Consider the following 72089-nt stretch of genomic DNA (forward strand, 5'->3'; position numbering starts at 1 on the left):
TTTTTTGACATGTAGCAGAAACCAAATCCAATGTTTAGGTGCCATGCCCTTTATCTTCCTGTCCACTGTATGCCTCTTTGTGATTCAAAAATGCAAGGGAACATTTTCTGGCTATTATCATTTTGGGTTCATGTCTCATTTGCTCTGCACTATCACTCAGAGATTGATTTTGCCCCTAACTGTTTTCCAGGGTCTGTCCCACCTTCTGAGTAGCTGTATTAGGTTGTTTCCTCCCCTTGTGTAATGATTTGCATTTTTACAACTTAAATCGCAGTTTTATCATTTCCTTACCACACTTCTAATGCCTCTAGGTCTTTTATTAAAATTACTTCCCTGCCCTCCCCTGTGTATGCAACATCATCCAACTTAGTACCATCCACAAATAAAAACATGTTGTTTATTGTATTTTCTTGAGTATTCACAAAAATGTTGAAACTATAAAGGAACTTAAAAATTGGAACTTTGAAGTGCTCTCATTCCTTTTTAAGAACCTGAACATTCGTGTATATTGTTTTTATTTGTTTAAACTTATAAAGTCAAATTTGTAAAGTCAATTTTAACATATTTAACAAGTCATATTTAGGTCAGTAGGAATACATTACATCAAATTTTATTTTATATTTCGCTAAGTGCCTTAAAATATAAAAGATTCATTTTCTGTTCTTTAATTCCCCTCTTTTACTCAGCGTAATCTTTTGTTGATTTTATTGAACCTAAACTGACCTAATTCTAAAGAATTACATTTTATTTTGTTCCAACAGGAAACATACGTTTAAAGAAAGAAACATCCCTCAATGTTTATGTGCTCTTATGGATCAGGATATTGACTTTTAATAACTTTAACATGATGCTTCACTGAGGAATTTTTAATGAAACCATGTTCAAGAACAATTTATGTGCAATTCAGGGTTCAGTTGTCATTAGTGATATTATATCTTTGATAAATTACAGTTGACTATAAATATGCCAAAACTAAAAATGCATTGGTTGAAACATTAAAAAAACACCTCAATTTTCAGTTATTTTTTCTTCAGGGATCTGCAGGAAGTAATGTAGAGGTAGTGGGAGCACATCTTGGAGTCTAATCTGAGTGGAAATCTGTCTCCTGAGAGCAATCTCAGTCAGTCTCTGTAAATGGAGATCCAAGTAGAAAATCCACAAAAGGCAATACGTATCAGAAAATTTGGAAATGCCTTTAAAATCATGTATTTTGACACCTTCATTTCACAGCCTCAAAGAAAGCCCCAAAGAGATTAATGGACAGGACCAAGGTCACACAACTGAGGAAAGTATCTGTGTCCCATTACTGGTCATGGACACTATCTGAGTCCTCCAGGATTCTCCATCTCATTTAGGGCCTGAAGCACATGCCTCTACTATTTCTTTAGAAAGGCATTACTATAAAGTAATGCTAAAAGTTCTTTACAAATGTCAAATTAAAATAAATACAATATTATATGTCTGAAAAACATAGTATTTATTTCTACATTTTAATAAAATGTTGAACATTTTACTTAAATTTAGCAGGTAACAATCTGATTACATTGCTTGAATTTCTTCAAGCATTAAACCTATCTTAATGTTTTTTTCTTTCCAAAACTTTATGACTCAGAACTAGATCAACTAGTAATCTCAAGAAAGAAACATTGGTATTGTTTGTTCCATTTCTTGATGAGTGTCTGATTCAGAAGGTAATTAGAGAGTATAACTGTGAGGAAAAGTGATTTTGATTCCCCAAATCATACATAAACAGTTACCAAGAAAGGTAGGGAGCTAGGACACCAGGTTCTGTCCCCTAAGAAGTAAACGGGTTCAAATAGAAATGGATATGTGACAAAAAATGGAGAGAGTTCGACACTCTCAGAATATGACCACCATCCTTGCTACTCTGGAGGCTAGAGAGGAATAGAAAAATATATATTTTTCCAAAAGAATATTCCAAGAAGAAAATTGTGTTCAGATTTATAAAATTGCCCACTTACATTTCTTCCTAAGGATAAATATAAGATGGATATCAAAGCAAGGCCCTGGAGAATTTAGTTTTCCCACTCTGTGGTATTTCCACTCCTTACTGTTATATCAATATTGTTAGATTATTATTTGCAAGACTATATAGACACCCAAAGCTTTGGAGGTCATTTTAAGTGCAGATATTAAGCATATATAAAAACAAATTAAAATATTTGGCATTAAGGAACAGTGTATCTCTTGAAACTGAAATACCTATAAGCTATAACTGAATGATCTTAACTAATTAAAGCTCTTAATTAGCAAAACAGCCTCAATTCTTTTAATCTAGCATAGCTAAAATTTTTACCAGCTAATCAAGCACTGTTGCTTAAACAGGAGCATCATTGTTGAACCTAATTATTCCCCTTTGCATTCAGTGCACTGCACTTTGTTTCAATTTGCATGTCAATCAATTGGTAATTTGAATATGTATTTTTAAAGATATAAAAGAAATTCTAGATGTGAAATTGTTTATAGGAATATTGCTAAGCCACATATTACAACTACAATATATAAATTTCAATATGTCATTTTCAAATTAAGTTGAAGATATTATGCTCATGGAATTAAAACAGCCCCCCCCATTTTGTCAAAACAAATATTTAATTCAATGAAACATTTAAATAACCGATTGTATACAGCATTATGGAAAATTAAAATGTGGTTCCTGTCATCAATGGGGTTACATAATAGGTGGGAAAAGAAATTAATATTCATCCTATATTTCACTGGCTAGAGAATTAAATAAAGTGGCATATTTAAACTAACTAGATATCAGCTAATGGCTTTAATAAGAACAAAAAATGAAGAACATGTGAATAATAATACTGCTTTGCCCCAAATCATTAGTTTCACATACGCTGCATAAAGTATGATAGTATGTGCTTACGACTGTACTAAATTAAGAAATATCAAGCAAGGATGAATTCTTGAAGAGGTAATTCATGGTCTTACCACTTGTATTGGTTTCCCAGGTCTGCCGTAACTGAGTACCACAAATTCGGTGGCTTCAGCAACATTAATTTATTCTCTCCTAGTTCTGGAGACAAGAAGACAAAAGCAAGATGTTGGCAGGATGCTTCCTCCAAAGGCTCTAGGGAACAGTCCTTCCTCGCCCCTCTCTGGCTTCTGGTGGTTGCCAGCAAGCCTTGCTGTTATGTGACTTGCAGCTGCAACACTGGAATCCCTGCCTGTTATCACATGTTCTTCTGCCCTGTGTGTCTCCTCTGTGTCTCTGTGTCCAAATCTCCCTCTTCTTTCTTTTATAAAGACACCAGTCATTGGATTTAGGACCCGACCTAATCCGGATTGACTACTTCTTAACTTGATTATATGCAAATACCCTATTTCTAAGTAAGGTAATCACATTCACGGGTACCAGGGATTAGGACTTGAATATATCTGTTTTGGGGTGTCCTAGTTTTTTAGGGTTGCCATAACAAGGTTCCTCAAGCAGAATGGCTTAACACAAGAGAAATTTATGTTTTCAGAGCTCTGGAGGCTAAGAGTCCGAAATCAAGGTGTCAAAAGGGCCACCTCCATCTGAGACCTGTAAGGGAGAATCCTTCCTTGCCTCTTAGAGCGCCTACTGTATTTGCCCTCACCTTAACTAATCTCTAATGACCCTGTTTCCAAATAAGTTCATGTTCTGGGGTACTGGGGTTTAAGACTTCAATATATCTTTTTACGGGACACAAGTCGACACACTATACTATTCATACAATTCATACTTTTGTTTTTTAAGTCATCTTTGTTCTCATTGCTTCAGGCCTAAATTTTCCATCAGTAAAACAGAAGTCATTTTATTTCCATCTTGGCTAGAATTAAATACCTGTTTGTTAGTGTCATTAGTATTATTGTAATCTTAGCATACTTAGAAAGCATGTGCATACTTTATGCACATAAACTAATATAATAAATGAGGTCACTTACAGCAACAGAGGACTAATTAGAGTTTTAACTAAAGCTATTCAAATCATGTCTGCAAATTTCAAAAAACGAGACAACTAGGGGAAAGAGGAATACATTATCAATGTGTGTGTCTGTGTGTGTGTGTTTATAAGCTAGACAATAACTGCCAAGCCCTGTTTCAAAGAGCTCCTTTTCAGTAAGAGTTCAGACACTTATAATTTTACCACTTGACCCCAGGAGCTGACAACCAAGTTCAGTAGGAAATCATCTCGCACATACTCTTATGGCATCTTTATTCCCTGCGTGGGGCTCATTTTTGGCCTTCTGTATTCAAAAATAACACTAACAATGATAATAAAAAGAAATGCATGGGCAGAAATACATAGTTAACCTTCACCCAAACAATGAGGAAGAAGAGGCCTCTTCAGGTTTCCCTCAAACTCATCCTTTACTGGAATGGGGATATTTAGTCTAAAACTTTTAAAACTCCCACCCTTGAATTCAGATTAATAATTGCCCCACCCCACCCCCATACCCAGCAGAAGTATACCTCTTTCTATTGCTGCTTTAGGAAGTTAGAGAGATGCTTCTGCTTAACTCTCAGTTCACTTATAAATGAACTACCTTCATTTTTACTATGTTTGATTTCAAGAACATATTACAAAACTCTCCCAGATACCTTATTAGATTGCTGATGTATCCAGCACCTGGATACATCACCCATTTATGATATATGAAATCACCCATTTCATATATGTGTGTATATCTGAATTTAATACAAGTACGTTTTGTCTCAAAGGTCCTCTTTCAAGTACACTCAGTGAATTACATTATAATTAAATTTTGACCAATGACTTAGGTAGAACTACACTGAAATTTATATTAATAGTATTCCAGACCATCACCCACTAAACAGATTTTGCCATTTTAACTGGATTTAATTTAGGAATCTAGGCTCTATGGTTCTCCTGCCATTATTTATTTGGATTACACATCCCTCATTTCAATGTAATGCAACATTTATTAAGCATCTGTTCTAACTATGACATTGCACAAAAGATTAATATAATTTTCAAATAGTAAAGGATTATTTACCATCTCTACAAAATGACAGTTATAAATATCCAGCTTATTTTCCCAGGGTAATTTTCAAAATACAGCTATTCTTTTTGTTCAGTGTTGGTAAGATAGTCATGGGAATAGTAGTTGTGGTGTAGAAAAGGTTTCAATTTTTGTGAGGGAAAGGTAGAGGCATATAGCGAAATACTGATGATAGGGAAATTTACAACCCTATATCAGGGTAAATCAATAAAGGCAAGTCCTTCCAACAATCACTACTAAAGCAAATGTAACTTCCAGGTAAAAATATGTAAATACATTTCATTTTTAAATTCCTCTTAAATAAATACACAAAATCTGCTCACTTGATCTGGATGATTCCATTCAAGCATGTGTATCTGTTATGTGGGAAGACTCTTGGCATTTCTTCTCCAATCTATCTCTACATCTACTTAGAATCAATCTATCTATATATTATGGAGAGCTACATACATTTAATATCAAAACTGAGGTTTTCCAAATGCTATTGTTTGTAGTAAATGCAGATTTAACAATGGCACAACATTTTCTCAGGTAAGGAGTTATAGACAGATAAAAATTAGGCATTTCCTCATTAAATAAATCACAATAAATCTTAGGAAACTAGAAAGCGTTAAAAGTAATTTTTTAGTGTGCCTGGGACTTTCTCATTTCTCAGGAGTATTATCTAACTATTAAATACCAGGCAGTATCTACTCTTTCATTTCAGATATAAATGGAGACACAAGTTGTCACTCATGTGCTCTATTAACTGTATAGCATGGCTTTAAAGGCATAGAGTTTGGCATTAGACAGACCCGAATTCAGATTAGAAATCAGCCGCAGCAGCGGGACTGTAGTTAAATTGCTTCACTTCTTTCTGTATCACTTTATTTATGCTGGCAACATCTAGAAGGGCTTGCAGGATTAATCTGCTTTTAGAAAGAATTTTAGTATTACAGAATTACAAATTCAGCTAGAGGCCAGAAGATATTTCAAAAGCGGGCTTACCCATTCCCCAAGTCTCATTATAGCCATTCAGAGTTCTTGTTAGTTGGTCTTGCCTGCCTGTGTTCTTGCTGTCTCTGAATTTCTGCCCTCAGTCCCACAGTCCCTCTCTATGGCTCTCTCCTCGGCCCAGTCTGGGCTCTGTCTTGGAGAAATGTCCAGCCTTACAGTGTCCTGTTGGAGGATACTTCAGATACTTCCAATTGTATCTATTCAGCTGTTGCTGTGGACCACATCTCAGCCTAACAAGGAAGTGAGCTTATTTCACCAATGATGCCTTTGCATCTTGACTCTATCCGCAAAGAGCCTTTCCTCCAGGGGTTGGAGGGTGGAATGGAGGGCAAAAAGAAACAGGTTAGGGAAAAACAAAACCCTAAATTGCTATACTTCAATAATCTGTAAAATAGATGCAATAGTACTACTTTCCCCAGAGGGTTCTTGCGAGAACTGGTTAAAAGAGGATTTATAAACCAGGTGGCATGGTGAAATATTGAATAAATTATAGTTATCTTTAATCTGTACCATTGCCCTTAAATAAGACTCTAGAAAGTTAACCAGAGTCCATGCTTTGTTTTGGCTCCTCATTCATCTGTAATGCCAATATTATGTTTTGAGAAATTTTTATGATCAGGCTAGCACATGACATGCTGGCTATATCTATAGATATTCATATACTATATATAACATATGTAAATACACAGACACAAACATATACACATGTATATTCAGCATGGTTATGTTCCTAAATACTGGCTTAAGAAATAAATCTTTCAACTTGTGGATATCCCCTTACCCATCAAGGACAGGAAACAAAAGAAGCTATTTCAATTCCCTACCCTGTTCTCCTCCCCACCGCCATCTTCCTTCTTTCCTGTACCCTCAGTCTTCTTGTCAAGAATGTGCACACCCTAATCAAAGTAAGACACTATAGAGGCAGGAAGATACACTGGGAAGATAAGAGTAGAATAAAAATGGCTCCAGAGTAGTCCACTGATAAGAGTAAACTTGAAAGCAGACATTTTGGACAGGTATAAATGTAAGCAAATTCACACAGGGATATCTCAAAGCCTGTCACCATTGGGGAAAAAAATAAAACCCAGTAGAAGAGATAAAGACTCCTCTCCTTGTTATCTGTACATTTGTATGCATTACTAGTCCCTGCCTACAGCACATTAAACTGATTAGCTCTGTTTGTTAACATAGTAGTTGCAGGCCTGGACACACGTTGGGCCATACTAAATCACTTATTAATAGGAATTATTACTTTTAGCTGCCACAAGTGCTTACAAAGGAAAATCTTCATGATATTTTTTTCCATTACTTGAGCATTATGACAAATTCCACATTTGTAAAATGATATTTGTGTTGCCTTGAAGCTGGTGGAGCACTTAAATCTACTAATAGCCACTATGTTCTTCTTTCATAAATTAGAAGAGAAAGAAGGAGAGTAATAACAAGTTTTAAGAAAACCACATGCTATTTTAAGCCAGGCGCTTAACCAACAAAAGGCAGGTGTTGAGAAATGAACTCATGTAAGGTTTAAACATAGTCATTTCCATAAGAACCTTTATCCTTTCTGGTAATAAGCTACTTGTATTGCCAGATTTTAATAGTTTATCATTTACAGTAAAACTTAAAGCAGATCAAAAGGGAATGTTCCTGTTAGTTTAAAGTCTCCTTAGCAAACCATTTAACAATTTGCAGGAGCAGTGTTTACCCATCTGTTCTGTCGGTAAGACTCTGCTTGCAAGATCATAATCCAAGAAATAAGTAAAATAATTGAAGAATCTGTTGGCAGTCTGCAAATTCATAAAGTCAGAATGAAATTTTCATCCCTCTTCTAGTAGTGGCAAGTCGCCTTGTAATGAGATTTGGAACAAGCATATTACTAAAGGAAAAAGAAAACAGAGTAGCATCCCATTGTGGATAGGTACTCAAATAGCACTGAGCTTTTATTACCAGGCTGCTTCTCTACCATGTTAGGACTGTCAAATCATATGGAGTAGAGTAGATTACATGACACGGTGTCAAGTGCTTACAGGATTCTGGATGACTAAGCATCTTTATTTAACTGCTATGCTACTAACCCCACATGGGAAAGGGCCTGAAAAGGTTAATGTAAACATTGTATGCTTCCTTCAAACCGCACCAGAATACCACATCTGGTAGGTCATGTCATCCTGCAGTCAAAACTCAAAGGACATTTGCTTTGTGAATGTCAGGATAATTTTATGAGAACCAGACAACAGGCAACTGGCATGGAGCTTGGAGAGAAGGCAGATTGTTGTATGTGAACTGTTTGGTTTATAAAAAAGGGCATGAGTGTGAGTCATTGAAGCTTCCAGACAAATTACATCCATGCTACACCTAACATCAAATGGCAGGAAAAACTCGGCAGTAATGAGATTTCAGAGCACAGTGACTCCACATGAGCTAAAGTCATGGATTAGACAATTCAGTCACACCTGGCCAGTTTTGTGATAAGAATAAGGAATACCAGGATGCAATATAAGACTCGTATAACAACAACAAAAATAAACATCACCTTTAATTTTTGCTTAAAAGTCCATTGTACCTATATTTTCATTATTGACTCAAGTTATGTATACTCAGCTTGCCTTCAACCCAGTCTTCCTCTAAAGCAAATAATTCTGCAGTGAGTTGTCTTGAACATGCCCTCTAATGGACTTACATCAGAATTTCTTTGGAATGGATAGATGATAGATTGAAAGATGAAAGACAGATAGATAGATAGATAGATAGATATAGATAGTTGAAACATTAGATGGACAGTTTTACATATATATGTATACATATGTATACATATATAATCATGTATATATATATATAAGGTCATGAGGTACTTGTATACTAAAATTGCATAGGTAGTATCAAATCATTCTTCTGAACACCTGTTACAAGTATTCTACAATGAAAACATATCACTTTTGTAATTAGGTAAAAAATGTTAAAAATAGGGAAAAAAAATTTCTTTCACCTACTTGCTCCTTCCCTTATTTGGCCTGAAGAAACATCATAATTTACTAATTATACAAAAAAAGGAGGCTATCTAATCTTTGGCTTTTACTTGCTTTCCATTCCTGTTGCTCATATGCACCAAATCCTATAGAATCAATAGTAGCTACAGTATAGATACTATTAATAGTAATTTCTAAATTCTCTGTAATCCTCCCCACTAATACACCAGTACTCCTGCTGGTCCATTAATATTTTTCCTGCCTTAATTTTATCCTTCATAATTTCTTGGCGTATTTCTGCTCTACTCCATCTTGATAGCATTACACACTTTCCTACCTCAACCTGAAATATATCTTATTTTATAATGATAGCCCAAACATCCATAAAGACTAAAGGAAAATGCCACCTTGCCCATATAACCATACCGGTTTACAAACATCTTATTTTTAAAGTACTTTTCACATTTTACTGCAATTATCTGTTAATATCCAGTTCTCACGAGTCATAAACCCCTCAAAGCAGGAATGATATCTCATTTGTGTTTGTATCCCCAGTGCCTGGCAAATGGTAACTGTGCCTTAAATCATTTGTTGAATGGGTTATTATTCCCTTAGGCTCTTAGCTTCTCTTTTCAAATTATAGTTAATTATCTGACAAAATAATCCCTCATTAATATGTTAATACATAATTATATCCTGTTTAATAAATTAAAAAAAAATCAAGCAATATATTTGGTAGGCATTTGGATGTGTGTGTGCTAGAAACTATTAAAGGAAAACAAGGAAATGATAAATATAAAATTCTGGATATAAGTTATCTCTAGGTGAGAGATCAAGGGCAGGATATGGGAGAATATATAGTTAAATATTAATTTTTAGTAATATTCAAGTTCTTGGATTGCACACTGCAGTTAGAAGTATCTGTTCTACTACTAATAGATACTTAAATAAAATCAGAAAGGGCCATGTATGGGCCAAGATAATAGTAAGTTGGGAACTACAAAAGATGCTTAATGCAATTCTGGAATCTGGATTCCCAAAAAGAAGGACAAAAATACTCATTTTGTGTGTGTGTGTGTGTGTGTGTGTGTGTGTGTGTGTGTGTGTGAGAATTTCTGAAATGTGTTTTACCTCTCCATAGGAATTTAAATTTTATATAAGGAGAATTGTAGAGAAACAATTTATTAATTCAAAAATAAATATGTAATACTACCACTATTATGTGAGCATGAGCAAAATACTTCTTTTCTAGTGCTTCATTTAATAAAATGTTTGGCTCTAATATTAAGTTATGTTTAGTAGTGAAGTTTATAATTTCATGAACAGAAAACCTGTGTGATTTTAAAGCCAAGAACTCTTTCTGTATGCCTCAATTCATGTCAACCAGGCTGTTGCCAGTTCCAAAATATTTGTGCCACAGATAGTAGAATGAGTTAGAACATATGTGAAAGAGCAGTAACACCAGGATCTTTTTAATAATGCACTGTGAAATAATTTCAACCACATTATAATCCTTGCCATTTTGTGTTCCCTTCATTTGCATCATGCCACACTTTTGTAGATGCTGTTTACTGAGCTAGTGTGTCTACTTGGATTCAATTTTCAAATTCTCAGTTTTCAAGGAGTAGCCCAAGTACCACCTTTCCCTTTAAGTCTTTTCCATTTCTTAGTTAGAAAGAAGCTGCTTTCCTCCTAAAATCTGAAGTTCCACTTAGCTCTCATTTTGCTCTAATCTGTATTATAGTTAGCTTTTGCATCTCTCTTTCCTCATCATTGATTGCACAAGTATAGTTTTAAAAAAAAGGTTGTTGAATAAATTACTGAATATTTGAAAAATTGAACCTATACATGGTCTACAACATGCAGAGCTCAAATCAGGGGAGGATGTAAATTTTCAGGGTTTAAGAAAGGCCTATAGTCAGAGAAAGAGTGGTGATGACCTTCTTGTACACCTGATAAAGCTCCTCAGGGTGCTCTCTCTCTCCTGGACAATCATTACCAGCTATTTTTTGACCATAGAGATGTTAAAAACTCCCAAAAGATGCAAATATAACTAATCATAGAATGCAGCAAGGTACAGGGAAAAGTTCACTAACATCCTGACAACTTTGACCAAGGCACTCTATGGGTCTCAGTTTCTTTATTTACAAATGAAAGATTTAACCTGATGATTTTTGAGGTCCTCTCCAGGCTAAACATGCTATGAGCCTGTACATGAAGAAACTTAACCAGAAAAAAAGAGAGAATAAATTAGCTTCCATTTTTCTGTATTCAGTATAAATGCCTCATCTTTTTAATTTGAGTATTTTCATGAGCCAGAAATTTTAGGAGAAAACCACTAACTACTCATCACTCAGCAATCAAAAGAGTCAAAATAGGTATAAAGGCAACCATTTTAGTTTACTGGGCTGCTTAAAGCAGATACCATGAAATGGGTTGGGCTTAAACAATGGGAATTCATTTGCTTATTGTTTATGGTCCAGGAAAATATCCAAATCAAGGCATCATCAAGGTGATGCCTTCTTCCTGAAGACTGTCTGCTGGCAATCTTTGACTCCTTGCCACATGGCAAGACCCATGGTGCTGTCTTCTGGTTTGTTCCCTCTCTTCCGGGTTCCGTTGCTTTCAGCTTCTTGCTCCTATGGCTTTTTTTCCATTCTCTCTCACACAGTATTCATTCTATTTATAAAGGACTCCAGTAAGAGAATTAAGACCCATCCTGAATGAGGTGGGTCACACCTTAACTAAAGTAGCCTCATCCTAAGGTCCTACATACAAAGGGTCCACATCCATAGGAATGGATTAACCTTCAGAACATGGTTTTCTAGGGTATATACAGCTTCAAACCACCACAGCAACCTACTTTATAGTCAAGAAAGGAGACTGTTTTGAATTATTTTTCTTTTTTCTTTATGATATTGAGTACAAGAGTGTGCTATGCTATGATACCTTTTACGGAAGCTGTCCATTGAATAGTGTGTATAAAATCACCTCTCTTAACACTAGAAGATACTTGAATTTCTGAAATGTAAGATCATATTGGGGCTAATTATTGATGATCTTTTGTATTTGAAAGTTTTTCAGTATTCCCATAACGTTGAAAAAGAAAGCCTTTATAATTATGACTTTGTGTGTCCTTTGACTAGACGGAGGAAAAAAGAAATATTTCCAAATACTGGCATCTCTACCATCATAGTTTTAAAAGTTAAAATTTGCCTTAAAATTCTATATTGTCTAAACCATTGGAAATCAAGTAGAGTTGATTAGTATAGATAGAACAATTAGTCAAAAGTTTAAGTACTGAACTATATCATTTCCTCTCTACATAAATTCCCATCCTAACTTGCACTAAATCAACAAAGTACAGTAAGATACAGCCACCAAAAAACCTGTTTGTAATTTACATATCCACTTATTTAATTATTCTCCTGAGGTTAAAATGAACTGAAATGATTGCTAAGAATTTAATGCTAGACAGGAATAAGGAGAGGCTATGAGCTTAGCTTTCACATCTAGCAAACATGTGTAAAAGAAGTCTTGCTAGACACAAGGGGTTCAAATTACAAGAGCCACTACAATAAGCCATTGAACAAGAAAAAGAAAGATCTTGAAAGAAGGCGTATTTTCCTTTTTAAAGGGATTATCTACCCAAATGCAAATGAAGTAAGACAAGAGACTGGGTCTCTAACCCACCAGAAACAGTTTCTGACAGTAAAGGTGGCTTTCTCTGGAGATTTATTAGGGATCATTTTCTGACTCACAACCCAAATTTCTCTGAAATACACTGATCTCCCTCAGGGCACTCTGTTATAATCATATTGCTTCCTTCATTCTGGTATGACTGCGATTCCACTTTAAATATTAATTTTAGAGGTGGTTTTACTTGCAATTAACCATTGAATTATATATAATCATATTGAATTCTGTACACTGAAATGAATTTAATATATTCTGGACCTAAAGAGGCAATAAAATTAAGACCCACTGAGTTTGCTGAGTTTACAAAGAGGTCAGACTTTTCTTAACTCCACCAGAACATCAATTGAGAAATGGCTTAAAAAGTTTTCCAAAACAGAAGGAAAATCTTAGACTATAGAAATAAAAACATATTCAATTTTGCCTCTTTATTAAACCATCCAGGTTTTATATTTGTTACAGAATTTGGAAACCAATTCAATTCTTCCTAGAATTGGTAATTAGAATGCAAAAGAGGGTTGTTTGAACTTGACCCAATGAAAATGCAGGCTGCAGAGAGAAAGCAGAGCTTCCAGCATCTGTCTGTAAACTCCATGACAAGGGGCAACAGCACACCTCAATAGGATGCTCAAAATCAAATAAACAAAAAGAAAACATTTTCACTATGAACCATTAGATAACCTGTGAAATTTTTAAGGATCTTTGCAGCCTTTGAGAATCCTAAAATTGATCCCTCAATTTCATAGTTGCAAAACTGAGACTCTTCAGTGTTTAGATATTTAGATGAAGGAGAACACAGAAGAGAACCTATTGCTTTATCTTCCCCATTGGTATATGTGTATGTATGTGTGTATCTATGCAAATCCACAAATGCACACTCACAAACACATATATACGTATATAACTCCACAAGATATAGCATCCCTAAACTCAGAGTTTTATGAATCAAGTTTATGGATTAAAATTTTGTGTGGTATAAACACCGTTAGTAACCAAGTACCTGTTGAACGGTGGCTAACTGTAAGGCACTATTCTGTTTCATTTAATCATCACACCAGTCCTATGATGTAGTATCATCCCAGTTTTAGAGGGCAGAAATTGAAACTCAGATAAAATTTTAGTAACTTGGACTACATGGGACAACTACTATGTTACAGAACCAGAACCAAATTCAAATCTCCTAACTCAGTCTCTCTAATACATCATGCTGAAAAAGAAATCCATGGATTCTATAATATTATTTTTATGATAAAAGCAATTATGCAACATATATTGTGTAGCAAATATATAAAATTATAACTCCTAAATTAAATCTATTTGTTATTTCACGCTTTGGCAAAAAATCTTATACTATTATTTCTTCAGTACTCTACAACTGTATCTATTTAAAGCTACCACTCTGAATATAATAGATTATTTCTCTCCTTGTTTATATTTAATGTCATGCTGTATGTTTATAAGGCAATAATAGTGGTTTTGTTTGCTATAAATCATACTCATACTAATCAGAATTTGGATTTTTATAAAGTATAACTTCAGGTACTGTCATTTATTTACTGATGAGCACATTGTCTCTTCATATTGTGCTTTTCCTTAATATAAACATTAAACTTCTTTATACTCACATACATGGGTCATTTTTCTTTTTTTATTTCCCCCTTTGGGACAGACTCTTAACATTGAAATTACTGCATCAAATCATAGGAGACTTATATAGCCTTTGATATATATTGTCAAATTCTCTGCAAACCTCCCTACTCATAAGGGGTGCCAGTACCAAGTATTATAAGTAATGTTATTTTTCATCAAATTCATAGGTTAAACAAAGTTATTTGTTTGCCAGTTTACATTCTCTTGGCTACTAGGACAGTTAAATTGTTTCTATGCTTACTTCCCAATAGTAATTCTTCTGGAATTTGCTAATACATATGATTTCTTGACTGTAATTATGGTTATATAATTTTTATTGTTACTATTGATTTTCAAATTCTTTCCTCATTTAAGATACTTTATACTTATCTGTTGAAAATACTTTACTATGCTTGTAATTTACATTTTTATTTTTCTTGTCATATTTTATAGAGATTTTTTAAATTTAATGGTGTCAAATCTATAAATCCTTTCAAACTACTTCCATTATTTTTTTCCTCAGACAAATCACTTTTCCAGAGATTAGTGAAATAACCATCTATATTTTCTTATATTTTTTTCTTTGGATATGACACAAAATTAGTATCTACCTAGATCTTGTGATTTAGTAAATATATTAGTTTTCAAAAAAGCCAAATTTGCCAACATTTATTGGAAAGACTATTACTTATTTAATTTTTACATATATTTTATCTAAAAAATTAATATATATTCATTGTCCAAAACTTGTTTATAGAAAGAAATAAAAAAGCACATTTTTTGTTTCCTAATCTCACACACCGTAATGTAGTCTCCTTAAATAAATATGTGCTCCAAATCAAAATTATTTTATATGTACTATGTATTACCACATAAAAATACCATTCCTAATGAATTTGAACTTTTGCACACAAGCTCATGACCATAATTATAACCATTATTTATATATCACTCTACTTATTTAACTAGTTTCAGTGTCCCTTATCTGATATTTAATATTATGGCCTTACCATTTTTGAATACTTGATTTTGATTTACCTCTCAGTTCACTATTAATATCAGGAAAGTGTTTTACTTGGGAATGGTACTCAAATAATATTCTGGGAAGGATAAAGTAATGGCACATTTTTTATTTCTCATGTAATTATAAAAGTGGTATTCACATTGAATAAAGTTTTTATGGATCATGCCATACTAGAATGAGGTTAATTTTTATTCAGAATCCTATCGGCTTCTCTGATTTGTAGAGAATAAATGTCATGGCATCCTGATTTTTATTACTTTTTATGAAACTAGTTTCTCTTCCCCCATACATTACTAGAATTTTCATGTTTAATATTTCTTCACCTCAGAAATGTTTTCTTTCCTTGAATATTTGATTATTTCTTCTATATATAAAGAAATTATGTTCTTTTTTTACTCCTCAGGCTATAAACTATGAATTATGTATTGTAACTGTTGCCTAAAGAAACATTTATATTTAATTTGCATTCTGGAAAAATTTCTCAAACTTGTCCTCCACATTACTGAGTAAAATTTTTGCAATAACAAATCTGTTCTACATCCAAAATGCATTTTAATTTGATTATTCGGATTTAGGGTTCCTTTCTTCTTTTATTTTTCTGATTCTAGCCATCTTACTGTCCTTCATGCAGTCATTATAGCCCATCGCTTTTGCCCTTTCTCTAGTTCTCCTTATGCTCATAAGTTCTCATAACATTTTCATCTATTTTCCATAGCTAGTCAATTTCAGAAAAATACTCTTCCCTTAATTCTTAGGATGTGGAGGAACTGGATCTCTCATACACCTTTGCTGGGAATATGAAATGGCACAACTGCTTTGGAGAACAGTTTGGCTATTTCTTAGAGAGTTATACATATGCCTTCCATATAATCCAACCATTCCACTGTGAGGTATTTACCCAGGGAAAATGAAAGCTTATATTCATACAAAAACTTGTATACAAATGTCCATAGTAACTTTATTTGTAATAGCCCAACAGTGGAAATAGTTCAAATGTCCACCAGAAGAATTAAAACTAGAATATGAATCTAGTTTTAATGAAATCCTACCCAGGAATAAACAGAATGAACTATTGACACATACAACAAAATGGGGGGGGGATCTCAAAATAGTTATGGTAAATGAAAGAAACTGGGTGCGGGGAGAGACGAGAGTACCTACTGCCTGATTCCACTTATATAAAATTAAAGAAAATACGAATTAGTGTATAGTGACAAAAAACAGATCAATGGTTACCTGGGGACAGAGTGGAAGGGAGGGGTTAAAAAGGACCATGAAGAAACTTTTGAGGGTGAAGCATATGTCCATTAACTTGCTTGTTTTTAATATCATAGGTGTATGCAATGCCAAAACATGTCAAATAGTATACTTTAAATGTGTACTTTATTGCATTCAATTATACCTTTTCAAAGCTATTCAAAGAAAAAGAACTGTATAAGTATAAATTACATTGTACATAATCTTGAACAGTTCCCCATATAAGAGTGCACTAATAAATAAAATTTTGGAAGACAATATAAGAAGTACATAATAAATAAATAATTGTTAATTCAATTGAACAGCATGTGGTATATCTTGTGAACACTAAACTGGATTACTTTTACTACAATGATAAATTAGAAGTTCTAGGAGATAAGACAGAATAATATAATATAATATAATATAAATGATGAAATAGAATAATTATTCTCAAAATAATTACAGGATTATTTCAATTCCAATGAAAGTCCCATCAGGATGGGAGAGGGTTTTAATGGGGGGAAGGTTAAGTTGATGGATGGAAGTTTATAGAACTATTCTAAGTTTCAAGTGGACCAAAAATAGACAGTAGTGAATAAAATGTATGTATAATCAAAATGGATTTATAAATCAGTGTAGAAAGAAAATACTATTTAATAAATAGTGCTGGGATAATTGACTTACTATTTCAGGAAAAAATGACATTAGATACACTCTTCATACAATATTCACAGTAAAATCAAAATGGACTGAAATGTTTAACAAAATTAAAGTCACAAAAGTAGAAAAAATGTATAGGTGAACTATGTCCTGATTTCAATTTGGGGAAGGGCTTCCTAAGCGTCAAAGAAAATGGGAATAATTTAATAAAATAAAAATAAAAATAATAAAAATTAAAAAATAAAACATTAAAATAAAAATAATAAACATTAAAAGATGAAACATAGGACTGTATAACAGTGAACCCTATTGTAAATGATGGGTTTACAATACCACAAGTAGAAAAATGTTCTTTCATGAATTATAAAAAATGTACCACACTAATGCAAGGTGTTAATAATAGGGTAGCATATGTGAAAAAAAATATACCTAATGTAAACTATGAACTATAGTCAATAGTATATTAATATTCTTTCATCAACTGTAACAAAGGTACTACACTAATGCAAAGTGACAACAATAGGGGGTATATGGAACATTGCATTTTTTATATGATTTTTCTGTAAATCTACATCTCTAAATTTTTTTTTGAAAAAAAGAAAATGGAAATAAGATAAAGGGGAAAATAGTTTATTATATAATATAAACATGATGTCTTATTTACTACATATAAAAATAAATTTCCAATAACAAAAAGGGAATATTTAGAAAAAATATAATATTTAAAGGGTAAATAACCTTATGAATAAAATTATCTACGATTTGGTAGTGTTCTATGACCAGATTTTCTAATAGACTCTTTACTTTAAATAGGCTTAATGTAAAACTATTTAAATTCAAGATGCTATTTAATTCAATCCTTTCAACAGCTTTCTATTTCATGCAATTTCAACATCTCAATTTTAAAGATTATTAAAAAAAAAATGGGGCAGAAAGCTTGAGTAACTTATTAAAAGTGAAGGCACCAGGCTTTGAATCCAAGTCTGTGCAACTCTAAAACTCCTTTTGGTCTCACTAGCCTAGGCTGCTGCTCAATTGTTAGGAAACATAAATGACCACAACATTTGACTTAATTCCAGCTTACTGGTGAATTATCACTTATAATAAACCGTTAGAAAACATATACATAACAAACAATTGAGGACTAGTTAAAAAATTTCTGGAATTACTAGATGATGGAATAGAATATTTAATAACATGGCAAGAAATATATAATACAGACTTAATTTTTAAAATTCTATAAAAGTACATTTATGAATTAATTTAATTTTTTTTCTATTATAATCTATCTTTTCACCCATCTCTTTTGATATTGGATTTGTGGTTGATTTTGCTGGCTTCTTTATAGGTTTTATTCTTTTCCAAATTCTATTCAATGATTGTGTATTACTTTAGCAATTGGGAAAATAAGCCATGCACATGAAAGTGAGCTATGCTGCAAAACATGTTTTTAAACATTGAAAAAAGAATAAATTAGGTCTAGCTTCCAGAATCCAGCAGCATATTAATATTGAAATGGTATTTCTGGCACTTTAGGTCTGAAAGCCTACTATATGAAGTCGAATATGAAGCAAAATTAACAATAATTTAATTCACGTTCAACAACCTTTTCAAAGAGGTTCAGAAATTACATGTCATCAGAGTTTAACTCAAGAAAGCCAAACTAAAAAATAATAACCTATCAACTCTATCATTATCCTTTCTACTAAATGTATCCCTAATTATTTTACAGAAATCAGCCTTAAACTCAAATCTTTGTAGCTTAGACTGTGAGTACAGTGTCTTAGTTAATGATTTTGCACAATTTTCCAAAAATGGCAAACCCAAGACAGTGTATTGAGCCCTTTTTGTTATCTATTCAGAGCACAACTAGTAGAGTTTCCAGCACCCGACCCTATCCAAAGAATAAACTCCTGCCCCATGATAAAACTCATATGAAACACTGTGTCGTGTTTCTCTGAAACGTAGATGAATTCTACTGATCTTTCATGTACCCATTGATTTATACCTGACAATGAATAAAAAGAAAGAAAAGTGAAGCAAAGTAAGGAATCTTTCTACTCTTGCTCTGCTTTCTGTTAATTACTGAAACTCTCCAGGGAGATCTAGGCTTTCTTTAGGAACAGGGAAAGTACAGGGGGGAAAACAAAGGGAAAAAGAAAGAAAGGGAAAAAAAGAAAGAAACAACAAGATTGTTTAAACTAAGCACTGTTCCAGGGAAGGCAGGAGAGGAGAAGAACTGGTCAGAAGCAGCAGATGGTTCCTAGTTTCTTTTGGCATTTTGTTTCACTTTTAAACTCATTTAAGAGAGCCAAATTCAGAATATTTATCTTGCTATTCTTAAAAAACTATAGGCATTTAAAGCAATAATGTTCTTGATCTCTGGTAGAGTCCTTTAACATTGGATGTATTAAATTTATATTTCCAGGTTTCTATTATGTCTCTCTGCGTCTATCTGTACGTAGGCATGCATTGTCTACCTACCTATCTGTATATTTTCCATATCTGTAACATTTATTGGTTTGTGCACTTGTATATTTATGCATATACATTACTGTGCTCTAATTTGTCTTTTGACCCACAAATTAAGATTTGTTTCATGCCTTTTAATATTAAGCGCACCTTTGTAGACATGATTATTGGTGTTTTCCCCCTTACACTCAGAAATCTTTCTAATTACAAGACAATAGAAAACAATTGTTCTATATACTGTAATTCTTGCCTGTTTGATTTAACCTTTATCCTGTGATGCTACATTCTCTCATTTATATATATTTTATAATAACACTAAGTTCTAAGATTAATTATAATCTTATCTACACCTTTTATTCAATATTTGTCAAAACAACATAAATTGATATTTACTTTTCATACTTTACTAATGAGATGAATCTGATTTTATAGGTTATAGGTAAATGTTTAGCATCATTGGTTTTTTTATTTTCCATCATTACTAATTCTAATAAGTAAAGTTTGAACTTACTTATTAAAGCCAAAAGCATCTCTCTGGGGTTAAATGTTTTCTTGCCCTACTCCTTTTCTAGTTATATCTTGTAGGCTAAAACCCTATGAATTTTTATCTTCAGCCTTACCATTTTTCACACCTTGGTAATTTCCTGTTTCATTTTTACTCCATTCTATTAACCTTTCATAAATTTTCTAATCAATGTTTATTAGGCATTTTTCATGCACCCTGAGATACTAATTTCTACTTCTTATCAACTTTGCTTTAGTGAGATTACTTAAAAAAAAAAAAAAGTTTCAGATTTTTTAGTTCTTCATAATTTAATTCAGAAAGAAAAGCCAGTTTGGTGGGTGTGGGAGATTGAATTGTTTACCCCAGTTTGGATATGTTCTCTGTCTTGGTCCCCCATCTTGGTGTATGGGGACTCATTATAAATCAGCTCTCTTCAAGGTGTTACTTCAATTAAAGTTTGGCCCAGCTGAATCAGATTTGGCTTTAATTTGGGTAACTGGAGTCCTTTATAAGCAGAGAGGAATCAGGCAGAGGAAGAAGCTACAGGGAGCAGCCAAAAGCCTGAAGTCAACTGAACCTGAAGAGAAAGAAGATACCACAATATACATTGTCATGTGACAGAAAAACCAAGGACCAAGGACCAGTGCAAGAATGCCACAGTCTTGGGGAGAAAGCATGGTCTTGTTAACACCTTGATTTTGGACATCTCCTAGCCTCAAAACCTGAGCCAGAGGCAGGGCAAGATGGTGGCATCTATTCTGAGTTGGTAGGGATGTAGAATGGCACAGCCCAGCTGGAAGGCAGTGTGATTGTTCCACAGGGAGCCATAAGGTCCTGCAAACCCGTTATTGGGTATATACTTGGAAGAACTGAGGGCAGAGATATGAATAGACATTGCACACTGCTATTTATGGCAGCAGAATTCACGATTCGTAATGGATGGAGATGGCCTAAGGGTATATCCACTGACGAATGGAATGGTGAACTGTGATGTTTACAAACAATAGAATACTGGGTGGTGGCAAGAAGAATTGAAGATGTGAGGCATGCAATTAGGTGAATGGACCTTGAGGACAGTATGTTGAGTAAAATAAGCCAGAATCAAAAAGACAAAAAGACAAACATAATGCCTCACTGGTATGAACTAACAATAATGTGCAAACACTGAGAATTGAATCTGAGAGCATAGGTTATCAGGGAAAAGCTTATGGTAAAGGTTACCAGATTGTAAGCTCCTACAGCATTCACATCTATTCATGAGCTGTAACAATTGCGTCTAAATTCTGAGATGTTGAGCTGTTTATGTATAACCTGGCTGGGCCCTGGAACTTTGGCTGTCTGTGTAACACCTGAGACTCACAGCCAGAGTTCAGCAGCTATAAATGTCCACACTGCCCCATACAGCAAATGTTAAAGAAGCTGAAAAAGAGGTCAGAATTCAATTAGAGATATGAACAAACTGGATTTGATTAGAACTGAGGTAAACCAGACCAAAGGGAAAAGAATGATATTGCCTGTATTTTAAACCCTCAACTTCTGTGAAACCAAGGGAAAAGATGTTTATCTGGTGCAAAATCTATATTTTCTGTAGCATGCTATATAAGTTAACTTGAATGGTCAGTTTATTAAAACACCATAATTACATGGAACCTTGAATAGGGGTGAGATCTGGTTGGATTGTACAGGTTAGCATGAAATCCCAATATATCCCAGAGTAATTTGGGTAGAAAATAAAAGAATTTGCAAAGCCCAACTGAGGGCCTGGGGAAAATTGCGGAAACATTAAACTTCCCCACCTGGGGAATTCCTGATATTCTCACAAGCTTTGGGGACTACCATTATAGTAGGCCAAATCCTCAATCTTGGGGATTGCCCTTATGAAGCTTGTCACTGCAAATGAGAGGCTAAATCTACTTATAATTTTGACCAAGATTCACCCCCTCAGAGAACCTCTTTTGTTGCTCAGATGTGGCCTGTCTCTCTATAAGCCCACTCAGCAGGTAAACTCACTGCCCTCCCCCCTACATGGGACATCACTCCCAGGGGTGTAAATATCCCTGGTAACATGGGACGTGACTCCCAAGGATGAGCCTGGACCCGGCATTGTGGGATTGAGAAAGCCTTCTTGGACCAGAAAAGGGGAGAGAAATGAAACAAAATAGCATTTCTGTAGCTGAGAGATTTCAAATAGAGTTGAGAAGTCATTCTGGAGGTTATTCTTATGCATTATATAGATATCCCTTTTTAGTTTTTACTTTATTAGAATAGCTAGAAGGAAATACCTGAAATTGTTGAACTACAATCCAGTGTCCTTGATTCTTGAAGATGATTGTATAACTATATAGCTTACATGATGTGACCATGTGATTGTGAAAACCTTGCGACTCATACTCCCTTTATCTAGTGTATGGACAAATGAGTAGAAAAAAGGAGGGCAAAAAGTAAATGAATAATAAGGGGGAAAAAGGAGTATGAGATGTTTTGACTGTTCTTTTTTACTTTTATTTTTAATTCTTATTTTTTGTTTTATTTTTTGGAGTAATGAAAATGTTCAAGTAATGTGTTGTGGGATGAATGTACAATTATATGATGATACTGTGAACAATTTATTGTACACTTGGGATGATTGTATGGTGTGTGAATATATCTCAATAAAATTGCATTTAAAAAATACAAACTTAACCAATAAATTCCTGTTGTTTACATAAACCCTTGTACAGTATTTTTTTTAGCAGCTGGGACACCAACAGAGTGGCCTTTGTATTCTTAGTGATGACTCTTTCCTCTAAGGGTAGCTTTTGTCTAAAGCACTAATCTTCTCCAAAGCCTGGTGGAGAATGTTTCAAGTCATTCTTATCATTGCATCTCCTGTTTTCTTTCTGGGAAGTTTGTAAAACCTTCTGCTTGTTCTCAAATTTTCAAGGTTTGAGCTTAAAACTTTGTAAGTTTAAAAACATGACAATTAGAGGTCTTCCAGTGTTTTGTGTGTGTTAATTTTTACTGAAAGAGATTCTGTTGCTTTTATAGCTGTCCTGTGGATGCATATTGGTTAAAATGAAAGGCTGTTACTACAATAAAAAGATTTTATTAAAAATGAGCTATCAAGGGGAGGATCTAAGATGGTGGCATAGAGAGGAGTGGAAGCTAAGTAGTCCCCCTGGAACAACTACAAAAAAACAGAAACAACTAGCAAATAATCTGGAATAACTGCAGGGGGACAAACATGACTATCTACTCATCATACATCAACCTGAATTGGGAGGAATGCCTGAGATCACAGCATAAAATCTGTAAGTAAAAACTGTGGATCCAAGTCAGGAGACCCCTCCCCCCACAGCCCGAGCTGCAAAGCCTCGTGGTGCCAGAGATAAGCTCTCTCCCAGCAAGCGAATATAGCTCAGCTGAGCTCCAACTGGGGTTTTAAGTAGCGAGTGTGAACTGCTCACTACAAGGTACAAATCCCCAACAAGCAGACAGAGACTTTGGGTGACAACTGACATTGGAGAGGAGAACCAGAGGGTTGCCTCAGACTAGCTCTGAAGGGGACTTTTTGTTTCTTTTTTGGCTCAGTGTAGAAAGCCTCAGCCATTTTCAGTTCCCAGTGCTGTGACCCAGACAAGGGTATAGTACAGGCAGAGAGAGACCATTGAAATGCTAATGACCTCCCCCTGGAGGGTCTATCTTCTCTAAGAGGAATGGGTGGGGCACAGCTCTACTATTCACCTTCCATTCAGAACTAGGGAAAAACAGCCACACGTCTTTACATCAGTCAAGAATTACAGGCTGACACATGCCACATGCTGGGTAGAAAATCACAGAGACTGGAGGCATCACAGGGTGTACCAATTTTCTAAGATATACCCTCAGGGAAACCAGATACTGAATATTTCTTCCTTCTGGGACCTGAGCCCATTCTGGTCTGGGAAAACCTGATTGGGATAAGGAAACCATGCCTATACAACAGAAAACAACAACCTACATTAAGAAAAATGAAGTTATGACCCAGTCAAAGAAACAAACTTAACTTCAACTGTGATACAGGAATTGAAACAACTAATAATAAGTCAATACAAAAAGTTTAGGGAAGATATGGCAAAAGAGCTGAACCATATAATGAAAACACAGGACATACATATGGTAGAAATTGAAAGTTCAAAAAACCAACTGGCAGAATCTATGGAAATGAAAGACACAGTACAAGAGATGAAAGACACACTGGAAACACTCAAGAGCACTCAGGAACTGGAGAACAAGGCACCTGAAAGCCTACATACAGAGAAACAGATAGAGAAAAGAATAGAAAAATATGAGCAACATCTCTGGGAACTTAAAGACAAAACGAAAAGCAAGAATTTACATGTCATTGATGTCCCAGAAGGAGAAGAGAAGGGAAAAGGGGCAGAAGCAATAATAGAGGACATAATCAATGAAAATTTCCCATCTCTTATGAAAGACATATATTTACAGATCCAAGAAATGCAGCGTACCCCAAACAGAATAGATCTGAATAGGCCTATGCCAAACGCTTAATAATCACATTATCAAACATCAAAGATAAAGAGAGAATCCTGAAAGCAGCAAGAGAAAAGCGATCCATCACATACAAAGGAAGCTTAATAAGACTATGTACGAATTTCTCAACAGAAACCATGGAGGCAAGAAGGAAGTGAGGTGATATATTTAAGATACTGAAAGAGGAAAACCACCAACCAAGAATCCTATATTTGGAAAAACTGTCCTTCAAATATGAGGGAGAGTTTAAAATATTCTCTGACAAACAGACAATGACAGAGTTTGTGAACAAGATATCTGCTCTACAGGAAACACTAAAGGAAGCACTGCAGACAGAAAGGAAATGACAGGAGTGAGAGGTTTGGAAAACAATTTTGGAAGATAGTAGCATAGCAATGTAAGTACACTGAACAGAGATGACTGTGAATCTGGTTGAAGGAAGAAGGCTGGGGCCGTGTGGGACACCAGAACAAAAGATGAAAGGTAAAGACTGGAACTGTGTAACTCAGGGAAACATGGGGTGCTCAACAATTGTAATAAAAGGTACAAATATGTTTTTACATGAGGTAGAGCAAATGAATGTCAACATTGCAAGGTGTTAAAAATAGGGTGGGATTGGGGGGAAAATACAATCAATGCAAACTAGAGGCTAGGATTAACAGAAACATTGTGTTATGCTTCCTTTGATGTAGCAAGGGCAGTGTACCAAAGCTACATGCATATGGGGGTGGGGGGAATAGGGGAAGGGTATGGGACTCCTGGCACTGGTGATGTTGTCTGACTCTTTATTGTACTTTAGGTTAATGCTTTCTTTCCTTTCCTCGCTTTCTAGCTATCAAGTTTTGGTGTTTTTTTTTTTTTATTTTTGTTTTTATTTGCTTGTTTTCCTCTCTTTCTCTTTTCTTTTTGTTTTGCCTCTATGCCTTCTTTGACTTTTCCTCCATCTTTATGGAAGAAATGGAGATGTCCTTATATAGAGAGTGCCAATGGTGCTCAATACATAAATACGTGACTATACAGGGAACCAATTATTGTTTACTTAGGATGGAATGTATGGTGTGTGCACAAAACCATCTTAAAAGTAAAATGGGTTGATGAAGAAACCTTGAGGGCACTATATTGAGTGAAATAAGACAGACACATTAAGGCAAATATTGCAGGGTCTCAATGATATAAACTCTAATTATGATATGTAAATTCATAGACATGAAATATAGGTTACCTGTATATAGAAATGAGGCTAAAGAATGGGGAGCGGTTGCTTATTATGAGCAGAATGCTCAACTAGGGTGAACTTAAATGTTTGGAAATGGACAAGGGTGATGGTAGCGTGTTATGAGAATAACTAAAGTGCGGAAAGGTGTGTGAAGGTGGTGGAAAGGGTAAGCTCAGAGTCACAAATGTCACCAGAAGGAAAGTTGGAGGTTAAAAGATGGGAATGTATAAAACTGAATTTTGTGGTGGACAATGTCTGTGATTAACTATACAAATATTAGAAATCTCTCTCACAAACTAGAACAAATGTATGTCACTATAACTAGATGTTAATAATAGACAGGCATATAGGGAAGAAATATATACCTATTGCAAACTATATACTACAGTTAGTAGTATTTTAACATTCTTTCATCAACAGTAACAAATGTACTATACCAAAACTATGAATCAATAATGGAGGGGGGAGTGGTTAGGGGTATGGGAGGATCTGAGTTTCCTTTTTTCTTGTCTTGATTTTTGTTCTGGAGCAATGAAAATGTTCTAAAAATTGAAAAAAAATTAATTGTGTTGATGGATGCATGGATGCATGGCTGTATGGTGGTGCCGTGGGCAGCTTATTGTCCACTGTGGATCTTTGGATAGTTGTATGGTGTCTGAACAATCTCAATCAACAAGAAAAAAAAAATTAGCTATCAAGCCACCAAAAGTTATGGAGGAACTTGAAATGCATATTTCTAAGTGAAAGAAGCCAGTTTGAAAAGACTACATACTGTATGATTCCAATTATATAACATTCTGGAAAAATCAAAATTATAGACAAAGTAAAATGATCAGTGGCTGCCAGGGTTTCAAGGGATGGGGAGAGAGATGGATAAGTGAAGCGCAGGGGACATTTAGAGAGTAATGAAACAGTTCCGTATGACACTGTCATGGTGTATAATTGATGTTATGCATTTGTCAAACCCATAGGACTGTACAGTAAAAAGAGTGAACCTTATTGCAAACTATGGACTTTAGTTAATGTTAACATACTCTATTGGTTCATTAAACATGACAAAGGTACCACCCTAATGCAAGATGCTAATTACAGGGAAAAATATGTCTGGGAATGGAAGAAATATGAGAACTCTTTGTACCACCTGCTCAGTTTTTCTGTAGATCTAAACCTGCTCTTAAAAACAAAAAGAGCCTATTAAATAAACAAATAAATAAAAGTTTTGCAACTGATTTATTCAACTTTAAAGTACTTGGCCAAGTACTTTACATGTAAGTTCACACTTAATTTTCTCAAAAATTTCTTGATAAACCTATTAATGGCCTGTTATTCCAATGGGATATTGAAAGTTTGAATAACATGGTCCAGGATCAGACAGCTAAGAAATGATAGATTTGGGATTAAAATGCAAGTATGACTTACTCTAAGTCCTATTTTTAATTTCTTACATATTTGGACTTTCCTATGTCCACTAATAACAATTATTTCAGATGCTTGAACTTCCATATATTACTTTATAAGCTTGTAGATTGCCTTGCATTTAATCATGTATTTCTATAAGTTACCTTGATTTTAAACATTAACTTTTTGTGCTGGAATATTCATTCTCTTGTCTCCTATCTATGTTTTTATTTTACTTTTCGTTTTCAACTTTAGTCATATTTTCCCAATATCACAACATATTCTCTTTTTTTAATGACATCTTTTATTTCCTTTCATTTATATTTTCTGAGAAATGTCAGTTCATACAAGTTCCACAGAACCCATTTCTGACCCCTCTTTCTCATTTTCCAGTATTACATTTGATAATTAAACATTTTTGTTTTCTTTTAAGATTTGTTTCTTACTTCTGTAGCTTAACTTATTGGGCCTTAATTGTTTTGTTAATCTTTGTTTCATTTTATTATACTTTGGCATTTGTATTTTTTATTATTATAAGGGTTTCTAAAGTATACTAAATATTGGATTAATAGAATGTATACCATTAATGTGCCTATGCAAATGGAACAAAGGCTTATAAGTGTTTGAGCATTTTAACAAATTATATAATCATGGGAAAGATCATAAATATAAACCCTGAAATACCTAAGAGCACTCAGTAAGTAACAGGAGGGAGTTAGACAAAACCACAGCTTTTCTTTCCCTCTCAAAGTCATCTTCTTCTCCATAATGTTCCATATTGAATCCTTAAAGAATCACTTTGTTAAGGACCTTGATTTTCTGACAGAATCAATTCTATTTCAGAATAACTTGCTTTTTTTTTTCTGTGCAGACAGGATAGCAATATATTATACATTTTTTAGGTGATTAGTATTTTTCTCATATAAAGTGATCATTTTTTATTATTTTAATTGGAAAATATGTTCCTTGATGTGAGAGTGAGAAATGGATTTTAGAGAATAATGTGAAAAAAATAGAGCAAGTGTTTTCTTACGCGTTCACTAAAGACATTTCAGAGATATTTTCTAGTTTAACAAATTATAAGAATTTAAGGATGAAGTTTCTATGCATTATATTCTCAAAATTGGATTTTCTCAATAATAAGAAAAAAGAAATGAGATAAATTGAATCTATAATTCCCCAAACAGTAAGTTTTTAAATTGTCACAAAAGAATCTTAATGATTAGTCTTTGCAATGACTTCCAGGTGCTTATATTACATAATGAGGATATTAAATTCAGAAAAATATTTTAATATTTCAAAAGCTAATTTTAAAAGTCTCAAAAGATTCAGCTATTATTGAAATATATCCTTTCTTTTATTTTCATGTTAAAAGAAACAGAATCTTAAGAAATCAGACATTTTAAATTTTGGAATTTATCCATATGTCATAGTCACATCAAAATTTTCAGCTTTCCAATTTCATTTAATTTGGCAAAAGGTTTATTTCCTTATTTGTAGAAAAAAAAATTGTTATGTAGAAAAACTCAAAATGTTTCTAAATTTTCCAGAATAGACTCTTAAAATTTTCCATTAGATATTTGATTAAATCATGTTACTATAAAAATAGCATGCTGACATAAACTTGTAAAGAATAAGCATATGTATAAAAGAATAAGCATGTATATATCTATATCTGTGTCTGTATGGCATACCTAAAGAGAGGAATGTTGTCAATGACAGAATTCTGTAAGGAAATTCTAACACATTTATGCATTTTATTTTAATTGCTTAAAAAATGGGATCAGAAATTTTGTTATTATTAGAATCTATACAGTTTGAAGTACTGAACAATACTTAAATGGCTTAACACTGGATTTTATAAAAACGACAAAACAACCTGTTGAAAACTACTGATCATATATATTTTATCATATAATCTTCATTCATGAATTACAACTACTGTATAGTAAGTTCTAAAATAGATATCTAGGTTCTCTTCATTAACAAACTTTTATTTGGATCAATGCACAATGTCTGGCATTCTAGAATACTATTGTCCCACACCAAGACTTTTGTTTTTCATTTCAAATTGTTTTCATTATTATGACCTAAAGTTCTTAGTTTTTAACTTATTAATTTTGGTCAAAATTGGTCCTTTAAACATGGAATCTTTACCAAGCAGTCCCCAATATTATGCTTTGTAAAATACTAGCTGCTTAGCTCACTACTTATAAAAATGGCTGAATGCAGCTGCTGCAACTTTCTATCTTTCAAATTGACTGCTCAACATCTATGTCTGTCCCCTTTCTGTTCTTCCTTACACGATTAGTACATCACACTGTGATGAAAGAAGACATGTTTTAAGGTTTTTCTTTTGTTTGAAAATTTCCTTCCTAAATCAGGGCTTAAAATGGATACATTGCATTAGATAGTACATAAATGCATAACCCATTGGACATACCGTAACACTTCCTGTGTAACATCCAAGCTTCCCCCATGGCTACAACATCTAAACAGAATTTCTGTTGGGATAACCTATGCATAGGCAATACCAGGTGAGTTACTGATGCACAACAGGTGTGTGTGTGTGTGTTTGGGGGGGTGTTTGTGTATTTTTTTACCAGTATTCAAACGACTATATGAGTAGGCAATCAAATAACTTTTAGTATTCAACATTACAATATAAAATACCTTAATAATCTCTTTAGCATAAATACATTAAGAATATTAGGTATTTTTATTAAGGTAATAATCACATCTCTACTCAAATAAGAAACCTTTGTTCCTCTATATGGAATTTAACACATCTTTCTCAAAACCACCCAAAATGATTTGATGAGTATACTGTTTCTTTTATTGTGTCCACTACACATCAGAAATTAGTCACAGAATTTCAGCCTTCTTTCATGACAAATTGACAGGTCCATTGATTTTTTTAAAAAACTCTAAATCGTCTTCTGATTATTTTTTTACTCTGAATTTTATATTCACAAGGGCTGCTTTACCTAAACAATAATATGTTTTGATGTGAAAAACCTGAAACTATAGTTTATGTGTGTATGATAATATAGTCAAGAATATGTTGCTTTTTTATTTTTAGGCCAACTAAATTTTTTTCCCATTCAAGCCTTCAAAAATATTATACACATACATCCAAATCTGATTACAGATCATGTATCTTAACTTAAATAAAGCCTCTAACAAAAGGATATGACTAATGACTGGCTTTCTTGTGCCATTTTGTCTGTGATTATCAGCAAGACGAATATCTTACCTGCATTTGGAAGTGAGATAGAATGTCACTAGGGACCTTTAATCATCTTCTTCAAAGTAATCTCCCCCTATTAAAGTTGTTTGGTCAAGGAAAAGATCTGACAAAAATGTTTACTACTGAAATAGTCTAACTAGTAATAATTAGGTATGTGAAACATCTATGTTAATTAAGATTTTTTACGATAGGCTTTTGAGCTTTAGAAAAAGGTAGATGTGTCCTCATTTCAAATGCACAAGTACAAACTACTATTCTGTTATAATACTGACATACTCTGGGATTCTTGTCTGTTTGCTTTACAATGCTTGCCTGGGCCTTCAGATATATTGATTTAGAAAAAAAAAAAAAACATTAACAGTGTTAGTCTCGGTACCAGGAGATCAAAATTCTCAACTTAAGCATGTCATTGACTTATTTTGCCTATGAGCATTTATTTAGCCTCATTTTGACTCAATTTTCCTATCAGGAACTGGGTTTAGAATTGTATGCATGTTACAGATATATTGCAAGAAAAAAATGGAAGAAAAAAGGTGCTATAGTAATGTCAGCAATTAGGTGAAGTAATCCTGGAAATAATATTTGAATACTTAGTTTAAATTTTTATAAATGTTTATTTCTTCCACCAACATATATTTCCAAACTGAAAACTTTGGGAATTTAGCAAATCATTTACAAAATTTTGAGAAAAAGATATGTCATTTCATCCACCTATGCTGACATCATCCAAATACCCTTCTGTGAGGTACGGCAAACTATCTTCTAATTCCTCCAAAAGGTATTATTGGTTAGGGAGCATAAGAGCTATATGTTGGAACATGGTACAATAGAAAGCTAACTATCTTCATGTTCTGATTTGCACAGTTTCCTCTTGTTCAGTGTCACCCAGGTACTACTAAGCATAAAAGAATCTGCATAACTTCTGGCAGATGTGTTTTACCATCTCCCCTTTGCTCTTAAAATCATAATCTAAATCAAGGATTAGAAAACTGTGGCCAACCACCAAGACTATTTGACCCACCACCACTGTCTGTTTTTGTAAATAAATAATTATTGAAACACAACAGCCACATCCATTCATTTACTTACTGGCTATGATTGCTTTTCTGCTGCAATAGCAGAGCCAAGTGTATGATCAGCACAGCCCAAAATATTTACTATCTTGCCTTACACAGAAAAAAGTTGCTGGTCCCTGGTCTAAATCATCATTTTCTTCTTTTTTTAAGTTATGGAGCAGCATCATGTTGTAATGGGGGAAAATATGGATTTAGTGTCAGTAGCTCTGCTTCATAGTCCAAGCTTAAATTTCTTCATATATAAAATGATGAGAGCTTAGTTTTGTCCTTTCCTAGGATATGGAAGGATTTTAATATCTGGGAGGTTGGATGTTGCATCTCTTCAACATGAGGTACCTAGGTATTTAGGTCTCAATTAGCTCTTTCCCAACCCGTAATAAGTTGTACATCACTGTAAGTTGAAGCATAATACTTGTTTCATTCCAATGGAATGACATATAGGAATCCTGAAATAGATTATGTGAAAGAGAAAATGATACTTCATTGCTCCATTTCATTCACTATGCCATGTGTGGAGAACGTAAACCTTTTAAAACACGTCATACAGTATCACTCCTCTGCTCAAAACTCTGTATAGCTCCTCATTTCACTTAATCTGAAAGTCCTACAATGGCCTACAAGGTGCTACATTATTAGACCCACCCCCAGATGCATTCTCTCATCTTGTGCTCCTTTCCCCCTCTTTACTCAATGCAGCCATTCTGGCTCCCCTCCAATTCCTGAATCATTCAGCATGCTCCAAACTTAAGGCTTTCACATCTTCTGTCTCCTCTGCCTAGAAGGCTCTTGCACTAGATACCTGCATGGTTGTCTCTCTAACCTACTTCAGGTCTTTGCTCAAATATCACCTTCTTACTGATAACTTCCATTACTACACTCTAAACTTAAAACTCATTTTTTTTCTAACACACTCTCCAATTTGCCTTTGCCTGCTCTATTTTTATTTTCATAGTACTTATCATCTTCTAGTGTATTATATAATTAATCTACTTCATGTTTTTTCTTCACAGTTAACTCCTTGGGCTAAAATATAAGCTTCACAAGGGCATAGATTTTGTCTGTTATTCTCTGATGTATCCCAAGCATCCAGAAGAGTGCCTGGAACAGAGTAGGAATTCCTCAATAAATATTTGATTAATAAATGAATGAGTGGATGAATCAATAAATTAATTAATTGAGTGAAACATTAAGACAACAACCAGTTGAGGAATAGTTAATATGTGCCAAGATCTTTGCATAAACCTGGGAATACATATATAAGGTACAATTCCTGCCCTTACCAAGCACACAGCTTAAAGAGGAACAACAAAAAAAAATAATGCAAATAGTCAGTTATTTGAATAGGTTAATGAGTAAGTAAGCCAATGAAAATGAAATTTTTCACTATTGAGATAGCAGTCTTGGGAAAGAAGGACCATAGGGACGCTAACTGTACCCTGCTAGATATGCTTCTCTTACCTTGCAGACCTTCACTGGCTTCCTCTTCCTACAATTACCCATTGTTTTCCTTTGTCATATATATATTTTTTTTAATTTATCCTATTTTCTCCTGACTTCCTAAGTTTATTTTTCAAGTGTTCCTTGTAATATATTAAATTTTTCTTATTTTAATATATACTTATTCCTTTTGTCACTTTTTGTTTTCCTATTATGATGATATGTATTTCACCTACTTCAATACTTTCATATTCTTATGAGTTTTATAAGCCTTAGTTAATTTGTCATAACATCAATTTCTGACATTTTCCCTTAACTTTTAGATTTCATGAATTTATATGGTCGGTCTTTACTACGTTTTTCTAATTGCTTACTTTCAAGAGTTAACTTCATCAACAATAAAATTTAATTTTGTAGATCTGGTTTTAATTTTTAACTTAAATGTCGACCTTTCATCATGATATTTAAAAAATTTATAAAAAAGCTTCACTTGTGTTTCATTTAGGTAAATCTGGGTTTGAATCCCACTTACTCTATTTTTGAATTTCAGTTCCTCCCCTCCAGTATTTACTAATACTTACCTTATAAGTTTTTTCTTATAATCAAGGAAGGAACATATTGTAGTTAAAACACTTACCATATTATCAGTCATATTAAATAAAAAAAACAATGCACATTATATATAAATATGTAGTCTAAGGTTTAAAATAAACATATTGAAAGTACCCCCACTGAGACTCTCCAAGTTTTCAACTCCCAGCAACTTGGCAGGTGAGCTGAAAGAACCCACTCTATCCAGAGGAATAATGCAGCCATGTGCAGTGTTGGAGGCAAGATGTCATTGCAGCAGGGCAGATAGAGATTTTACAAAGGGAGAAAGTTTAGGATGGGAAAGGAGAGCAAAGAAAACTCCCTTATAGCCCAAAAAGATGGGCTATTATATAAAGTATACATTTACACTTAATAAGCAAGCAAAGAAATCTGATAAGAGTTCAGAAAACTGGCAGCTTATCTATAAAGCACCAACAGAGCTCTAGAATCTCACCAGAACTCAGATACTCTCTTATACAAAATGGGACGGCTTGATCACACACTAAAAACATATTAAGCCAGTGGTGAAATAAAGCTAAACAATGCCAATACCCAGCTAAACTACATATCAGATTGGTTCAGCTCCCAACTCTAGCAGACTGTCAGAATATAGTATAAACTCTCTGAAGGCATATATTTAATTTAATTTATTTAACACAGTCCCTACTTTATTTACTATAAAATGTCTGTTAAAAAATCAAAAATTGTAAGACACATTAACTAGTACACACACACAAAAGTGACTGATAGTCAAAAGAAGAATTAGTCAACAGAAGAAACATCATTGGCCTTGATATTGCAATTATCAGATGGTATTTTCAGATATTGCAGGAGCTAAACTACCTATTGGAAATGTTGGAAAATATGGATGACATGAAAGAAAGTTTTACTAAATATATTGGAAATACATAAAACAACCAAAGGAATTGTAGAAATGAAAAATTTACTATGAGTAATGAATTTCATTAGTAATGAAATAGATTTAACAGCAGACTTAAAGCAGAAGAAAGAACCAATTAACTTGAGTAATGATCAGTATTATATAACCAAGCTTAAAAAAAAAAGGGAAAAATGAATTTAAAAAACAAAAATAGCAGAAAAAAAGAGTCTGCGGTCTGCGAGAACATATCAATTTATCATATGTTAATTGAAGTCCCAAAAGGAAAGAGGAGAGATAATGGGTTAGAAAAAATGTTAAAAGAGAAAGTAACTGAGAATATTCAAAAATTGATGAAAGACGTCAATCCCCAAATCCAAAAATCTTAAAAAACCTTCCTAAACTTGAATAAACAAAACAAAACAAAACAAAACAAAGAGAAAACTCTGGCACATTAAATATTAATTGAATATGGGATAGGGTATGGGCTTCTCAATAGAAACATAGGGAGAAAAGACAAAAATCTTTAAAGTGATGATAGAAATAAAGAGTGAACCTAGGATTCTATACCTAGTGAAAGTTTCCTCCCAAAGTGAAAATGAAATAAAGACTTCTTGAACAGACAAAAGATGAAAGAATTTGTTTCCAGAAGACTGCACTGCTATTAGGTTCTTCAACCTGAAGAGAAATGATACTAGATGCAATCCTGGGTATCTTCTTTTAAGTAAGGAATGAAGATCAATAAAAAGGCCAAATATATGGGAAAACATAAAATACTTATCAATAGAATAATAGATATTTAAATTTCTTTAAAATAAAAATTAATAGATTTAAATAAGAAGTAATAATTTGTAACAATATACTGTGGGGTTGATACCATGTGTAGAAGTAAAATTAAGGTCTAAAATTCACAAAGAGGAGGAGGGAATACACTGTCATATGGTTCTCACACTACTGGATATTATAATATTATTTGAAGGGAAACTGAAAACTTAACACTGTATGTCACTAGAGAAACCCTAATAAAATAAAGCAATGAGTTACAAGTAAAAGGTCAGTACAGGAGATAAAATAAGCAATTCACACAAAAGAAGACATGGAAAGAAGAATAGGGAATAAAGAACATATGGGTTAAATATAAAACAAATAACATGATAGGACAATTAAACCCAAACATAATTATATCTAATATAATAGACTAAACATAAGTCAGAGATCATCATGCTGGTTAAGAAGAAAAAAACAACACACATTAAATATAAATATATAGTCTAAGGTTTAAAATAAACATATTGAGAAAAAAGATATACTGACTTCTGGTTTCATCTCCAACATGTAAAGAGCTTCAAAGTCATCATTCCCATTCTCACAGGAGATAAAAAAAAAAAAAATAACATACAAACTGAAAATAATCACTTTTCTTGGACCTATCAGAGAACTGAGGGAAAATCCCCCCAAATTCTGGAGGAGACAGGTGCATTATAGAGAGACACAGTCAAGAGCTGTTTACCTAGAACAGAAGCCGTAAACTTCAGAACATTTAAATGATAGTCTTGAAGGCAATGGAGGCTGAGACTGGACTAACATGATAGTGAGCAACTCCCAGGGAACTGCAGCCTTATGGGTATCCCCACCCTTTCCTGGGCTTTACCTCCAAGAATCTAATTAATCAGTTTATCAGAGTGAAAAGATAAGAAAGATTCCCACATGGCTTTGGCACAGGGAAGGTAAGAGCAATTGTTGTGAAATACACCAAGAACCTCCTCCATAACAAAGATGAAGGAAATAGATTGGTTATGCAGCAACCAGGAAGGGAGTAGGGAGAGCTGAGGGGGAAAAGTATACTACTGGAGAAAAAATTGTGCAGGTCACACCCCAGAACACAGTCCTACAAAAAGCAGGAAGATTATAAAATTCTCCCTCACCCCCTCACACCAACAGGGCACCAGTGTATTAACTGTGGAATACAGATGGAAGAGCTGTAAGACCCAGACTCTCTCTGAGGAGTAGTAAATAAAGCAATCCAAAGTCAAGAGGCAACAAAAGCAAGGACACTAGAGGAATTTGATATCCCTGGCACCTACAACCACAGTAGACACTGAACACAACCCAACTTCTAGACAACTAGCATAAATCTCCATACCAAAATATTTAAAATAACTATGATTACTATGCTAAGGATTATCTTTTTATAAGTTGCCTGAATCACATATGGAACAGAACAGTCTTGTTTGAAAGGAGACTTAGATTAGGTTAAAACATGTATTATAATCTTGAAGGCAACCCTAAAAAAATAAAAAGAGGTATAATTGACACACTAAGGAGATAAAGGAAATCATATGAAATGCTCAATTAAAATCAGACAAGGCAGAAAGAAGGGTAAAAAAGAAAAAAATAGCAATGCAATGAATAGAAAGTGCTTACAAACATTGTAGATATTAATAGAATTGTATCATTAACCACTTTAAATGCAAGTGGTCTAAATATACCAGTTAAGAGATAGAGATTATCAGAGTAGATTTTTTTTAAAGGCCAAAATTTATATATTTACATTAAGGAATCCACTTTAAAATTAAAGAGAAATTGGTTAAAAGTAGAAGTATGGAAAGAGATAAACCATGCTAACCATAATTAAAAGAAACTGGAAAAACTATACTAATTTAAGAAAAAACAGATTTAAGAATGAGAACAATTCCAAGAATAACAAGAGGTACTAGATAATGATAAAAGTTTCAATTCTTCAAGAAGAATAACAATCCTAAATGTGTATACACCTAATAAAAAAAGCATTAAAATGCATAAGGTGAAACTGATTGAACTGAAAGGAGTAATAGAAAAATCCACCATTATTGATGGAAACTATGTACCCATACTAGATAAAGGCATAACAAGAAAAGAAAACTACAGATCAATATCTCTCATGAACATAGTTGAAAGAACTCTTCAACAAAATATTAACATGTTGAATCTAACAATGTATACAAAAATTATATACCACAACCAGGTAGAATTTATTCCAGGTATGAAAGATTTGTTCAACATTCAAAAACCAATCAAGGTAATCCATCATATCTACTAGTTAAAGAAAAAAAAAAAATCATGTGTTCACAGCAATTGACCCAGAATAAAAGCATTAAACAAAATCCAACATTCATTCATGATAAAAACTCTTGGCATACCAGGTATAGATAAAGAACAGCTCAACCTGATGAAGAACAAAAAATAAGAACAAGACCATGATATCTCCTTCCACTTCTCCTATTCAACATTGTAGTGGAAGTCATAGCTAGTAATCAAACAGATTGGAAAGGGAAAAATAAAACTGACTTTATTCATAGATGACATGATTGATGTAGAAAACCCTAAAGAATCAGCAACCACCACAACAAAATAAATCTCTTGGAATAGTGAGTATTACAAGTCACAGGATACAAGGTCAATACACAAAAATCAGCTAATTGCTTTCCTATATACCAGTAATGAACAATTGGAATTTGAACTTTAAAAATACCATTTATAATACCACAAAAAAAATGAAATGCTTAGGTGCATATCAAACAAAATATGCATAAAATGCATTTATGGAAAACCACCTAACGATTAAAAATCAAAGATCTAAGTAAATAGAGAAAGATTCTGTATTCATGAGTTGGAAACCTCATTGTTAAAATACAATTCTTCCCAATTTGATATGTAGATTCAATGTAACCCTAGTCGAAATCCCAGCAAGTCATTTTTTAGATATTGTCAAACTGATTCTGAAGTTCGAATGGCAATGAAAAAGACAGGAACAGCCAACACAATGTGGAAGAACAAAACTGGAGGACTCACACTATCCAATTTCAAGAATTACTTCAAAGCAACCATAATCAAAAAAGTTTGGTATCCATGACAGAATAGACACATAGATCAATTGAACATAATAGAGAACCCAGAAATAGACCCACACAAATAAAGCCAACTAATATTTGACAAGGGAGTAAGACAATTCAATGGAGATAGGATAGTCTTTTCATTAAATGGTGCTGAACAATTCAACATCTATGCAAAAAAAAAATGAACACATGCACAGATCTTATACTTTTTTTACAAAAATGGACTCAAAATTTAAACTGCAAAAATATAAAACTTCTAGAAAATAACAAAGGAGAACTCTATGGACATTGGGTTTGGTAATGAGTGTTTAGCTATAACATCGAAAGCACCATCCACAAAAGAAAATTTTATATATTGAACTATACTAAAATTAAAAACATATGCTCTGAAAAACACATTGTTAAGAGAATTAAAAGACAAGCCAAAGACAGGGAGAAAATATTTGTAAAATAAATATCTGATAAAGAACTTGTATCCAAAATACACAAAGAAATCTTAAAACCTCAACAATAAAAAAACAAATGACACAATTAAAAACTTGGAAAAAGATCTAAACAAACATATTACTAAAGGAGATATACAGATGGCAAATAAGCTTATTAAAAGATGGTCAACATTATTTTTCATTGGGGAAATGAAAATTAAAACTACAATGAAATACAAATGCATTCCAATTAAAATGACTAAAATCCAAAAATCTGGTAATACCTTGTTGATAAAGATGTACAGCAAAAGGAACTCTCATTCATTGCTGAAGGGAAGGCAAAATGGTGCAGCCACTTTGGAAGACAGTTTGGTAGTTTGTTATAAAGTTAAGTATATGCTCACAATGTGAGCAACAAATGTTGCTGCTAAGTTTTGCTAACTGATTTGAAAAATTACGTTCACATGAAAACAGGTACATGAATATATACAAGTTTTACTTATAATCATCAAAAACTGGAAGGAACCAAGATATCCTACAAATGGTGAATAGATAAACAACCTGGGGTACATCAATACAATATAATACTGTTCAACAATAAAAAGAAATAAGCTACTTCAAGCCAGTTGAAGACATGGCTGAAAATCAAAAGCATATTGCTGAGTGCAAAAAGCCACTCTGGCAGAAGTGGGGCATGATGGTGGATTGGTGAGGTATATGTTTTAGTTACTCCTCCAGGGAAGTAGGTAGAAAGCCAGGAACTGCGTGGACTGGACACCGCAGAGCAATCTGACTTTGGGCATACTTCATACAACACTCATGAAAATGTGGAACTGCAGAGATCAGCAAAATCTGTAAGTTTTTGCAGCCAGGGGACCTACGCCCCTCCTTGCCAGGCTCAGTCCCGTGGGAGGAGGGACCATCAGCACTGGGAAGGAGAAGGGAGAACTGCAGTGGCAGCTCTTATCAGAAACTCATTCTACTGATCCAAACTCCAACCATAGATAGACTGAGACCAGACACCAGAGAATCTGAGAGCAGCCAGCCCAGCACAGAGGAGATAGGCATAGCAAAAAACAGCAAGAAAAACTCAAAAATAAAATCAGAGGCTGTTTGGAGTTCTGGTGAACATAGAAAGGGGAAGGGCAGAGCTCAGGCCCTGAGGCTCATTTGCAAATCCCGAAGAAAAACTGATCTCTCTGCCCCACTGGATCTTTCATTAGTAGCCCTAATTGCTTTGTCTCTTAGCATTTCAATAACCCATTAGATCTGCCAGGAGGCCCTTTTTTTTTTTTATCTTTTTTTTCTTTTTCTGAAACAATTACTATAAGAAGCCCAATACAGAAAGCCTCAAAGACTTGCAATTTGGGCAGGTCAAGACAAGAGCAGAACTAAGAGAGCTATGAGACAAAAGGCAATAATCCAGTGGCTGAGAAAATTTACTGAACACAACAACCTCCCAAGAAAAGGGGGGCATCTGCTCACAGCTATCATCCTGGTGGACAGAAAACACTCCTGCCCGTCGCAGGCCCCATAGCCCAGAGCAGCCCGACAACCAAGTGTGATGGAAGTGCTTCCAATAACAGGCATACACCATAAAATTGGGCATGGACATTAGCCTTTCCTGCACCCTCAGCTGGTTGTCCAAGAATTGTGAAGGTGGAACAGCATGAATTAACAAGCCCCATTCAGACATCATTTCAGCAGACTGGGAGCCTCCCTACACAGACCGGCAGCTCACAACCACCCTGGGGGGATGGCACTCACCTGTGACATAACACAGTCATCCCTCAACAGAGGACCAGGGGGTACAAGGCCTAGAAGAGGGACCCACTCACAAGTCTCAGGGGCCACATGCCAATACCAAGGGCTTGTGGGTCAGTGGCAGAGACAAACTGTGGCAGGACTGAACAGAAGGATTAGATTATTCCAGATTTAAAACTCCAGGAACAACAGAGATTTGATTGTTAGAGCCGTCCCCCTCCCTGACCGCCCAGACACATGCCCCTTAATAGGGTGGGCAACACCAACTACACATGCAAGCTTGGTACACCAATTGGACCCCACAAGACTTACTCCCTCACTCACCACAGAGGCAAAGCAGGGGAGAACTGGCTTGAGGGGAACAGGTGGCTCGTGGATGCCACATGCTGGTTAGTCAGAGAAAGTGTACTCCACAAAGCTGTAGATCTCACAAATTAGAGATAAGGATTTCAATTGGTCTACAAATCCTTAAAGAACCCTATCAAGTTAAACAAATACCAAGAGGCCAAAAACAACAGAAAAGTTTAAAGCATATGAAAAAAACAGACAATATGGATAACCCAAGCCCAAGCGCCCAAATCAAAAGATCAGAAGAGATACAGTACCTAGAGCAACTAATCAAAGAACTAAAGATGAACGACGAGACCATGGCATGGGATATAAAGGATATCAAGAAGAGCATGGAACAGGATATAAAGGACATCAAGAAGACCCTAGAAGAGCATAAAGAAGACATTGCAAGACTAAATAAAAAAATAGATGATCTTATGGAAATTTAAGAAGCTGTTGACCAAATTAAAAAGATTCTGGATATTCATAGTACAAAACTAGAGGAAGTTGAACAATGAATCAGTGACCTGGAAGATGACAGAACAGAAAATGAAAGCACAAAAGAAAGAATGGGGAAAAAAATTGAAAAAATCAAAATGGACCTCAGGGATATGATAGATAATATAAAATGTCCAAATATAAGACTCATTGGTGTTCCAGAAGGAAAAGAAATGGGTAAAGGTCTAGGAAGAGTATTCAAAGAAATTGTTGGGGAAAACTTCCCAAATCTTCTAAGCACCATAAATACACAAATCATAAATGCCCAGCGAATTCCAAATAGAATAAATCCAAATAAACCCACTCCAAGACATATTCTGATCACACTGTCAAATACGGAAGAAAAGGAGCAAGTTCTGAAAGCAGCAAGAGAAGAGCAATTCACCACATACAAAGGAAACAGCACAAGACTAAGTAGTGACTACTCAGCAGCCACCAGGGAGGCGAGAAGGCAGTGGCATGACATATTTAAAATGCTGAGTGAGAAAAATGTCCAACCAAGAATACTTTATCTGGAAAAGTTCTCCTTCAAATTTGAGGGAGAGCTTAAATTTTTCACAGACAAACAAATGCTGAGAGAATTTGCTAACAAGAGACCTGCCCTACTGGAGATACTAAAGGAAGCCCTAAAGACAGAGAAATGAAGAAAGGAAAGAGAGAGACATGGAGACAGGTTCAGTACTGAAGAGATTCGTTATGGGTACATTAAAGGATATTAATAGAGAGATGGAAAAATATATACAACAAACATAAACCAAAGGATAAGATGGCTGATTCAAGAAATGCCTTCACGGTTATAATGTTGAATGTAAATGGATTAAACTCACCAATTAAAAGATATACATTAGCAGAATGGATCAAAAAAAATGAACCATCAATATGCTGCATGCAAGAGACTCGTCTCAGACACAGGGACACAAAGAAATCGAAAGTGAAAGGATGGAAAAAAATATTTCATGCCAGGTACAGCCAAAAGAAAGCAGGGGTAGCAATATTGATCTCAGATAAAATAGACTTTAAATGCAGGGATGTTTTGAGAGACAAAGAAGGTCACTACATACTAATAAAAGGGGCAATTCAACAAGAAGAAATAACAATCATAAATGTTTATGCACCCAATCAAGGTGCCACAAAATACATGAAAGAAACACTGACAAAACTAAAGGAAGCAATTGATGTTTCCACAATAATCGTGGGAGACTTCAACACATCACTCTCTCCTATAGATAGATCAACCAGACAGAAGACCAATAAGGAAATTGAAAACCTAAACAATCTGATAAATGAATTAGATTTAACAGACATACACAGAACATTACATCCCAAATCACCAAGATACACATACTTCTCTAGTGCTCATGGAACTTTCTCCAGAATAGATCCTATGCTGGGACATAAAACAAGGCTCAATAAATTTAAAAAGATTGAGATTATTCAAAGCACATTCTCTGACCACAATGGAATACAATTAGAAGTCAATAACCATCAGAGACTTAGAAAATTCACAAATACCTGGAGGTTAAACAACATGCTCCTAAACAATCAGTGGGTTAAAGAAGAAATAGCAAGAGAAATTGCTAAATAAATAGAGACGAATGAAAATGAGAACAAAACATACCAAAACCTATGGGATGCAGCAAAAGCGGTACTCAGGGGGAAATTTATAGCACTAAACGCATATATTAAAAAGGAAGAAAGAGCCAAAATCAAAGACTAATGGATCAACTGAAGAAGCTAGAAAATGAACAGCAAACCAATCTTAAACCAAGTAGAAGAAAAGAAATAACAAGGATTAAAGCAGAAATAAATGACACAGAGAACAATAAAACAATAGAGAGGATAAATAATACCAAAAGTTGGTTCTTTGAGAAGATCAACAAAATTGACAAGCCCCTAGCTAGACTGACAAAATCAAAAAGAGAGAAGACCAATATAAACAAAATAATGAATGAGAAAGATGACATTACTGCAGATCCCGAGGAAATTAAAAAAATTATAAGAGGATACTATGAACAACTGTATGGCAACCAACTGGATAATGTAGAAGAAATGGACAATTTCCTGGAAACATATGAAAAACCTAGACTGACCAGAGAAGAAATAGAAGACCTCAATCAACCCATCACAAGAAAAGAGATCCAATCAGTCATCAAAAAGCTTCCCACAAATAAATGCCCAGGACCAAATGGCTTCCCAAGGGAATTCTACCAAACTTTCCAAAAAGAACTGACACCAATCTTACTTAAACTCTTTCAAAACATTCAAGAAAATGGAACACTACCTAACTCATTTTATGAAGCTAACATCAATCTGATACCAAAACCAGGCAAAGATGCTACAAAAAAGGAAAACTACCGGCCAATCTCCCTAATGAATATAGAAGCAAAAATCCTCAACAAAGTACTTGCAAATCAAATCCAAACACACATTAAAAAAATCATACACCATGACCAAGTGAGGTTCATTCCAGGCATGCAAGGATGGTTCAACATAAGAAAATCAATCAATGTATTACAACACATTAACAAATCAAAAGGGAAAAATCAAATGATCATCTCAATAGATGCTGAAAAAGCATTTGACAAAATCCAACATCCGTTTTTGATAAAAACACTTCAAAAGGTAGGAATTGAAGGACACTTCCTCAATATTATAAAGAGCATATATGAAAAACCCACAGCCAGCATAGTACTCAATGGTGAGAGACTGAAAGCCTTCCCTCTAAGATCAGGAACAAGATAAGGATGCCCGCTGTCACCACTGTTATTCAACATTGTGCTGGAAGTGCTAGCCAGGGCAATCTGGCAAGACAAAGAAATAAAAGGCATCCAAATTGGAAAGGAAGAAGTAAAACTGTCATTGTTTGCAGATGATATGATCTTATACCTGGAAAACCCCAAGAAATCGACAACACAGCTACTAGAGCTAATAAACAAATTTAGCAAAGTAGCGGGATACATGATTAATGCACATAAGTCAGTAATGTTTCTATATGCTAGAAATGCACAAACTGAAGAGACACTCAAGAAAAAGATACCATTTTCAATAGCAACTAAAAAAATCAAGTACCTAGGAATAAACTTAACCAAAGATGTAAAAGACCTATACAAAAAAAACTACATAACTCTACTAAAAGAAATAGAAGGGGACCTTAAAAGATGGAAAAATATTCCATGTTCATGGATAGGAAGGCTAAATGTCATTAAGATGTGAATTCTACCCAAACTCATCTACAGATTCAATGCAATCCCAATCAAAATCCCAACAACCTACTTTGCAGACTTGGAAAAGCTAGTTATCAAATTTATTTGGAAAGGGAAGATGCCTCGAATTGCTAAAGACACTCTAAAAAAGAAAAACCAAGTGGGAGGACTTACACTCCCTGACTTTGAAGCTTATTATAAAGCCACAGTTGTCAAAACAGCATGGTACTGGCACAAAGATAGAGATATAGATCAATGGAATTGAATTGAGAATTCAGAGATAGACCCTCAGAGATATGGCCGACTGATCTTTGATAAGGCCCCCAAAGTCACTGAACTGGGTCATAATGGTCTTTTCAACAAATGGGGCTGGGAGAGTTGGATACTCATATCCAAAAGAATGAAAGAGGACCCCTACCTCACACCCTACACAAAAATTAACTCAAAATGGACCAAAGACCTCAGTATAAAAGAAAGTACCATAAAACTCCTAGAAGATAGTGTAGGAAAACATCTTCAAGACCTTGTATTAGGGGGCCACTTCCTAGACTTGATACCCAAAACACAAGCAACAAAAGAAAAAATAGATAAATGGGAACTCCTCAAGTTTAGAAGTTTCTGTACCTCAAAGGAATTTCCCAAAAAGGTAAAGAGGCAGCCAACTCAATGGGAAAAAAATTTTCAGAAACCATGTATCTGACAAAAGACTGATATCTTGCATATATAAAGAAATCCTACAACTCAATGACAATAGTACAGACAGCCCAATTATAAAATGGGCAAAAGGTATGAAAAGACAGTTCTCTGAAGAGGAAATACAAATGGCCAAGAAGCACATGAAAAAATGTTCAGCTTCACTAGCTATTAGAGAGATGCAAACTAAGACCACAATGAGATACCATCTCACACCAATTAGAATGGCTGCCATTAAACAAACAGGAAACTACAAATGCTGGAGGGGATGTGGAGAAACTGGATCTCTTATTCATTGTTGGTGGGACGGTATAATGGTTCAGCCACTCTGGAAGTCAGTCTGGCAGTTCCTTAGAAAACTAGATATAGAGTTACCCTTCGATCCAGTAATTGCACTTCTCGGTATATACCCGGAAGATCGGAAAGCAGTGACATGAACAGATATCTGCATGCCAATTTTCATAGCAGCATTATTCACAATTGCCATGAGATGGAAACAACCCAAATGTCCTTCAACAGATGAGTGGATAAATAAAATGTGGTATATACACACAATGGAATACTACACGGCAGTAAGAAGGAATGATGTCGTGAAACATATGACAACATGGATGAACCTTGAAGACATAATGCTGAGCAAAATAAGCCAGGCACAAAAAGAGAAATATTATATGTTACCACTAATGTGAACTTTGAAAAATGTAAAACAAATGGTTTATAATGTAGAATGTAGGGAAACTAGCAATAGAGAGCAATTAAGGAAGGGGGAGCAATAATCCAAGAAGAACAGATTAGCTATCGTGGGTAAATTTAATGTTCTGGGAATGCCCAGGAATGACTATGGTCTGTTAATTTCCGATGGATATAGTAGGAACAAGTTCACAGAAATGTTGCTATATTAGGTTACTTTCTTGGGGTAGAGTAGGAACATGTTGGAAGTAAAGTAGTAATTTTAGGATAGTTGTCTTTTTCTTACACCCTTGTTATGGTCTCTTTGAAAAGTTCTTTTACTGTATGTTTTTTTATTTTTTTTTTAATTTTTTTATTTTTCATACAGTTGATTTAGGAAAAAAAAAGCTTAAAAAAAATAAAAAATAAACAAGGAAAAAAATATGCAGAGCCCCCTTGAGGAGCTGGTGGAGAATGCAGGGGTATTGGCCTGCCCTACCTTGATGGTTGCTAACATGCCCACAGACATAGGGGACTGGTGGTTTGATGGGTTGAGCCCTCTACCACAGGTTTTACCCTTGGGAAGACGGTTGCTGCAAAGGAGAGGCTAGGCCTCCCTATGGTTGTGCCTAAGAGCCTCCTCCCGAATGCCTCTTTGTTGCTCAGATGTGGCCCTCTCTCTCTCTAGCTAAGCCAACTTGAATGGTGAAAACACTGCCCTCCCCCCTATGTGGGATCAGACACCCAGGGGAGTGAATCTCCCTGGCAACGTGGAATATGACTCCCGGGGAGGAATGTAGACCCGGCATCGTGGGATGGAGAACATCTTCTTGACCAAAAGGGGGATATGAAAGGAAATGAAATAAGCTTCAGTGGCAGAGAGATTCCAAAAGGAGCCGAGAGGTCACTCTGGTGGGCACTCTTACGCACAATATAGACAAACCTTTTTAGGTTCTAATGAATTGGGGTAGCTGGTGGTGGATACCTGAAACTATCAAACTACAACCCAGAACCCATGAATCTTGAAGACAATTGTATAAAAATGTGGCTTATGAGGGGGGACAGTGGGATTGAGAGGGCCATGGGGATCACACTCCCCTTTGTCCAGTTTGTGGATGGATGAGTGGAAAGGTGGGGGAAGGAAACAAACAAACAAACAGACAAGGGCGCCCAGTGTTCTTTTTCACTTTAGTTGCTCTTTTTCACTTTAATTATTATTCTGGTTATTTTTGTGTGTGTGGTAATGAGGGTGTTGGGGATTGATTTTGGTGATGAATGTACAACTGTGTAATGGTACTGTGAACAATTGAATGTACGATTTGTTTTGTATGACTGTGGTATATGAATATATCTCAATAAAATGAATATTAAAAAAAAAAGCCACTCTAAAGAGGCCACATCAGTATGATTCAATTTTCAGTATTCCTGAAAAAGCAATACTAGACAAATAGTAAACAGAACGGTGGCTTTCAGGGTTTCTGAGGAAAGGCAGAGAGGGTTGAATAGGTGAAAAACAAGATTTCTTAGGGTGGTGAAATCATTTTTTATGATACTATAATGTCAGATATGCAACACTGCATTTATAAATTCCATAGAATTTTAGACCAGAAAGAGTCATCCCTAAAGTCTGCAAATTTTAAAAAATCATTTAGAAATCTGACAATCCCAGGACAGAATGCAGAATGTGAGCAAAATACATCTAACTGTATTACAAACACATGAAACAACCTCACTGAAGGGGCAGAGAGAAAAATGTGTTGACCTAAGTAACTCTGGAAGTTAATAGCATCTGCAAGACTAAAAGCAAAAGAACCTGCACATAAGCACTGCCCTGTAATTGATAAAGGAAATTCCCAAGGGGGTATGGGTTAACAATTCTAAAATACATATATACTACAAATATACAATTAGGTAAATGGATGGGGGATGGTGGGAGTCAAGCCTGTCACTATTGGAGTGGTTAGTTATAGACAAGCAAAGGGAGGTGGCTAGAACGATCCATTTGTTAATGGATTAGAGTTGGAGATATCACTATGAACTCATGTTAAGCTTAATGTAGCCACCGATGGGTATACATACTTATGTGTGTATGCAAATATATACCCCCTTGCTCTGTTATCTGAGAGGGAATATTAGCAACACCACCCAGCATACATAGTGTCAGAGCTTGGTTTTAACACCATTCTCCAATAAAAGGAACAAGAGCTCCTTGGAGAAATGGCTGATTCTAGGACTGGGGCAGAAAATATACAAGATAAGCCTAGAGCTTCTTGTAGTACCAGAAAGTAAGAAAGTGCTCAAAAATATACTGGGGTATATGGTCAAAGGAAAATAGGATTCAACTGAAAGAACCCCCAATGCCAACATTGAAAAATTTGATTAACAAAATGAAGTAGTATAAAATAAATAAATATCCATGAGTCCATACTGATATAAATAAATGATAATAAGTAAATAAAATAGATAGATCTTCTGTGGAAAAGAATTTTAAATGATTTGTGTAGCTACTCTACCCACAAGGAGAGGGAGCATAACTCCCCACTCCTTAAGTGTTGGATGCTCATAGTGACTTCCTTCCAAAGAATACAGTATGCAAATGGCAGTGGGTGGAGGAGAAAAGTAGTTTTACAGTGGAGAAACCTGACAAATACTCCCTCAGGCAAATGAGCAAGGTCAATATCAACAGTGATTGTCATGTTGATATCACACACCCTTGATCTAATGTGACTAAAATGGCTATTTTCTTCTATGGCCTTCCTCCCCCAAACCCATAACCCAATATAAGCATGAGAAAACCATCAGACAAATCCCACTTGAAGGGCATTTTACAAGACAATTGATGAGTAATCCTCAAAACATCAAGGTTATCAAAAACAAGAAAAGTCTGAGAAACTGTCTCAACCAAGAGGATCCTGAGAAGTGACTACTCAATGTAATGTGATATTCTGAAGAAGATTCTGGAACAGAAAAGGGACATTAGGTAAAAACTAAGGAAATTTGAATAACATATGGACTTTAATAATAATAATGTATCAATATGAGATAATTGTGACAAATGTATCATACTAATGTAAGATGCTAATAACAGGGAGAACTGGGAGAGGGGTATATGGGAATTCTCTATACTATGTTCTCAAATTTCATCATTTTAATTCCATTCTAAAATTTAAAAAATTTATTTAAAAAAACTAGAATAACACAGAGAAAGTAGTTTTCAGAATGACCTGATCAATGGAAAAGTTGAAAGTAAGGACTATAGGGAAAGAAAAGGCAAAATTTACAATCCAAATGAATAAAGAATGTGGCTGAGGTGAGGTCTGTAGAAATACTTTCCTTCAATTTCCCAGACTAAAGATGATGTAAGAACTACCTTTAGGTTTAGACTAGAGATTTTAATTAAGAGTGAAGCAGGAAAAAGAATGGTTAAAAATTATGCTGTATTTGAGAGATTGTCAAATTGAACTGAATCATGGTGTCTAACACACCAGCTGACGTTTCGGTGGAATGGTGAGCAACTGTACATGAACAGATACCATATGGGGAGGGTGGCATTGCAGAGTAAAGAGGCATATGAAGGGAAGGATCAAAAACCCAAGAGTCCTAAACCTTTTGACAGATGGTAAAGAAAAACCCTTTTTTTCCCAAACAAAACACCTTTTGTTTGCTTCCAATTAGGGGCTATATTTTCCTACAGCCTCAATAAGGGTACTTAAAGCAGAGCAGATAAAATTCTGTTGAAAAAAATAAGTCACAACCAAACTGTATGAAAAGCAAAAACATTTTCAGTATTCCAGCACAATAGAGTTTTTAAAAAAGATATGTCATCCAAACCCTATGCTCAAGAAATATGACATGAAATCATACCAAAAAAAAAACACCTTCAAAACAAAGCATATGATTAGAAATGAAGTGGAATATGTCGTAATAAAAAAGGATCAACTCACCATGAAGATATTAAAATCCTAAATTGTATGCACCTAATAACAGAATATCAGAAAATTGGCAAAAATTGACAAAACAAAAAGGAGAAATAGACAAATGTACAGGCACCATTACAGATACTGATATTTCTCTTTCAGCATTTGGGAGAATATGAGACCAAAAAATTAGTAAAGATAAAGAGGATTTGAGCAGTACTATCAATCAACAATCAACTTGACATAATTTGCATTTACAGATTATTACATCCCCAAACTACAGTATATGGAACAATCACCTGTTTATACCACATGCTAGGTCCATAAAATAAATTTCAATAAATATCAAAGGACTGAAGTGAAACTGTGCATATTATCTGACTGCAATGTAATTAAATTAGAAATTAATAACAATGATATTTCTAAAACAAAAGATTCCCAAATATTAGCAGTTAACAAACAAACAAAAAAATAAACAGCATGTAGAGCAAAGAAGAAATCACAAGGCAAATCAAAAAACATTTAAAAATAGATGGCAATAACACAAAGTGCCAAAATATATGGTATGGAGCTAAAGCAATGTTATTGAGAAATATACAGATTTAGATGACCACATTTTTTAATTTTCCATCTTATCATTTCTCTGGACTAGAAGGAGGAAATGAGGGAAGAGAAGTAAGAACAAGAGGGTATTCTTATACTGCATCTGTCTTCCTTGTAAGTGAAATTATTTCAGAATTCTTTTTCTGCTCATTGTTTTTTTCTAGCTCCATCCTTTATTTTGTTTTATTAAATTATGTTAATATTCAACTGGGCTTCAAAATGCCAAAAATGTCCTCTATTTCTCCTTTTATTTTCTCTTCAGGAAAGACCTAAATATCTATCTCTGCTATATTTGGAACTAATGTTTATTTATTTAGTATTTTACAGATATATTTCAAACATTCATATAAAAATAGTAAATAAACAATGAACATCCAATGTTTATTTTACCCATGTACTCACAACTCACCTTCAGAAAAATCTTCATGATTTCATATTCATTTAGATCATCTTTTAAATAAATAAAATACACTATTATCATAGAAGAATGTGTCCTCCTTCCCAATTCCATTCATCTACCTCCTGCCCCAGACAAAATTAACCAATATTAGCATTTATCATACCCATTCATGTTTTTCTTTGATTACATATTTACACATCCATTAATATTTTACAATATTTGGTTTTAAACTTCATGTAAATGGTTCTATTGAATGTGTCATCTAATTTGCCTTTTTTTGCTCAATATATTGTCTTTGAGATTTAAAATATCAATGGATGTAGAAAATTTATTCATTTTTACTATTTTATAGCATTAGAGTGTATGAAAACCATTTTATCCATTTTATTACTGATGAATCTCCAACTTGACTCTATTTTTTTATTAAAGGTAATATTGCAATGGAATTTCTCGCTTTTAGTCCACATGTGTGAGTTTCTCTAAATAATACACCTGGTTATAAATTATGTTACTATTCAACTGGGCCTGAAAATGCCAAAAATGTCCTCTGTTTCTTCTTTTATTTTCTCTTCAGACAAGACCGGAATATCTTATCTATCTCTGCCTACCATTGTTGTTCTCATACTTTTTATTTCCATTTCAATGGATGTGAACTATTTTATTCTGGCACTAATTTCTGTTTTCAAGAATACTAATGGTATTTGGTATTTTTCATCTCTTTTTGGCCATTTTGATTTTCTTTTCTATTCTTATTTCTTCCTATTTTTTTTCTACTGTAGTCCATATCTTTCTAAAATTGATTTATAGGTGTTTTCCATTTATTTTTCAAATACTTGATAATTGTGTGCCTTGGAAATGTATTCTAGTGTGAAGCTTGCCTTTTCCCTTTGTTGTGGTGGGCTTTGTTTGAATACATGTTTAATTTCAGTAAATATTCCTCATATCTGAAAACTTTTTTGTTTCTTGTCTAAGAAATCTATTCCTCAACCAAGGTCTTAAAGATATATTTCTTTCCCGAAATTTATGTACTTGCTTTTGTCTTTTGCTTTACTATACCACATTCATCTCTTTTTAGTGTGAGGAAGGGATCCAAATGTTCTTTTTATATGGATCATCATTTTTTTAGTGCCGCTTATTAACAATTCCATCACTTTTTCATTCATCTGTAATGCTCTCTGTCATATGTTATTTTTATATGTGTGCAAACTATTCCTTTTTATCTTTCATTGTCCTATATACCAATCCTGTCTAGCTTAGTTCTATATTATATTAATTATTAAGGCAGCAAATAAATTTTAGATATGGTAGGAGACGTCTTTCACACATTGTTCTTCAAATTGTCTCTCTTTTTTGTTTTGTTTTCCTTTCCCAGAGAAATTTAGATCAGTTTATAAGGTTCCCAAAAATAATACAGGTTTTGATTGGAAATCAAATTTATAGATTAATTTGGGGAAGAATGGGTATTTTTGTTATATTTATTTATCTATGACCATTCTATAACATTTTGAATAATTAGGTCTCCTTATATATTCTCAATTAGTCTGTAATGGTCAGTTACATCTTTTGTTACATTTTGTTCTGCAAATCTTCTTGGTTTTTGTTGCCATTGTGAATAGGAACATTTTTCTATTACCTTTCAAATTTGTTATTAGTTTTGTATAGAAATACTATTGATTTTCTTGTAGACTCATATTTAACAATCTTACTAAATTCTCTTTTTTAATATTTTCTATATAGATTGGAGGGTTTCAGTATAGATATTTTGTCTGCAAATAAGGATGATTTGGTTTGTTACTTTCCTATAACTATGTCTTTCATTTTTTTCTTCTTATTTCATTGGGTGGGGCCTCCAGTGCAATGTTAAATAGAAGGGGTTATAGCTGGTATCCTTGTCTTGTTTTAAACTTTATGCCAAAATTTCTACATTTTCACCATTAGCTATGATATCACCTGTAGATTTCTGTCTGATAAATACCTTTTATCAGATTATGACTATTCTATTCTATTTCTAGATTGATTAGAGTTATAATCCTGGATAAATACTGAATTTTAGACTATACATTTCCTGTATCTATTAAAGTGAACACTTGTTTTTCTTATTTAAACTTTTAATATGGTTTGTTTCAATAACATTAGCTGATTCTTAATCATCCATGTATTCTTAGGATATGGCATTATATTTTAATGCATTTTTTAATTGTGAACTTCAACATATATACATAATAGTGATAACTTTCAAAGTATTATTCAACAAGTAGTCAGAAAGCAGATCTCAAAGAATTTCATGGGTCACAGTTCCACAACTTCAGCTATTTCCATTATTGTAAAATACAACATACATACAGAAAGGTATTAACCCTTGATGCACAGCCCAATAAGCATTTATATAGGCAATTTCAAAAACTGTTATAGGTTATAGTTCTACAGCTTCAGTTCTTTCCATATTATGAAATACAGGTACGTACAGAAAGGTGAAGACTTTCAAAGCACAATTCAACAAGTACTGACAGAGCAAATTTCAAAGAATGCTATAGGTTACAGTTCTACTATGTCATCTACCTCCTTCCAGATATTCCAACACCCCAGCATCCAAAAAAGCAATATATACCTTTATACATTTTTGCAGTATTCATAGACTTTTATAAAATCTTGTTTGTTGCTACCCCTTCCTCTCACTTAATTTCTTTCTCCATCTTCAGAGGTGTCTAGGCAGTGAACACCCTAACTTGTTCATATTGAAAGGGGGTGTCGACAGTATGGGGAAGGGGCTGCATTTGATTGTTGTTCTTAAAGAAGCTGTTGCCTCTGGGATTAGGACTTGTCTGGCATAGGAACACTCTGGTGAATTTAAGTTTCTGAGAGATAAAACTTAGTGAATGGATCTTTTACAGAATCTGAGGTAGGGCCTAGGTATTTGGGGACTACTTTTGGTAAGGGCATGGCATACTGTGGCCATTTGGAATGTCTAGCTGGAGCTTGCATAAGAGAAAACTCCAGGATAGCCTCTCAACTCTATCTGAGATCTCTCAGCCACTGTGACCTAAGCTTACTACCTTTCTTTTTCCCCTTCTGGTCAAGTAGGCATTTTCAATCCCTTGTTGCCAGGGCCAGGCTCATTCCTGGGAGTCATGTCCCACATTGCCAGGGAGATTCATTCTCCTGGGAGTCATGTCCCACATGTAGGGAGGTTAATGATTTTATTTGTCAAGTTGGGCTTAGAGAGAGAAAGGCCACATCTGAGCACCAAAGAAGTTCCCTGGAGGTGCCTCTCAGGCATAATCATAGGACAGCTCAGCCTCCTATTTACAGCCCTAAGTTTCACAAGAGCAAGCCTCAAGTTGAGGGCCTTATTTATTAAGTAATGGGTTCCTAATTTCACTTAGTTTGATCTATCCCAAGATAAATGGTCAGTTTCTTACATTATCTTCACTTAGTTGTATAATCATCATCACTCTCAACTTTAAACAATTATCAGAACATACAACATCCCAGAGCTCTTATCAGCTGCTAATTATTCATCCTTAGTATTAGTTTAGTGTTGGTAAGATATTCCTATTAAATATAGTCTATAATAAGTAATGGGTAGTTTTTCCATATACTACTCTGTTGTTAACTCTGCACCAGTGTCATACCTTATAAGTATATCATGCTAACACTTATTTAGGTTTGTGGTGCTTCTCTGTGGGTTACATGCTTTTAAACAGCCATTTATGAACATGTTTGCCTGACACTGATACTTATAATCCCATTAACAAACCATAGTCACATCTGAACATTCCCATACCATTAAGTTCCTGTTCATTACAATATCTGTACATATTAGATTATCATTCCCTCTTCACTAGCTTCTGTCAATCTCTAGGTCCTCTATATATCCACATTATAAAATATTTATTTTACATTTTTCACAGAGTTCACATTATTGGTAACATACAATATCTCTCCTTTTTGTCTGGCTTATTTCACTCATCATTATGTCTTCAAGGTTCACCCATGTTGTCATATGTTTCGTGATCCCATTCCTTCTTCCTTCTTAACTGCTGTGTAGTATCCCATCATGTGTATATACCACATTTTGTTTATCCACTCATTTGTTGACAGACAATTGGATTGTTTCCATCTCTTGGCAATTGTGAACAATGCTGCTATGAATATTTGTGTGCAAAGATCTATTTGTGTCACTGCTCCAGATTCTACTATGCTGTCCTGAAGAAGGCAAGATACAGTTCAACAAAGAGATGTCCACTTTATTTGTGGGAAGTATGGGTGAGAAGCTCAGGAAAGAGACTGAAGATGAAAATATAAATATAGGAGTCATCTACTTAGAGATGGTCACTGAAATTCTTGGAGGAGATAAACATCCTTTTGTTCATAATTCACTGAGAGACTAGTATTTGGGATTGCATTGTGTGCCAGTTTGAATGTATTATGTCCCCCAAAACACCATTATCTTTGATGCAATCTTGTGTGGGCAGACATATAAGTGTTAATTTGATTGTAATTCTTTGGGTGTTTCCATGGAGACGTGATTCAATCAACTGTGGACAAGACCTTTGGTTGGATAATTTCCATGGAGGTATTGCCCCACCCATTCAGTGTGGGTCTGAATTAAATTACTGGAGCACTATATAAGTTCAGACAGAAGAAGTAAACTTGCTACAGCCAAGAGGGATACTTTGAAGAATGCATAGAAGCTGAGAGAGGAGCTGCAGATGAGAGACTATTTGGAGACAGCAGTTGAAAGCAGACTCTTGCTTTGAAGAAGCTGAGAGGACAAATGCCCCAAGAGCAACTGAGAGTGACATTTTGGAGAGAACTGAAGCCTAGAGAGGAACATCATGGGAGAAAGCCATTTTGAAGCCAGAACTCTGGAGCAGACATCAGCCACGTGCCTTTCCAGCTAACAGAGGTTTCCCAGACACCATTGGCCATACTCCAGTAAAGGTACTCAATTGATGTGTTACCTTGGACACTTTATGGCCTTAAGACTATAACCATAACCAAATAAACCCCCTTTTATAAAAGCCAATCCATTTCTAGTGTTCTTCATCCTGGTGGTATTAACAAACTAGAACACATTGGTTCACAGTAATGAAGGTTGATGATTCACAGTTCAGGTCAGTACAAATTCATTTTCTACCATCAATGTCAATGACTCAATTGCATTCAGCATTATGTCCTCCACAGCCCAGTGGATTGTGTTTGGTGATGAACAGGAGTCTGGAGTCCCATGGCCTCAGAAGCAGGCTCCAACACCAGGATTCACTTTCAAGTGATTTATTAGGGACATGTTCCCAAGAGAAGCCTGTTGGGACTGGGAGAAGTGGGCAGAGAAGGGGAGAAAGTCTAGAAAGTCTCACAGGGATGAATCTCTCCAGCCCATTATTTTTAATATACTGATTAACTTCATTGTTATTATTAATTTTAGGGCTTTCTGTACCTGGTTTCATAAATGACCTTGATTGGTACTTCTTTTAATGTATTGTCCCTGTGTATTGCTTTATTATCAAAGTTATCTTTTGGAAATGCATTTGATGAAATTTTTTTTTTTAATTTTCTCCAATACAATGTATATAAAATAAGGATTATTTATTTCTTAAAGATTTGGTAAAAACTCTGATACATCCATCTCTGCTTAATTTTGGGGGGATGGAATAGAAGAAATTTGATTGTGAATTCCATTTATTGGTTATTGGACTATTCAGGGATTTATGCATTTCTTCTTAAATTCATTTTGGTAATTCACGTGGCAGAAGTGTTTACCTAAAGTAGTGGGAAGGATCCCCTCAAACCAGCTGAATATATTCATACTGTTTCTGAGCTTATTGAGCTCAGAAACTTCATTTCATTAGGAGCTTATATTTGCTCAAGATGTGCTTTCTGCACTCCTTTGTTTTTCTCCTTAAATAGGTGAGGAAACTATTAATGCAGATTTTCTTACTTGAAGAGTGACTTTATTCCTCTTAAGAAACAATATGATAAAGGTGGGGCAAGATGGCAACTTAGGGAGGTGTGGAAATTAGTTAATCCTCTGGAACAACTAGCATATAGCTAGGAATGACTAGTAAATAGTCCGTATATGCTGCTGAGAGACATCTGTGACCAGACACACATCATACACCAGTCTGGAATGTGTGGAACGGCTGAGATTGCAACATAAGGATTGTCAGTAAAGCCCCCCAAACTGTAGAGCTAGCACCCCTCCCCCACTGGCACAGCAGGTTGAGCTGAAACAATTCCCTGTAGGGGAAAAAAGCAGTCTACTAAGAGGAAAGGAAGATACTTCAACCAAGCTCCAACTGCAGTTTTAGTTAACAATTTGAACTACTGAATGCAAGCTATGAGCACAGATAAACCCAGAGCAAGCAAGAAAGGAACCCAGAGGTTTCTCCTGGCAGAGAAGAGGTGGGGCTGATGGGAAAAAAATACATAAATAAATTAAAACAGAAGCTTTTGGAGTCAGCTGAGCTCAGAATACTAAAAAATGACTCGGTGCCAAGAAAAGGGGCACATAGAAACATGCACAAACTCTGATTCCTGACTGGTAAATGGGGGCTGGGGACTGGTTCTGAAAAATAGATTTCTTTATTTTTTCCTTTTTTTCCCTCACTTTGAGTAGCTCATCAGAGAAAGCTTCAGGCATTTTCAATTGTCAAGGCTGATCCAGGCAAGGGTGGAGTTAAGATAGTTAGAGAGACAAAGAAGTCAAATGTAGGAAATAAATCCCTGAAGAGCTTACCTTCCCTAAGAAAAGGGGGAGATGGGGCCCAGCTCAAGTGTCTGCCCTCTGTCAGAGAATTCAGACCCTAAGGCCTGGGGGAAAAAAAATAAAAACAGCTTAAGCTTGGCTTCTGACACTCTCAGTCCCTAGTAGGGACAGGGTCTACTGAGAATTAAAGACAATGCAACTCTTTATCCCACTGGACAGGATAAGAAAAGCACAGTGTCTAGAGGCCTAACAGGAAAGCCTTACAGCTTTCTGGGTCTCATCCTCAGGGAAACTTGATGCTGATTACAATCTCTTCCTGAGAACTGGGTCTGTCTGCTCTGGGAAAATCTGATTGGGATAATCAAGGAAAACAGATGCCTAGACAACAAAAAATTATGAATAACACTAGAAAACAAAGAAGACATAGACCATTTAAGGAATAAACTTACAATTCAAACAAGATACCAGAATTGAAACAATTAATTAAAGTTCTTCAAACAAATATGCTAAATCAATTAAAAATCATATCAATGAGTTGAGGGAAGATATGGCAAAAGAGATGAAGAGCATCAAGAGGACACTGGGTGAACATAAAGAAGAAGTTGAAAGTTGAAAAAACATTGGCTGAACTTAAGGGAATGAAAGGCACAATAGATGAGAAGAAAAATACAATGGAGACATACAACAGCAGATTTGCAGAGACAGAAGAAAGAATTCAGGAACTCTAGAGGACAGGACATCTGAAATCCTACAGAAAAAAGAACAGATAGGGAAAAGAATGGAAAAAATATGAGCAGGTTCTCAGGAAATTGAATGACAACATGAAACTCATGAATGTACATGTCATGGGTGTCCCAGAAGGAAAATAAAAAGGAAAAGGAGCAGAAACAATAACAGAGGAAACAATCACTGAAAATTTCCCATCTCTTATGAAAGACATGAAATTGCAGATCCAAGAATCACAGCATACCCCAAACAGAAGAGATCTGAATAGACCTACTCCAAGACACATAATAATCAGATTATCAAATGTCAAAGACAAACAGAGAATTCTGAAAGCAGCAAAAGTGATCCATCACATATAAAGGAAGCTGGATAATATTTTGTGCATATTTCTCAGTAGAAACCATGGAGGTGAGAAGGCAGTGGTATGATATATTTAAAATACTGAAAGAGAAAAACTGCCAACCAAGAATTCTATATCCAGCAAAACTGTCATTCAAAAATGAGAGACAATTTAAAATATTTTCAGACACAGAGAGTTTGTGAACAAGAAACCTGCTCTACAGGAAATTGTAAAGGGAGCACTACAATCAAACAGGAAAAGACAGGAGAGAGAGGTGTGGATAAGAGAGTAGAAATGAAGACTATCATTTCTTCATGTGAGAGTAAAAACAGAGAGAGAGGGAAAATAAATAAAATATAAAATAAAGTAAAATAAAATAAAATAATACATATAAATTCCAAAAGTCAAAAAAGTAGATGGTAGACATTATGTTGAGTGAAATTAGCCTGAAAAAAAAAAGAAGGATACTCTGTGGACTCACTATTATGAACTAACATTGAAGAACAAAATTTAAGAGTTAAATTTGAGAACACAGATTATCAGGAGATAGAAAGAGGTTAGAAACTGGGCATTTGATGATGAAGAAGTACGTAAAGATAAACAGGATTGATTTCATAGACCCAGAAATAGATAGCATAATACTGTGTAATGGTAGAACAATATTGTACATACTCTGAACAAAGATGGGTGTTAGTACAGTTGAAAGAGGAAGGCTAGCAGCATGTATGACACCAGAAGGAATGATAGAAGATAAAGACTGGGATTGTATAATTTAGTGAAACCTAGAGTAGTCAATTATGGTGATTAAATATACAAATATAAGAATGATTTTTAAAGAGGGAGAACAAATGAATGTCAACATTGCAAGATGTTGAAAATTGGATGGCACAAGGCAAAAATACAATCAATGCAAACTAGAGTCTGTAGTTAATGGTAACATTGTAAGATGCTTTCATTAATTGTAAAAAAAGGCAATATATCAAGGCTAAATATCTGTAAGAGGGGGTTATAAGGGAGTGACATGGGATTCCTGGTGGTGGTGATGTTGTTTGACCTTTTCATTGTATTTTACTTTATTAGTTTTCTTCTATTTTTTATATTTGTCTTCTCTTTTTTTTTTTTTCTTCTTTTCCTATTTCTTTGAGAAAGAAATGGTAATGTCCTCATAAACATTGTGGAGGTGAATGCATACCTATGTGACTATACTGGGAATCATTGATTATCTACTTAGAATGGGTGACATGGTGTGTGAATAAAACTGTTTAAAAAATACACAGAGTGATAAAAAGTGCTAGAGAAAATTTGAAAAGAGGGATGTACCTACTCCCTGTTGGTAGGGAAGTAGAATGGTGCAGCCCACCTGGAGGGCAGTGTGGTGGTTCCACAGGAAGCTAACTAAGGAGTTGTCATACGGTCCTGCAACCCCATTATTGGGTAAAATCTGTTCCGGTTTGGTAATGCTGCCATAATGCAAAACACTGGATATGGGTTGGCTTTTATAAACGGGGTTTATTTGGTTACAAAGTTACAGCCTGAAGGCCATAAAGCATCTCAGGTATGTCATCAACAATTGGGTACCTTCACTGAAGGATGGCCATTGGTGTCCAGAAACCTCTGTTAGCTGGGAAGGCACATGGCTGGCATCTGCTTGCTCCTAGGTAGCATTTCAAAATAGCATTCTCCAAAATGTTGCTCTTGGGGCATTTTGTCCTCTCTTAGCTGCAGCTGCTCTGAGTTCCTTCTGTTTATCAACTATTTTATATGGCTCCAGTGATTTAATTCAGACCTACCCTGAATGCATGTGGTAACACCTCCTTGGAAATTATCCAATCACAAGTCTCGCCCACAGTTGAGTCACATCTCCATGGAAACACTCAATCAAGGGATTCCAACCTAATCGAAGAACATTGCATTTTGAGGGACATAATACATCCAAACTGGCACAGGTATATACTTAGAAGAACTGAGGGCAGGGACAAGAATGCACATTGCACACTGGTGTTTATGGCAGCAGAATTCATGGTTTGCAATGAATGGAGGTGGCCTAAGTGTACACCAACTGATAAACAAAATGGTGAACTGCGGTGTATATATTCAATGGAATATTGAGCAGCGGCAAAAGGAAATGAAGTTGTGAAATATGCAACTAGGTGAGTGGAACTTGAGTACAGTGTGTTGAGTGAAATAAGCAAGAATTGAAAAGACAAATGTTATAATGCCTCACTAATATGGACAAACTATAATGTGCAAACTCTGAGAATTGAATCTGATGGCATAGGTTATCAGGGGAAGGCGTATGGTAAAGGTTCCTAGATTGTAAGTTTTTATAGCAGTCACATCTATTCATGACTTGTAATGGCTGTTTCTAAATTCTGAGATGCTGAGTTGTTTGTGTATAACCTGGTTGGCCTCTGGAACTTCAGGTATGTGTGTGACACCTGAGACTCAGAGCCAGAGTTTGGCAGCTATGAATGTCAGCATTACCCCTTACAGCAAATGTTCCAGAAGCTGAAGAACAGATCATGTGAACAAAAAGGACTTGGTTATGACTAAGGTAAACGAGACTAAAGGGAAAAAGATGACATTAATTGTGTTTTAAAACTTCAACTTCTATGTAGGACAAAACAAAGAGATGTTTATTTGTTGGAAAAATCTATATTTTCTGTAGCTCTATTAGTTAACGTGAATGGTCAGTTTATTCAAATACCATACTTACAACCTTGAATAGAGGATGAAATCTGGTTAGTTTCTACAAGTTAGCAAGAAGCCCTTATACATCCCAGAGTAATTTGGGCAGAGAATAAAAATGTATTTGCAAAGCCTCCTCGAGGGACTGGGGAAAAATGAAAATATTACAGTCCCCCACTAGGGGAATTCCTGATATTCTCGCACGTATTGGGGACTACCATTGCAGCAGGTCAAACCCTGGATCCTGGGGCTTGCCTTTATGAAGCTTGTTACTGCAAAGGAGAGGCTAAGTCTACTTATAATTGTGCCTAAGAGTCACCCCAGATAACCTCTTTCTTCCTAAGATGTGGTCTGTCTCTCTCTAAGCCAACACTGCAGGTGAACTTATTACCCTCCCGCCTATGCGGGACATAACTCCCAGGGGTGTAAATCTCCCTGGCATCATGGGACATGGCTCCTGGGGATGAGCCTGGACCCAGCATTGTGGGATTGAGAAAGCCTTCTTGACCAAAAGGGGGAAGAGAAATGAAACTAAATAGCATTTCTGTGGCTGAGAGATTTCAAATGGAGTTGAGAGGTCACTCTGGAGGTTATTCTTATGCATTTTATAGATGTCCCCTTTTAGTTATTAGTGTATTAGAGTAGCTAGAAGGAAATACCTGAAATTCTTGAACTGCAATCTAATATCCTAGATTCTTGAAGACAATTGTATAACTATACGGTGTTACTGTGAGATTGTGAAAACCTTGTGGCTCACACTCCCTTTATCCAGTGTATAGACAGATGAGTAGAAAAAAGGGGGACAAAAATATATGGATAATAGGAGTTGAAAGGGAGTATGAGATATTTTGGGTGTTCTTTTATATTTGTATTTTTATTTTTATTCTTCTTTTCATTATTATTTCTTGGACTAATAAAAATGTTCAAAAAATTGTGATGATGAATGCATAACTATATGATGATACTGTGAACAACTGTACACTTTGGATTATTCTATGGTATGTGACTATATCTCAATAAAATTTCATTTAAAAAAGAACGAACATGTTAATGTGTCATAATATAAATCAGAAGACAATAAGACCACAAATTGGAATGGCATTTCTTTAAACTCACATAGCCCATACACTGTTCATTATTCTTCTTTAATTAGTTGCCAAATTTTAAAATTCTTATATTCATCTCTTGAAAATCAGTAGATGTTGCAACATTAGGTTCATATTACAAGGTGACAATATTCTAGAGTATCTAAACAGTGTTTTCCATTTAAATGGGGCATGCATCCATTAACCTGTCTCTGTTTTTGGCTTCTTTTACACTGGACAAAGTGTCTTTGGCAAATTTTCATTCCATGCTTTTCTTTTTTCTCCCACTCTCTCCTCTTCATTGTGATCAAGTTAAGAAAGACTCTGCTTCCTTCATTTGTACTACATCAGTATCTGGTCTATGCTTTTGGGTGTTCTAACCCTCTTCTAGAGTTTTCCTGCATAAAGCATTTCTCACCTACCATACCTCCTTCATTTTGAAGATGGAGAACCCACTTCAGCATCAATGCTTATCATTTTGGAATCCATCCAATTCTGGCAGAACATACCCCTCATGTATCCAACAATCCATATTTCCCCAGGTTCCCTCTTCACTAAAAACATAAGCTCCTCACCTTGATTGAAAATGTTTCTCATAAGACTGACTCTTTAATGAGCTCTGCCACTGTTCAACTGACCTGACCAGAAATCCTGAATATGTTTTTGCCTCCGTACCCTGGTAATTAGTGTTAGTACGTAAAATTCAATTCATTCAAATAGCAGCTGCAGTTTAACTCTAAACTGCATATAAAATTTATGGACCTGGAATTTCTAATGTTAATTCCAAGTTGTCTTAGAATATGACTTCCTGGGGTCCTCAATATAAGGTAGCTTTTCTAATGAGCTTTCTAATCAGCTTATATATTTTATCTATTACCAATCTCATAGAAAAAAGATTCCCACATGCACACTATTCACCTTATAATTAATTTCATCCTATTATCCTCTTCAAATGTGTTCACTAATTGCTGCCGCCACTTGGTACTTGTCTATAAACAAAATTATTTTCTTACTGTGTTGTTCTTTAGAAAGTGCAAAGAATCTTTAGGACCTTTAATCTTGCTCTGTAAACCACTCCTTCCGCTAATCATATCCATTGCTCTTTTCTGATGTTCTTCCATGTGTCCATTCAATAACAAGGTTCCAAGTCTGAACATGGCAACCCAGGCTCACTCTTGACAGTCATTCCAAGAAAGGGCTCATTATCTGCAGATCCATGATGTAGGGAGCCCTAACATTTGCTTCCAAGCTATAATGGGATCATTTCTCTTTCTCTGTTTCTACACTACTAAACAAGCCTCATACTAGATATCTTTCTTCTTTGCTGCTTCTTTAAATTTTAACTTCTGTAATTTATTAGTCAATGTTCAAAATATTTTACTCTTCATTCTACTACTCACATTCTGAATTAGCATTAGGTATTTTATATAATTCACTTACTATAAATACATTTGCCAGTATCATACTGTATTCTGTTGCATGTCAGGCAACTAATAATACATATCTTGTTAAATAAGTTTTACATTGAGAGGACACTTACCAGGCTATAGTCAAAAACTCTTTCTAGAGACCACAAATATTAGCAAGCAAAATATTTACTGTAGTTTATAATGTAAATTTGTATGATATTGAATAATTTTTAACATGGTTAAATTTTCAGTTTAATAATACTTGGGGCTTATTTAAAGACAAATCACAATTAACTTTAAGAAATTACAGGTAATTAAATCTTAAATGTATCACATATTGGCATTAGCTTAAATTACATAATCTGTTCTTAAATAATATTCCAATTTAAAACATTTCTTCTCTCTCTACTATAAATATTCTACAATAGTATATGAAAATTTGTGAGCCTCTCTTAAGGTTAACACATCCTAATATAATCTTTAAAATATTCATTTAGAATTCTGAAACATTTCAACATCAAATAAAGCTAAGAGAATGGTGACTAGCCTTCAATAGCTAAATAGATTTAATTAATTTTTAGTTTAATATCTAAATCAGGCAGTTATGTTATCTTGATATCTAAGTAATTACTTATTATCATGTGATACATGCTTATCCCTGAAATTCTCCCTGTGCCTCTTGTGAAATTTTCTTCTTTATTCCATTTAATATGTAATTTTGCCTTCCTAAGGTAGAAAATATTTTCAAAGAACCCACAAAAGTGGGAAAGTCAATTTTAATAAATTATTGAGCAGGTTCAAAATGATTTACTACAAAATCACTTTTAAAAAAAGAGAGAAAGGACTTCTGTGAAGAATTAAGACGGTGTCTGGGTTCGGTACAGGGGCAGGCCTGCAATTATAGTTAATGGTAGGAAGTAATAAGCACTATTCTCTCTGTGTCTCCTTTATTCCCAGGTTCAATGGCAAAGGGCACGGTCACCAAGACAAAAGTACTTTTGGGGAGTGAGGAGAAGAGACCAAACCAGCAATGTGTCTTTTCCAATACTTGTTATTTGTTGTCTCTGGATATTCCATGTCTGCCCAAACACAAACTTTTTACTTCCTCACCCCCAGAGTGACAGACCAATTTGTTAGTAGTGACTTCAATGAACATCCATTCTAGGTCAGGATTTTCCACTTAAGGAACTGTAAACTAGGCAGCAGCACCAGAGGAACATTTTTTTCTTAAGTCAGAGAATATGGAAGAGCTTGTAACTGAGGTCCATAAAGGAATAAATACAAAACTATTTTTTTCTTTCCTTTGAACAACTGAAATTGAAATCTTCTAACTGCATATGATTACTCTGTTATTTTATTGGTTAATATTATAAGTTAGTTGACTAATATACAGAGTTAACTTTATTAATTAGTTAATATTGTTAACCAATTATTGTTAACCAATGTTAACCAATGAATGTTAATAAATAACACTGGTTTGGGAGTCAGACCATTTGGAATTACTTTCACACTCTGCTATTTACATGCTGTGCAACCCTTCTGTGTCTAAGTTCCTTTATATTAATATGGAAACAGTTATACTTCCTACCCTAAGGTTGTTTTGAAGATTAAATGAGACCATGCCTATGAAGTACATAATGCAGTAATCTTTCAATACATGTCAATTCTTTTTATTTTTGTTACTATTATCTCAGAATTGTCTTTATATAAACACCAAAGGGCATTTTAGGATTGCACTGTAATATGTTAGCTATTTGTTTTCTTCCTAGGTATTTTATTTCATATGTAGTAGTAGAAGATACAAACTAACAGGTAAAGATGATTTACAAATCAGAAAACATGGTAGTCATATATCAGAATTATTAATGAAGTACTAAAGTAGATGACAAGATAGAGCTTTGGACATATAGGTTCCTCATAAATGTTTCAGGCTTCATGGGTCAAAAAAGATCAAAATAATAATTACAGATTATTAGGTAGCTAACTCTAAAATTAAAAAACAAGTAGGAAGTATTCTCATTTCAAACATGCTTCAAGCAAGATAAACATTAATTTAAACTAAAAGATCTAATGCATTTTCTTAACTGGGATTACATATAATAACCAAGGAAAATACTAGAAATGTGTCATTGCAGTGTTGTCAATATACAGAAATTTCATCAAACAATGCCTAACAGGCATTTGGGTGTTTGCTGATTTAAAAAAGTCACCGTGGATTAAAAAAAGCAGGTAAACTCTGATAGTTATTGTTTTTCTGTTTTTGTTTTGTTTTGTTTTTACCAAATTATCCCTATTTTGGGTGAAATATTTTAGAACATTATTGCAATTTTCAGGGTAGGAAGAAGAAAAGTACTCAATATGGCTTTTATAGTGAGACTCTAAAAGAAAATGGAAAGGATATCTCAATTTATTAAATTTTAAAGAAGCTATAGGTTACTTGGTCTCTGGATTAAAAGAAGACAAATTCTGGCTAATAGCAACATTATCCCATGATCATAAAGAAGGACAAGCCATTTATTATGTTCATTTGTACTGATTGATGAAGGGATTAGATATAATGTGTATCTCTCTCCAGACAAGTATGACAATAAGAAATTTGATCATGCCATGTTTGCAGGAAGGACATGTTAGGATAGGCAAAGGGGTAATATGAGAAGTAATTTGATTTGGTGAACTCCAAATGACTTTGGAGTCTGCACTGAAATTCTGATGAGTGGTCAAAGCTAGGTAGGAAAAGCCAAAGATCAAACTCCATACCTCTGGCTCTATGTATTTCTTTGTCTTTTCCTTGTGCTATAAAAGGATGCATTCACTCTCTAAGTAAGAAAATTTTCCTTGAAATGAAACTTAATATGTTAAATAATACCTCTGTTTGTAAGCTCCCATTAGTCAACTTTAATTTGTAATTCTCCTTGATGTATAAAAGAGAGACTCATTTTCCCTTTGTTCTTTAGCAATCAGATTAGAATTCCTATGGGATCTGCAAACTGGCAAAGGAAAAATAATATAAAGTATAGAGATATTTCTTTTTTAAAAAAGTAAAAGATTAAGTGAATGCTAACTGAACAACATAATGTAAAGGCAGACAAGAATGAGCATTATCAAAACTCTAATCACATGAGCAAAGGACTTCAATTAATTGAAAAGTGGGTCAGGCTTAAAGAAATAATATTACTAAATATTGTTTTATGCAATCAAAATATTCAAGGTTCCCATCTGTCTCCAAGACCAAATGCAAACTCCTTGCAATGGTGTGAATTTCCCTACCTAGCTAACCTACTCTCTCACCATTTTCTTAACCAAACAGCTTTATTCAAGGAAAACTGTCTAATATATTATTCCTGTAAATATTCTTACATATGTCCTGATTTGCTCACTCTCTATGTCTTTTCTGGAATGCCCCCTTATCCTTCTCTGTGCTTAGCTGAAATCTGCCTTTCCTTAACAATGTAGTTCAAACTTCATTTCATCTTTAAAGCTTTTCGTATCATCTCATCCCATGGAGCTCTTCTCCTTTGATTTTTTCCCAATATTTATTGAGATCGATATCATTATCCCGGCAATACCTTTAGGGTAAGGACCTTGTAGAGCTTGTCTTTGGAACACTGGCATTTAGCACTGTGCTTTTCATGGAGTAGATATTCTATAATCATTTTGTGGGTAAGGATTCCACTCATGAAATGAAACATGATAAAATTTTATATCCAGATATACTGCTCGAAGGAAATTCTACAGAACTCTTCCTTGATAAGCCTAGAGAATCCAAGGTTAACCATATTTTGACAATATTTTTATCACTCTAACTTATCATATAAGTTAATATAATAACAGGTTAGAAGAAGGCATTAGACTTTCTTACAATAGGCTATAATATAAGAAATGGGTTATAATTCTTTAGGGAGTTGAAAGAATTTTAGAGAAAATATATTTAGTATATCAATTTAGAAAGTATCTAATGAGAAATGATTATGTACTGGGCACCAAGCTTGGAACTATTTGGGCTAAAACATCACTAACTATAAAATATTCAGCCATCCTATTTTTCTGTAAAATGGCTTTGTCCTTTTTTGACAAATACCATGTTAATAATCCACCAAGTAGAAAATAAACAGGTTAGAAGAATGCATTAGACTTTCTTACAGTAGGCTATTATTTTTAGTGTCTGCAGCTATCTTTAGCTCTAAAGTTTTCTGTATGTTTAAAAGGGTTGATGATTCTTCCAAATGAAATAGAGATAAAATTAGTTGAACAATCAGTGTACATTTTATTATATGTGAAGTGAATAATTTCCCACAAAATCACTTGTTTAATTAGGTAACCTACAAAATAGTAAGAATCGTGAAGTAAGAATTGAGGTAGCTGTAGTGGGAGTAGGGGTAAATGAATGACACAGAAGAAAATACTCAATATTCAATGAAAGGTTCTTGGCTTACCTATTTGTTCGTAAGCCAGTACCTAGTGCTGTTTTGAGCTATGAAAACAAGAAGAAAGTGACTCATTTAGCCACATGGAATTGAAAACCTTTCTCCCATCACCGGATAGGGGTAATATTGATGTCTGCCACATAGGATACAGTGTAAAGATGCAGGCAGAACAGAGAAAGCAACAAATCCACATTAACACATGCCCATACTTAGCCATAATGCATTCAGTCATATGGCTTTCTGACATAGAAAAATCTAGAAGCTATTAGACTTATAGATATTATGAGAAAACAAATCCTCCCACCCAAATACATTGTTAAACAGATCTTGATATACTTGATGTAAATGATTTGGTGGATTCCTCCTCATTTATCTTGCCCAACGACAATACCAAAGAGCATAGCTAGGAAGTAATGAAATAGAACTGGTCCCCAGATACGTCTGACTCAGGTGCCTTTCCCATTATGAAACATTATGGTTATTATACATTTGTGTTATTTTACTATAATAATTGGTCTTGTTCATCTCCCTTCCTCCAAAATAAAATTGGAAATACACAACAGTGACAATATGCCCTTCTTGATTTAGGCATGGGAGGACTTGTTTCTTTTTTAATGCTTGATTTGAATATTTTGTCTGATAGCCTCAGGAGGGCACTCTGTGTACAAAGTCATCAGGCAGACATATGAGGGATGAGGGGGTTCTCCCTGGGGCAATATTTTCCCTTCTTCCCTACTGGAATAACAGGGCAATAGGGGTCAGCCATAATTGTGCAAAAAATCAATCAATCACTCTCCTGCCAAATACAAGTTGAGGTGGTGCCACAGAGAAGAATGTAGTATTTTGTATAACACATCTCTTTTCTCTATGATTCTCAGTGTCAAAAACATAATATGTTTTATTTCTAAAGAAGGGAGAAAAGTGTTATCTCAGCGATAGCCAGAAATGATGTCAAACAATAATAGAGCAATGATCACATTGCATGATGACTATAAATAACAGCCAAGGGTAGTACTAGCAGGATGAATTATCAGAGATCACACCTACAGACTAGGAGCAAGCCAGCCCAGTAGATAAAGATCTAAATTCTAAGTGATTTGTCATGAAGCAGAGAAACTATATTTACAGTGAGACCACAGAACATATATGTACATGTTTTGCTATACATCATATAAAGAAACATATGTTGGAAAAAATCCATGTGACTTGAGTTAGTGAAAGGATAAAAGTTTCCACCTAGTAAGGTTCATTTCAGTTGAAAACCTTAAGCCAAGGAAAGTAGAATGATTCCCTAAAAGTCCTTCAAGCACCAAACTCCAAAACAATTCTAGTATACAAATTACAATTGGTAAAATGTCATAAATACTGAGTGTAGTATAATTATTTATTTTTTAGCAGACAATATATATTTTAAATTTAGTTTTAAAAAAAGTAAAAGGATAGAGGAGGGAAAAAAAGGGGGGGGGGGGGGGTAGATGATGCCCAGATGCCCATAAAGGGTCTGAACTCATATGTCTTCAAAGGAATATTAGTTATTTTCCTTTGAAATGCTACCCTTAGAAAATTCAGATCTGCTTCATAAAGACATAAGGCATGCATGCTAGAATTTTTAAAACATAATATGGTATCAACTGACTTTCCATCTGACAGTGCAGTAGCTATTTCTTCGTGGTGTGCCATTGCAAGTAGACATGCAAGTAGACATGCACGTGATATGCATGGCTTAACTGTAAATGCCCAGGACAAAAGGGGCAGACATTGTTGGTGATTGCAGCCCAAATGTAGAAAGTTTGACAATGGAAGCCAGGAAGTATCCATAAAGTAAAGGTTTCTCCAAAGTCAGGGAGAATTCCCCAGTAGTTCTATCCAGAAATTATGCTTCCTCAGGAAGGTTAGCAGTGTTAGCTAGAGTAAAGGTAACACTAGTGATAACCATAAAAGTATGTTTTAACTTTAACATATTTGATACAAATAAAACAATATATGTGCGTGGTAAAGCATAAAGCTATAAAAAATAGACATGAACCACAACTGAACCCAAGAACTATAACATCACTAATAACTGGCATCTACCATGTGTGCCTCCCCTAATCCATCCTTCTGTCCCTACCCCCTTCCAGATAAATCTTTTGCCTGAACTTTATATTTGTCATTTTCTTGTTTTTATGTTAATAATTTTAACATTTATGAATGCATGCCTGAACAGTATATTGTTTGGTTTTCTTTGTTTCAATTACATTTTAAAAACTTAGTTATGAACATTTGCATTGGTTTGAGAATACTGTAATTACCAGATCAATACTGATATAAGAAGTTAATCAATCCCAAGAACAACAACATGGATAAGAGCTGAGTATGTTACTAATGTGAGATTTGGGAATGACTTAGAGAATAACATAGAAAAAAAGGTATCAAAAAGTCTAAACAAGAACCCAGATTGATATTTGCTGAGGACAATGCCCCATAGCATAGCTGATACAAGAACTATCCTGTAGTGATAGCAACAGAAAATTTTTAATTAAAATATCTATATTAGCTGTATATAGTGCATGTCACATTATAAGCTCAGTTTTTCCTAAGTGATCATTTGCTTGAATTATAAGTTTCAAAGTTCAATGAACATTTTCATATATTATTTTGATAAAGTACCTGACTCAGAGAAAACTAAATATTATTTACAACCTAATACACAGACAGCAGAGGACTAAGTAGTACCCCCTAAGAAATTGACAGCTATTCCTGTTTGAACATATATCACATTACACCATGCCTTTCTAAAATTCAGCTAACATGTATTCTTAGCATCACTGGTCTTCTCCCCTCACTATAAGCTCTATGAGGATGAAGACTTTTTCTGTTTTATTCACTGCTGAATCTCCAGCACCTAGAAAAGTGCCTGACAATAGTAGAGGCCCAGAAATATTTATTGAATAAATGAACTCCAGAGAAATTGGTTTCTCCACAAATTTGGCCTTATTGCATCTCCACAGCTTCTTGTGCAGCAGAATCTCTGACTGAACTTAATCATTGCCTCTTTCCTCAGCCTGCTTTTCTCTTTGACTATCCCCAATTCCTTCCCATCCTTCAACTCCCTCATAAATCAGGTAAATACATCTTATTATTCCAGAAAGCATGAATTTCTATAGATTCATACTCAAAAGTACAGTTTAGGACTTAATTGAGCGCTACCTTTCTGAAACATATTGGTGTTGTCCCTATACTTTCACTTAACAAATATTTCTTGAATGCCTGCTCTTTGTTAGGCATTGTTTAAAGGAATTTGGGATAGAGGTTCCTGATGTTTAGCAGGGGACATAGACAATAAATAATGAACACAATGATTAAGTGGGTTTTATACTATGTTAGAAGTCAATTAGTGCTGTGGAGAAAATAAAAATTATAATTGAGTAATGGGGACCCAAATTGCTGGAGTGGGGTCCAGGGAATTACTCTATTACCTAGGGTGCTAAGTAGGTTTCATTGAGATGAGATTGGACAATGAATGGGAAGATGTGCTGGGGCTAAGTTATGCAGATATCTGGGACAAGAGCATTCCAGGTAGAGCATATAAAATCAAAGAGCATCCCTAACATGTTCAAGGAAAACAATGAAAGTGGCTAAAGCAGAGAGTGCAAAGGGAAAATAGTAGGAGATGAGGTAAGGGAAGGAGCAGGAAGCTAGGATACACAGAGCCAATGAAGGCCATTGTGAGGACGTAGTCTCTTACCCTGAGTAAAATGGAGAGCCATCTTAGTGTTCTGATCT

Source organism: Choloepus didactylus, chromosome 13 (genome assembly GCF_015220235.1).
Source record: "Choloepus didactylus isolate mChoDid1 chromosome 13, mChoDid1.pri, whole genome shotgun sequence".
Lineage (NCBI taxonomy): Eukaryota > Metazoa > Chordata > Mammalia > Pilosa > Megalonychidae > Choloepus > Choloepus didactylus.